The sequence below is a fragment of the Phoenix dactylifera genome, unplaced genomic scaffold (assembly GCF_009389715.1).
Source record: "Phoenix dactylifera cultivar Barhee BC4 unplaced genomic scaffold, palm_55x_up_171113_PBpolish2nd_filt_p 000795F, whole genome shotgun sequence".
Lineage (NCBI taxonomy): Eukaryota > Viridiplantae > Streptophyta > Magnoliopsida > Arecales > Arecaceae > Phoenix > Phoenix dactylifera.
Window position 1 is genome coordinate 131,264 of NW_024068162.1, and position 72,089 is coordinate 203,352.

At 41.1% G+C, this 72,089-nt stretch overlaps 3 protein-coding genes and 1 non-coding gene across 4 annotated transcripts; 2 read left to right on the forward strand and 2 right to left on the reverse strand.

The window, feature by feature from the left end:
• Nucleotides 1-9,781: 9,781 nt before the first annotated feature.
• Nucleotides 9,782-9,887, reverse strand: LOC120107209. Its single transcript, XR_005509111.1, has one exon. It is a non-coding gene; the product is annotated as a small nucleolar RNA R71 (small nucleolar RNA).
• Nucleotides 9,888-23,418: 13,531 nt separating this feature from the next.
• Nucleotides 23,419-31,717, forward strand: LOC103709941 (protein-L-isoaspartate O-methyltransferase-like). The gene is made up of 4 exons (XM_039120379.1): nt 23,419-23,763; nt 25,713-25,983; nt 28,723-28,887; nt 31,197-31,717. The coding sequence occupies exons 1-4, from the start codon at nt 23,434-23,436 to the stop codon at nt 31,445-31,447; spliced, it is 1,017 nt and encodes a 338-aa protein (XP_038976307.1). The 5' UTR covers nt 23,419-23,433; the 3' UTR covers nt 31,448-31,717.
• A 34,867-nt stretch (nt 31,718-66,584) lies between these two features.
• LOC120107208 (cytochrome P450 86B1-like) lies at nt 66,585-68,499 on the forward strand. Its single transcript, XM_039120378.1, has one exon. The coding sequence runs from the start codon at nt 66,809-66,811 to the stop codon at nt 68,402-68,404; it is 1,596 nt and encodes a 531-aa protein (XP_038976306.1). The 5' UTR covers nt 66,585-66,808; the 3' UTR covers nt 68,405-68,499.
• A 1,286-nt stretch (nt 68,500-69,785) lies between these two features.
• Nucleotides 69,786-70,268, reverse strand: LOC103709980. Its single transcript, XM_008795535.2, has one exon. It carries the CDS (start codon nt 70,266-70,268, stop codon nt 69,786-69,788), a length of 483 nt encoding a protein of 160 aa, XP_008793757.1.
• Nucleotides 70,269-72,089: the final 1,821 nt, after the last annotated feature.

Consider the following 72,089-nt stretch of genomic DNA (forward strand, 5'->3'; position numbering starts at 1 on the left):
GGTTTTTCCCAGGCTCACCGACTAGAACCACTCCGATTGTTTTCCCGGGCTCACAATCAAACCCTTACACGTTGGTTTTACCCTCGGCTCACCAACAAACCTAAACCCCGTTGGTTTTTCCTTTGGCTCACCAACAAACCTTTCACCGTTGGTTTTCCCTTTGGCTCACCAACAAACCTTTACCCCTTGATTCAATCCCGTGATTGAATCAAGTTACAAGATATTATAACAAAGTTTAAGATAAAATCAAAGCTTCTTAAACAAGCAAATATAACACTATAAGCAAATAGAGTAAAGTGAAGTCCTCAAACGAGTTTGGAAGATGAAGGAGCTCGACTTCTTCTTTACTTGACCCTCTTCTGATTTGGCACGAAGTGGAGGATCACTGAGGCAGCACACGGATGGAGAGGAAGCTTTGGGATTCACTTGGATGCTCTTCTTCCCTCTATTTCACTTTGAATGGCCCTTTTGTACTTTTGGGAGATTTTCCTTGTAATCTGTTTAGAATCTCTTCCCTAAAAGTTCTCTCCCACTTCCATGAGTTCTCCCCTAGCTCTCTTCTTGTTTTTATAGCTTTAGATGGCGTGGAAACAAGAATATAGCCGTTAGAGACAAGAAAAAGAGCCCGTTGGACACAGTCTGCATTTCCTGACAATGTTACCGTTGGGATCGGAGTCGACTCGCTGCGATCAGGAGTCGACTCGCCTGTTGCAGGAGTCGGCTCGTGTTTTACCGGAGACGACTCGGCCACTGTTCCAAATTTGAATTAATGTGCTTGCCTCGACTGGGAGTCGACTCGTCTTAACCTAGAGTCGACTCGCCAACTTCTGGAGCTGACTTGGCAATTTCGGAGTCGGCTCATCCACTGAAGTCCGTGGATCCAATTTTGAATTTTGTCCTCTCGAGTCGACTCGACTGTCCTGGGAGTCGACTCGAATCTCAGAGCCCGAACTCCCGATCCTCTGTCTTTTGGCTCGTCCAGTCTTGGAGTCGACTCGAACTTTCTTGGAGTCGACTCGGCTCTCAGTTTGCGAAACACAGCCTTCTGCCATCTTGGTGTAGCGGCTGCCTTGGAGTCGACTCGAGCTGTCTGGGAGTCGACTCGAATCTCAGAGGCAGTAACTTGGTTTTCTGTCTGTTGATGGTCGCGGAGTCTCGGAGTCGACTCGTGCAATGCGGGAGTCGACTCGAATCTCTGAGTCCAAAAATGCTCTCTGACTTTTTCCTTGTATTCCGCTGAGAGTCGACTCTTGCTTTCTTTGGAGTCGACCTACCAACCATCGGAGTCGACTCGCGTTCCACTGGAGTCGACTCGAATCTCAGATCCGAAAACTGCTCTCTGACTTTTCTGCCTGTGACTCCTAGGAGTCGACTCATACTTCCCCGGAGTCGACTCGGTAAACATTGGAGTCGACTCGAATTCCTCAGGAGTCGACTCGAAGACTATTCTTTCGAATTTTTTCTTTGATTTTACTCCTCCAATTTGAACCTTTTGAACTTTTAACTTGGGCCAATGAATTGTAGCTTTCTTCTAACTTTTCTTGAGAGCTTTTGGAGGCCTTCTTGTGTTCTTCCAACTTGCTATGTTCCTTGCAAAATAATATCTTTCTCCTTGCAACATAAACATTAGTATCTATACTTCAAGGTTTTGTGATCATCAAAATCAATCTATGAATCAATCTTTGGGTCATCACATAGTCATCAGGAAGATCCACAACATATGCATTCGAACTGATTTTTTTAAGATTTTGAACGGTTCCTGCACTACAAGTTTGCAATTCTTAAACGTATCTGAAGAAAATCGTTCAAGCCTAATTCTTATCATGATGTAATCTTTTTTACTTAACTCTTCTATAACGTCTATGTAAATCAGCAAGGAATTTATATTTTAAGTTATTAAAGTGACTACAATTGCTGATTTTTTGATGCAATGGAATGTGGATGTGATGCAATTGATTGTGCAGACTCAAAGACTCTATACTGATGAGACATGAAAAATAGGTCTATGGGTTGCCTAGGTTTGTAATCATGCACCAATTCGAATGGACTCATACCTATGGACTTGTAACCGAACTATTACATGCAAACTCAACTGTCCGTAATATTAAATTCCAGGTCCTAGCATATGCATTCGGTCTGAGCCTATGATGTGGAAGGTTGGACAGAGATGCTCCGGGAACTAGATCGATTGCGCGTTGGATATCACGCATTGGAGAAAGTGCATCCGGAAAGATCATCAGGGAGTGCATCATGAAACTCCTTTAGAAGAGAAACTACTACTGGGGAATGTTCAAGGTTGGACTCTGCATGGGTATCTTTAGCTACAAGTGCCAATTCAGGTGACTTGCTCTCAATATCTGTCACTACCTCTTCCACAGTAGTGATGTGAAGTGGCTTGGTTGTACTTAGATCAATAGTCTCCCTTTGGAAATCATTTTGGACAAAGTCTAATTCTGTAGGTTCGTCTTCAAAGTCTTTCTTCATAGTCTTCTATATTTGGTTCATAGACTTCTTCGACATATTCGGCCTCTTGGTTCCTAACTTCTGCTTCAGTAATCGGGTAGGTCTTAGTGGAACATTGGGGCGCTATATGGCCGAATTGTTGACACCTAGAGTATTGGGTTTGGTGCCTAGGAGAGTGGGAAAGGACTACAGGTGGTGTGACCAAACCCGATTTTAGGTTGGGCTGTAACAGGGGTTGGCGATTTAGGGGTCCTAGAATTTTGCATGAGCTCACGGATCTCTTGTTTGAATTCCTTGTATCCAGTCCGCATGGCAACGATCTGTTCTAAGAGAGACCTCAAAATGTCGGAATTCATGGTAGCTACAGGGGTTTTAGGTTAATTGAGATAGTACTCCATATCACTACAGGTTGGCATGCAATGATGACACTGGGTGATGATGTGAAATGCAGTGTCACTAATGAAACCCTAATAAATATGATGCAAGATCAAATTTGATGCAGGACAACCTACTAATGCAATCTATTATGATTTCAGAGATCAGCAAGTTTTTCACAAGAATAACTTAAGTTTAAATATTGCTGATTTTTTACTTCGGTTATTCAGAATTAAGGATTAAGATTATTCAATTTAAGAAATTAGATTGCAATCAAGTAGTACAGTTGTTCCGATCCTAAAGTAATCTGATCGAATAATGTTGAGAAACGTCCTGTTACTAGGGTGTGCTAATTTAATGTTAAGATTTAAAGGGTAATAGGACGGGTTCGAAAGTGAAAGGTTTAATATTCTGAATTTTGAGAACAATATAAATTTTCAAGAATATGGCTATCATGCAAGAGAACTAGAACATAATTAAATGAACAAGCTAGAAAAAGTAGAAACCTATCACCTGTCGTGAAGTAGTCGACCAAAATCGTGTGCTTATGGACTGGGGCGACGATCAGGGACGAATGCAGCTGGTAGGCTCTTCAATTGGCGGACCGAATTTGACTTCAGCAATTTGCAGACTTGAATAATTCTAACTAGTAGGCCTATACTCAGCGGCTCTGAAAAGGAGTGGCGTGCCTGCGACAGTGGCCCGATTGCGAAGAAAAGGGTGGTTTTCAGGCTGGGTCTGATGGGGAGGAATGGCCGAATACTTTTTTGTGATGGCCTGATGAAGGGGGGTGGGGGGGTGGGGGTGGGGTGGATTATGCTTACGGTGGTGGCGCAGACCTGACACTTGTTGGCCCGAAGGTTGAGGAAGGGGGCGGGCGAGTGTGTGGGTGTGGGGCCTGATGAAACCCCCGTGGAGTCGGCCCATGGAGTTTGAAGGGAAGAGGGGTTTGATCGGAGAAGAAGGGAGGGGAAAGGGGAGCGGGGCGGGGGCGGCGGAAGTGGGGAGGAGAGGGACAAGGGAGCCGGACGTGGGTTGGGGCGAGAGCGGAAGCGGCGAGAAGCGGCGAGGCAGTGGAGCAGATGTAGGGGGATGGATCTCGGCGCCAAAGAAAGAAGCACAGAGGTGGGGCGGCTCGGTGGTTCGATGCGGCGTGCTCGGAGGGCACGAAGAAGCGCTGCGGGGCGGTCTGCTTGGGGAAGGCGGCGTTCGGAGGGAAAGCTCGGGCGGAGGGCCCGGCGGAGGCGGCGCTAAAGCGGTGGAGCGGTACTGCGGTCGGCCACGGAGAAGGAGGCGCACGGCTTGGCGGCGCTGCGGCGACGGAGGGGCAGCGGGGAACGACTAGCCGGTGCGGCGGCGCTGCTCGTCGGGTGGGGCGGCGATTGGGCAGCTGCGGCTTGGTGATGACGCGACTCGGCAACGACGGCGGCGCGGTTCACAGCGTGGGCGGAGGTTGAAGATGAACAGTTACAGAGGTATTTTTTTTTCCTTTTTTTCTTTTTTTTTCTTTTTTTTTTTAGACACGTGAGATCACGTGTGTTGTTAAAACCTTGGATCCGGTCGGATTCGGGTTGTCGGGCGTGAATCGCTCCGAGAACCCGTTAGTTCCTCACGTGCAAGGCACGTGTATTTTTTTTTTTTTTTGGAATGGATCCGGGCTAGCAGAGAAACGGGTAACGGATTTGGATCTTACCCGTTAGGTTCGTTTTCTTCAACCTCCCGATAGTTTCGGGAGAAGGCTCCGATCTTCACGGTGATGGCGGTGGCCGGGGCTCTGGGACCTATGGCGGCGGGCGGGGCCAGTCACGGGCTCCGGCCGGCGGCGCTTCCGGTGACGCGTCGGCAGTCACGGCTGCGGCTCCGTGACCTGTGGCGGGGGATGGTTGGCGTTCTTGGGTTTGCCACGGGTTGGCTGTGGGCGGCGCGGGCGAGCTGGTGGCGCTGCTAGCGTTGTGCGCGGGGTGAAGGCGCTGTGGGAGCGACGGGTGGTGGGATATGGCTCCTCCGACGACGGGCTCGGGCCTTCACTGGGCAGCGGCGGCGGCGAGAATGTCCGACGGTGGCTCGGCGCTGCTGGCGGCGACTGGCGGCGGCGGTGGGCACGGGTGTGACGACGGGTGGGTGGACCTGGCGAAGGGATTTTCCCCCTGTTCTTTGTGTGAGAACCGAGAGAGGAAAGAAAGGATTTTTTCTTTTTTTTTGGGGGGGGGGAAGGCCTGATGAAGGAGGCGTGTGGTAGCGGGCAGTAGGAAATCAAAAGGATAAAGACGGAGGTGGAGGTGGTGGGGTGAGGTTGTGCAGCGGGCGTGGGTGACGATTCAAGTGGCAGCAACGGAGAAAGATGCTGTGTAGGGATCCGAGGCTTTGGCACAGGGGCAAAGCCGAGGCTCTGATACCAAGTTGATGCAGCACCAGTGCGGGGAAAGAGGAGAAGAAAGAAGAACAAGAGAAGGAGAAGGAAGAAGAGGTTGTAGAGACGCAGGAAGAATAGAGGAGGAGAGGAGAAAAAGAGAAGAAAGAACGTAGGAGAAAGAAAATTCCAAATTACTTCATTAAACCCTAATCATGAAAATAGTTTCCTATATATAAGGCCCAAATACACAATTTGCATAAACCCCCTTACACAAAAATAAATCCTAATAAACCCACAAATAACACAAATAAACCACAAATAAGCTCTAAAATGCAAATAAGCCCAAAAATAAAATAAACCACAAATAAACCCTAGAATGCAAATAAGCCCAGAAATAAAATAATAAAATAAATATGCAAATAAACGGGTCTGATTCAATCCGGAGGCTCAGGATCATCTGGATGAAGGGCTCTGATGTCCCCATCAATATCGACATTGAAGTCATAGTTTGCCAAAGCACCCTCAATGTCCCAATGTTAGAGAGAGATCCAAGACTTGCAGATCCAAAAAAATTACGAGAACAGATAGTGCAATTATAGGTAGAGCTTGATCATGTGGTTGGCCATGATCACCACCTTAGAGGATCGATTGGGAGGTTGATGTGTCATTGATTGCATCTTCTAATCACCTCATCAACCCTTTTCCACCATCATGCTCTAAATCAAAGGCTGATTCATCTTCCTCTGCTTGATGAAAGATACTTGTAAGATCTTAATAGGTTCTTTGCATCAAGCCAAGCTTCATAAGTTTCATGAGAGGCTCAATCCAAAGAACTTCGACTAGATCACTATCGTTGGGAGGTTCTTTGAAGCTATGGACTTCCCCAACAACAAGATTGGTCTTGAAATTACAAGGTTGTGCATCTGCATGGTAGAAAATATCTAGTGCTCTGAAATAAGTATTGAGAAAATGAAGATCACTAATTGGTTAAATATGGAGAAATATCCATTACACCACCTCCAAAAGATCTATCTCATTTTTCATCAATCCAATATGAATCTTAGGTAGATCAAAAGGAGCATCACCGACTATATAAAGGAGTTATCAAACTCTTTGCTTTGACATGCCAGCAAAAGGACAAAGGAACTTGTGGAGCCCATTATCTTGGTGACTTGCAAGTTTTGATCTATAAGATGGTGATAAGTGCTGATTAATCTATAATTTAATATTCTTTTTCCAGCACTTATCAATGTTCTTAAACGGATAACTACTTGTTTTACCATGAAATTGAATAAACAATGAAATAAATTTAAATTATGGTAAGAGGTAAATAATACTTTTCTTAAAACAGACTCTGAATTTGTCTCTCTTCTGGTTGAGATCTTTCATTAAAAACATATAAGGAGGAGATTGTGTTAACCCGGTTTAGTAACCTGATGGAGTTGCAATCAAGCTAAGGCCATGATTAAATAGGTCTTGATCCTAATTAGATAATTAATCTTGTATGAAGAAAAAGGTTTGATTAACACCTTTTTATTAAGTCAGGGGTCCTGCTTTTAGTCTTGTCGAGTTCGGTCTGAAGCAGTTTAGCAAGAATTAAATTTAAATGATATTGGGCTCGAGAATAAGTTCAAGCAAAGCAACGATCATGATCCACCTCAAACCCAAGTCAATTCCCAACCAATTCCTTACCTACCTTTATATAAAATTTATAATTTTAAAACAAAAAAAGGAAGAAAGAAAATAATAAATATAATAAAATAAATAAAAATAATATCGGAAAGAATTACTGGTAACACTGTTCATATGAACAGTGTCCCTTGAAAATACTGTTTATATGAACAGTGTTACCAAAAAAAAAAAATAATTAAACCCCACTGTTCATCTTCTTCCCCCGCTCCCCGCAGTGTATCACGGCCGAGATGACGTCGCCTGAGGGACCCTCCACGCAATCTTCCACGCGGTGCAGCCAGCCTCCCGTTCCTCCGCCTCTTTCTCCGCCTGCATCCCCGCCTCCGCGCTGCCGTTCCGAGCGTCCGAGACAGGCTCCCAGCGTATCACGCCACGGATCCGGCCACCTTCTTCTTTGGCTCCTCCAGCTCATCCTGCAGCATCTCCTTCCTTCCCAAATCAGCAAGCCGTGATCTTCTTCTTCCGCGCCCTAGCTCATTCCGCACGTCAACCTCCCGGAATCCCGTGGCCAGCTCCACTGATCCGACCGCCTGCAATCAAACCGGCACCCCAGCAATCACGCCGTCCTCCTTCTGGATCGGCGCCCGTCTGCAGCTCTTCCCCAATTCCAGCATCCGCGAGCAATCATCCCACGCAGACCAGCTCTCTTCCGAATTTGAAATCCCAAGCATCCGCCTCACAGATCGCGTCCGTTTTTCCCCTCCTCTCCACGTGCTTGCTGGCTGATATGATGAGGGGATCTATATAAGGAGCTGGGGGGCGAGCGGAGGAAGGGAAGAAAGGGGGGGCTCGGTTCAACAAAAAAAACAGGGGAGACCCCCTGTTTCGGTGAAGAGAAGAAGAGAGGTTCGGTTGGGAGAAAAAGAAAAGAAAAGAAAAGAGGGGGGAAAGAGAATAGTTTGTGATATTTTTGGAAGAATGGGAGGTGAAGGCTTTCATTTGAAGATGGAAGGACATCCGGCCACCATGCGCGGCTGAACACCTAGTCTAGGGCTGGATGAAGCCCTAGCAATGTATCAGGGCATTGTAGTTCTTACTCTTTTAATTTTTTGGAGCTTGTTTAAATTCTTATTATCAATGGAAAATCCTTTTACGATGTTTAAACTTTGAGCATGCTATTTATTATTCATGTCTGCTAAAGTACTTTAAGATGATCCATGCCTAGGAAGATGAGGTGTGCTGCACTCTAGGTTAGCATAATTAGGTAGACACTTCATGCTACACCGAAGATGGATCTTCCTAACACTCTTTATGTTTTTATTTTAAAAGGCTTGTAGCCAATTTGCATGCATCTCTAAAAGATAAAAATTAAGAACACAGTCCCTAATGCAATGCTATGCGGTGGATTCCAAACCCTAGATCTATCTACTTTGATAAATTTCAATTCGTACTCATAGATTAATTTAGTTAAATCAAGTTAGCAAATCCTTCTTCTTGATTTATTTTTAAAAAAAAATAACTTATTCTTCAATCCCTGTGGACCGACACCCGTAATCACTATCCTACAGGATACGTGCTATTGCGTGGCTTATCTTTGAAATTGAAAGAACCGATCAATTTTTGGCGCCGTTGCCGGGGATTGCTAGCATAGTTATTTTTCTTATTAAAAAAAAATTATTTAAAAATTAAAAAAAAAATAAAAAAAAATTTCTATTATTGTTACTTTTCTTATCTTCTTTTTCTCCCTTACTAATTTTTTATTTATTTTGTTATCAGGAATCGAGAAAAAAAAAATCTGGGATGATCAAAAGGAGAACTGCCGGAAAAGAAATGCTGTAGAGGTTTGCAAAAAAAAAAATATAAATTGCTGGGGAAATTTCCTTTGGTAACCTCTAAACTTTTCTTATTTAAATTAATTATTGGTTTGAAATTTTGTGGTGATTGTTTGATTTTAATTATAGCAAAATTGTGAATGCATGCTTGATACACATACACAAATCAATTTGCACATAGTAAGGGCAATCACCCCAACAAGATAAGAGCCGGATTTCATCACCGGACTCTTGCCCAACTTAGGTGAACTCAATCTCACATAGTGTCATCTTTAATTAAAATCAATTAGACGTTGGCTCCTAGGGACATTCGAGCTCAATAGGACGAAGATCACCGAAAGTTGCACCAATTTCGCTCTGTGGCTTAGTTGATGTCTAGGCAAGCTTTGTCCCTATAAGGGAGACAGTTCATCTGTTCGAGGCAAGTGGGTTTTAAGTGGGACCTTTGCGAACGCATCGTGACCCCTCCACTTACCTGGGAGCTTACCTGGTCAACTCGGTTCATTAGACCGGATTGGAGGCTTAGGTGCCCTCTTCAAACCAGTTAGAAGCTGTCTAGTAATTTTAGGTCAAAGACTAGGATTGATATGCTTTTCTCTTTTATTGCATGCTTGATTGATCGAGTACTAGTGTATGCACGGTAGTCGTTCTAGAGTACAAAACCTATTACCTTTTGACCCTGAAATAGAACGAACCCTTAGGAACATTCGAGCTAAGATCAAAACATTAGGATCATCCCCACCTCTTAAGATGGCTGAAGAACAACCCAAACTCCTGAGGGAATACTTTACTCCCACTATTTACACTTCCCCATCTTGCATTCGATTACCTGAGGTAGCAGCTGTACAATATGAAATAAAGTCTAGTGTGATCCAAATGCTTCCATCTTTTTATGGGCTCACCAATGAAGATCCATATAAATACCTAGATGAATTCTTTGAAATTTGCACCACTGTCAAGATTCAGAATTTCACTGATGATGCTCTGAAACTTAGATTATTCCCCTTCTCCCTTAAAGATAGAGCCAAACAATTGCTGAATTCTTTAGAAGCTAACTCAATTCGTTCTTGGGATCAAATGCAACAAGAATTCCTTAAAAAATACTTTCCCATAGGAAGAACGAACCAGTTTAGACGTGCCATTACAAGCTTCTCCCAAACTGAGGGAGAAGAATTTCATGAAACTTGGGAGAGATTTAGGGACCTAATCCGTAAATGCCCTCATCATCAAATACCTAAGTGGCAACTAGTGCAATGTTTTATGACGGATTGACAGAACGAAACCGTCAGATGATCGATGCTGCATGCGGGGACACTTTTATGCTTCAAAATGAGCATGAAGCATGGAAATTATTTGAAAATCTTAATGAAAACTCCCTCCACCATGCTTCATGTTCTCGTCAAGCACCCCCGAGTTCTCAAAGAAAAGGGACAATTTGTGAAATAAGTCATTCTATGGACCTGTCTAGCAAGGTAGATGCATTGTCCCATAAGATTGACCAACTGATGATAGGTGGGCATTACATGAACTCTTCCCAAGCACAAGTGTGTACTATTTGTTCTAGCTCATCCCACCCTATTCATGAGTGCCCCTCAGCACCCCAATATCCCGAACTCGTGCAAGAACACATCAATGCTGCTCAAACACTGCCTAGACCGGGTAATGACCCATTTTCCAATACATATAACCCGGGATGGCGAAATCATCCAAACTTTTCTTGGAAGCAGCAAGCTTCGAATACTGCCCAACCTTATTCCCAAAACTTTCCAAACCCTCAGAATTTTCAAACCCTACAAAATATTCATCCCTACCATCCCTCGACTCAATTTCAACACACTCCTCCTCCACCCCAAAGAAACACAGCCTTTGAGGAGAAAGTGTTGAACGCCCTTCAAGGTTTGGAAACCATTACACAATTAGTGCACTCTCATATGCAATCAATCGCCAAGCTAGAATCCCAAATGGGTCAACTAGCTAATGCACTAAACAAGCGAGAGGAAGGAAAGCTTCCAAGCCAACCACTAAGTAATCCTAGGGGACAATACATGGCTCAAGAAAATCAACTAAATGCAATTCATCATGAACAAGCCAATGCTTTGACTACCCTAAGGAGTGGACGTGTAGTAGACAATAAGATTGGGGAGGACAACAATAAGGAAGATGAAGAAGAGGATAGAAATGTGTCAAATGAAAAACCTTCTTCTTCTTCTTCACCTAGTCCACCTTCTGCCAAAACTCATATTCCAAAGGCCCCATATCCTGAAGCTCTTAATTCACCCTCTCCCTTTGGCAAAAAGGGAACTTCACTAGAGGAAATAATGGAGGTTTTCAAACAAGTGAAAATCAACCTTCCGCTTGTTGATGCTATTAGACAAGTTCCCTCCTATGCTAAATTCCTCAAAGACCTTTGTACACAAAAGCGAAAATCTAGGACACATGTGCCTAAAAAGGTCTTCCTAACTGATCAAGTGAGTTCTATTCTCCAACACAACACCCCTCCGAAATTCAAAGATCCTGGTGCTCCCACTATCTCCTGTGTCTTAGGAAATAATTTCATTGATCGAGCACTCTTAGATCTAGGGGCAAGTGTCAACCTTTTACCTTATTCAGTTTATGAGAAACTTGGGTTAGGTGAGTTAAAACCAACCTCGGTATCCCTTCAATTGGCTGATCGATCTGTAAAAACACCACGTGGGATAATTGAAGATGTTCTTGTCAAGGTAGATAAATTCTATTTTCCAGTAGATTTCATTGTCCTTGATATGGAACATGAACCTAATCCTAAGAAACAAATCCCCGTTATCCTTGGGCGGCCCTTTTTAGCAACAGCCAATGCGTGCATCAATTGTAGAACAGGGGTAATGAACATATCATTTGGGAATATGAAGGTAAAATTAAATGTGTTCAATGCGGCCGACCAACCCGCAAGGGAAATTGAGTGTTTTATGATAGACAAAATAGATGACCTCATAGAAGGAGATGCAAAAACTATCTCACTATGTCTGGCTGAAGACAATAAACTTAGCGCTTGTTGGAAGGCAACCCAATTCTCTTAGATTATTTCTTAACATTGAGGACAATGTTAGGTTTAGGTTTGGGGGTATTCATCTTGATTTTCATCCAAAAAAAATAAAAAAAATAAAAAAATAAAAAATAAAAAAATAAAAAAATAAAAAATAAAAAATAATAATAAAAAAATCATTTTTTTAAAAAAAAGAAAAAAAATAAAAAATAAAAATATTTTTTTTAAAAAAAATGTGTTTATTTTCATTTTTTTATAAAAAAAAAGTTATTAAAAAAAAAGTTTTTGTTATAAAAAAAAAACCTAATTTATATACATTTATGCGAGAATGATAAACACACAAGGTATATAAAATTTAAAGAGCCCAATGACTAGTGGGAAGTAATACAAATTTAAGTTCTTTTTATTAAGTCTCTCTTAGGGAGTTGTGAGCTAATTAATACTTTGGAATTTCACTACACACTGGCCGACTCTTCTAAGGTCTAGGCTCGACATTATGTTGAGAGTATGGTAGCAACCTTGGACCCTGATGAATCATACTTATCTAATCAAAAAAAAAAAAAACATCAATAAAAATGGATTTAGTCAGGAACATCGAAAAGGGCTACCTATTGTCAAAGATCAAGTGGGCTTGTGATGAGGACTCCGAGCATAAGTCCGCAGGGGAGTCTTGATGCCCGACACCTTATGCCAACTAGTGTGAGAGTTGTCGACTGATTGCTCGTTACACGGAGAAATCACCACAAGAGTAAAAGTGCACAATTTATATATCTTTCTTTAAAAAAAAGAAAAAAAAAGAAAAAAAAATGTTGTATTGACCGAAAAGACAATAGTGTGAAAGCCGTCGTTGTAAAAATTCGAGTAAACTGGAATATTACAGATAAAGCCCGTGAGGTACTAAAGTAAACATCCACAACTCTCGAAATCCTGCAGATAAGATGATTTTGAATCAGTGAGTAGGTCTTTTCGACCAATCCTTGGAAACTACTAATACTAACAATATTTTGGAGATCCGAACCCTTAGCTTGTGTACGGTCCAGATTTCACCGAGCACTCCAGTATAAATAAGTCTTACAACTCCCTAAAAGGAAACTTAATGACTTTAACTTAGATTGCATACTAACCTAGAATTTGGGCTGACTTAGTAAATAAAACTGTGTGTGCTTTGAAATTCTTATCATTTATGTATCTTAGATAATAATAATAATAATAAAAGAGAGTTTTTGAAAATCTTAGCTAGTATGCATTTGGAATTCGATTTTCACTTCATAGATCAATCGATCTAATAAAAAAAAATAAAAAATAAAAAATAAAAAATAATAATAATAATAAATAATAATAAAAAAAATGATTTATTGAAGTTTGTGGGTATCTTCACTGAAAACTCTCACGAGACTATAACTCGTCCACTAGGGTAACCTGGGGGTTTAAAGCCATGTTGCATATGGTAAATGCAATCGCGATGCCTGCGAAAGTGAGTTAGAGTTGTTCTTTTCTAATTTTATTTTGCTCGAGGACTAGCAAAACATAGGTTTGGGGGTGTGATAAGTGCTGATTAATCTATAATTTAATATTCTTTTTCCAGCACTTATCAATGTTCTTAAACGGATAACTACTTGTTTTACCATGAAATTGAATAAACAATAAAATAAATTTAAATTATGGTAAGAGGTAAATAATACTTTTCTTAAAACAGACTCTGAATTTGTCTCTCTTCTGATTGAGATCTTTCATAAAAACATATAAGGAGGAGATTGTGTTAACCCGGTTTAGTAACCTGATAGAGTTGCAATCAAGCTAAGGCCATGATTAAATAGGTCTTGATCCTAATTAGATAATTAATCTTGTATGAAGAAAAAGGTTTGATTAACACCTTTTTATTAAGTTAGGGTCCTGCTTTTAGTCTTGTCGAGTTCGGTCTGAAGCAGTTTAGCAAGAATTAAATTTAAATGACATTGGGCTCGAGAATAAGTTCAAGCAAAGCAACGATCATGATCCACCTCAAACCCAAGTCAATTCCCAACCAATTCCTTACCTACCTTTATATAAAATTTATAATTTTAAAACAAAAAAAGGAAGAAAGAAAATAATAAATATAATAAAATAAATAAAAATAATATCGGGAAGAATTACTGGTAACACTGTTCATATGAACAGTGTCCCGTGAAAATACTGTTTATATGAACAGTGTTACCAAAAAAAAAAAAAATAATTAAACCCCACTGTTCATCTTCTTCCCCCGCTCCCCGCAGTGTATCACGGCCGAGATGACGTCGCCTGAGGGACCCTCCACGCAATCTTCCACGCGGTGCAGCCAGCCTCCCGTTCCTCCGCCTCTTTCTCCGCCTGTATCCCCGCCTCCGCGCTACCGTTCCGAGCGTCCGAGACAGGCTCCCAGCGTATCACGCCACGGATCCGGCCACCTTCTTCTTCGGCTCCTCCCAACGCTCCCGGCTCCTCCAGCTCATCCTGCAGCATCTCCTTCCTTCCCAAATCAGCAAGCCGTGATCTTCTTCTTCCGCGCCCTAGCTCATTCCGCACGTCAACCTCCTGGAATCCCGCAGCCAGCTCCACTGATCCGACCGCCTGCAATCAAACCGGCACCCCAGCAATCATGCCGTCCTCCTTCCGGATCGGCGCCCGTCTGCAGCTCTTCCCCAATTCCAGCATCCGCGAGCAATCATCCCACGCAGACCAGCTCTCTTCCGGATTTGAAATCCCAAGCATCCGCCTCACAGATCGCGTCCGTTTTTCCCCTCCTCTCCACGTGCTTGCTGGCTGATATGATGAGGGGATCTATATAAGGAGCTGGGGGGCGAGCGGAGGAAGGGAAGAAAGGGGGGGCTCGGTTCAACAAAAAAAACAGGGGAGACCCCCTGTTTCGGTGAAGAGAAGAAGAGAGGTTCGGTTGGGAGAAAAAGAAAAGAAAAGAAAAGAGGGGGGGAAAGAGAATAGTTTGTGATATTTTTGGAAGAATGGGAGGTGAAGGCTTTCATTTGAAGATGGAAGGACATCCGGCCACCATGCGCGGCTGAACACCTAGTCTAGGGCTGGATGAAGCCCTAGCAATGTATCAGGGCATTGTAGTTCTTACTCTTTTAATTTTTTGGAGCTTGTTTAAATTCTTATTATCAATGGAAAATCCTTTTACGATGTTTAAACTTTGAGCATGCTATTTATTATTCATGTCTGCTAAAGTAGTTTAAGATGATCCATGCCTAGGAAGATGAGGTGTGCTGCACTCTAGGTTAGCATAATTAGGTAGACACTTCATGCTACACCGAAGATGGATCTTCCTAACACTCTTTATGTTTTTATTTTAAAAGGCTTGTAGCCAATTTGCATGCATCTCTAAAAGATAAAAATTAAGAACACAGTCCCTAATGCAATGCTATGCGGTGGATTCCAAACCCTAGATCTATCTACTTTGATAAATTTCAATTCGTACTCATAGATTAATTTAGTTAAATCAAGTTAGCAAATCCTTCTTCTTGATTTATTTTTAAAAGAAAAATAACTTATTCTTCAATCCCTGTGGACCGACACCCGTAATCACTATCCTACAGGATACGTGCTATTGCGTGGTTTATCTTTGAAAATGAAAGAACCGATCAGATTGCCGATCACATCATGTGGAATGTGAATGTGAATGATGCCTATCATAAGGCGCGACATGTATAGAAGCAGTTGCAACAAGCTGAAATGTCAAGAAGGGGATACACACTACAGCAAAAATCGTTATCAATGACATTTTTAAGTGCCACAATAAGCAAAAAAGAATGCTGCAAAATCGAAGATTTGAACTTGTTGGGGGGGAAAAATGGACCACCCCACAAATACAATTAAAGCACCCAAATCCGACAGCAAGGCCGAGCTCATCCAGGCCGAGCTCATCCAAGCTGCTGAGCTCAGAAGGCTGCCGTGCTCAGAAGGCTGACGAGACCAGAAGGCCGAGCTCAGAAGGCCGAGCACAGAAAGCCGAGCTCTGAAGGCCGAACTCATGCAGGCCGAGCCGAGCTCCGAAGGTCGAGCTCATGCAGGCCGAGCCGAGCTTAGAAGGCCGAGCTCGTCATCCACATGCTGCAGCCACGACCTACAGCAGTCTCATCCAGGCCGAGCTCATGCAGGCCGAGTCGAGCTCAGAAGCCGAGCTCGTCATTCACATGCTGCAGCCACGACCTGTAGCAGTCCCATCCAGGCCGAGCTCATGCAGAAGGCTGAGCTCAAAAAGCCGTCGAGGTCAGAATACCGAGCTCAAAAGGCTGCCGAGCTCAGAAGGCCGAGCTCAAAAGGCTGTCGAGACCAGAAGGCCGAGCTCAAAAGGCTGCCGAGACCAGAAGGCCGAGCACAGAAGGCCGAACACAGAAGGCCAAGCTCAGAAGGCCGAGACCAAAAGGCCGAGCATAGAAGGCTGTCGAGCTCATTCAGGCCGAGGTCAGAAGGCTGCCAAGCTCCGAAGGCTGCCGAGCTCATTCAAGCCGAGCTCATTTAGGCCGAGCTCAGAAGGCTGCCGTGCTCATTCAGGCCGAGCTCATGCAGGCTGCCGAGCTCAGAAGGCTGCCGTGCTCATTCAGGCCGAGCTCATGCAGGCTGCCGAGCTCAAAAGGTTGCCGAGCTCATTCAGGCCGAGCTCATGCAGGCTGCCGAGCTCAAATCACCGAGCACAGAAGGCCGAACTGACCTCAGAAGGCCGACCTCGTCGTCCACATGCTGCGGCCATGCCCTGCAGCAGCCTCACCGCACCATGCTTTACTTGTCGGCCATGCCACGACATATCAACCAGGGACCATACCCTGCTACGACTGTCAATGTCTCACCATTCCAAAGAATGGACTGCACTGCGCACCACAAGCAAGCTCTGGCTGCACGCCATCTCCTCCCATGATAGGAACGGGCCACCCACGGCAACTCATTACTTCCACGCCCACGTCGAATCGTGATGGTAATCCATTAATTCGCCCAGTCACATCACAGGTAACCTTGGCATTCTCCCTATAAAAGGAAAGCTTCTCCCTCAAACAAGAGGCTTCTTCCTCTCAAGGGAGGCTTCGGACTTCTATATACAGTCCATCTCCTTCTCCAAAATTAAGCCCCCCTCTGACTTAAGTATCGGAAGGCCGGCGCTGGAAATCCCGGCCACCGGCTTTTTTGCAGGTCCCCTGGAGGACCCAGCCCGCTGACGGATCGCCGCCCGCCAGTGTTCACCGGAGCTCCTCCTCCTCGGTCTGCGGCCGCCCCCGGATCCAATTTCCAGCAACAGTTGGTGCTAGAGGAAGGGTCCGAGTTGCGGCCATGAAACTAAGGAGCAGAGGAGCCTTTAATGCCTCTCGGCATCATGCTCCAAGTTTCGAACGCTCAGTCCAGAATTCACCACCAAGATCTCTGGTAGATCAAGTTCCACAAGTCCAACCCGAGCACTTCGACGTGCTAGTGCAGCAAGTCCAAGCGCTAGCCATTGCAGTCCAAAGCCTGCAATAAGTGGAGGCCCCTCCTGTGCTGCCTCCACGGATTCATGTTAAGCAGAGGTAGAAACTTTCTCCCGAGCCATCTCGAATCAGGCATGGCTCCCGCTGCAATGACGTATGTGGAGGCAACCAGTGAGAAGTAGTAGCCCAAGTCTCACGTCAACGAGTTGGAGGGAAAGAGAAATAAAAGCTGAGGTCTGGAGAAGGAGAGTTATGGAGCTTTAAAATGGGATTGTAAGCCTCTGTGGCAAAGGGTACAGCCCCATTAAATCCCATTATCCTTCCAAGTCTTCTGTCTTCCGGCAGCAAGTAAGAAACCAGCATGTACTCTCTCCTCATGGGTGTAAGTCCTTAGGACGGCGCCGGCGACGTTGCTCTCCTTCAGAGCGTCGCCATCACCGAAGCCCCCACCGAGCTCATGCAAACCAAGCCAAGCTCAGAAGGCTGAGCTCATGCAGGCCGAGCCGAGCTTAGAAGGCCGAGCTCGTCATCCACATGCTGCAGCCACGACCTGCAGCAGTCTCATCCAAGCCGAGCTCATGCAGGCCGAGCCGAGCTCAGAAGGCCGAGCTTGTCATCCCCATGCTACAGCCACGACCTGCAGCAGTCTCATCCAGGCCGAGCTCATGCAGGCCGAGCCGAGCTCAGAAGGTCGAGCTCATGCAGGCTGAGCCGAGCTCAGAAGGCCGAGCTCGTCATCCACATGCTGCAGCCACGACCTGCAGCAGTCTCATCCAGGCCGAGCTCATGCAGAAGGCCGAGCTCAGAAGGCTGCCGAGGTTAGAATGCCGAGCTCAAAAGGCTGCCGAGCTTAGAAAGCTGCCGAGCTAAGAAGGTCGCCGAGCACAGAAGGCCGAGCTCAGAAGGTTGCCGAGCTCATAAGCCCGAGCTCCGAAGCTCGAGCACAGAACACCTCTCTCAGAAAATCGAGCCAAAGAAAGCTGGTGCTAAGCCAAGTCCTGAGAGACTTCGAAGTTCGGAAGCCATCAAAATATCTCCAAAAGGTACAGGATGCCACTTTGGCTTTAAATAATTTTAATATTTTACCTATCTCCAGGTCGGAGAATGCAAAAGACGACCTATGGGTATCTCTATCTCCAACATCGCCCCACTCCAGGTGGGAACGCACGATCGCCAACAAACAAGGCCATCTCCGGTCTCCATCTCCATCTCCCTCAAAGACCCCGACTAACTTTGGGATGCCCCGAGTGTTGATGTGCGTTCCTAGACCCCTCAACCTCGAAAAATGTCGCAGGTCGACAGTGCGTTCCCAGACCCCTCGACCTTGCGCACGATCCCTCGACTAAGGTCGAGATGCCCCGCTGAGTCGATAGTGCGCCCAAGCTCCCTCGGCCTCGGAAAGACAGGGTAGTACCTTCACGGTCCTCCGTGGCGCTCGACATCGACAACGGGGTAGTACCTTCGCAGCCCCCCGTATCGCCTCCTCGACTAAGGTCGAGATGCCCCGTGTGTCGACAGTGCGTTCCCAGACCCCTTGACCTCGGAAAGCGTCGCAGGTCGACAGTGCGTTCCCAGACCCCTCGACCTTGCGCATGATTCCTCGACTAAGGTCGAGATGCCCCGATAAGTCGACAGCGAGCCCAAGCTCCCTCGATCTCGAGAAGACGGGGTAGTACCTTCGCGGCCCTCCATGGCGCTCGACATCGACAACGGGGTAATACCTTCGCGGCCCCCCGTAGCACCTCCTCGACTAAGGTCGAGATGCCTCGATAAGTCGACAGCGAGCCCAAGCTCCCTCGATCTCGGAAAAATGGGGTAATACCTTCGCGGCCCTCCGTGGCATCCGACAACGACAACGGGGTAGTACCTACGCGGACCTCCGAGGCTTTCAACGATATTCGACGACATTCGACGCCTCCTATGATAACACGCCCCGATCTGAGTGGGGGCACCCTGCTGAGTCGACCACAAGCCAAAGAAGGCTGCTGAGTCGACCTGAAGCACTTAACTCCAACTGCATGAGAGGTACACCCTACTTGGCACGCACATCTCTATATATATTTGGCTATATTACTGGATGATCGACGACTGGACTACTTCCTTCGCCCGAGCCAAAAAGCGGCTCGAACTCGGAAGTCATGGGGTAGTGTTGGGGAAAAAAATGGACCACCCCACAAATACAATTAAAGCACCCAAATCCGACAGCAAGGCCGAGCTCATCCAGGCCGAGCTCAGAAGGCTGCCGAGTTCAAAAGGCTGCCGAGACCAGAAGGCCGAGCTCAAAAGGCTGCCGAGCACAGAAGGCCGAGCACAGAAAGCCGAGCTCTGAAGACCGAGCTCATGCAGGCCGAACCGAGCTCAGAAGGCCGAGCTCATCATCCACATGCTGCAGCCACGACTTGCAGCAGTTTCATCCAGGTCGAGCTCTGAAGGCCGAGCTCATGCAGGTCGAGCCGAGCTCAGAAGGCCGAGCTCGTCATCCACATGCTGCAGCCACGACCTGCAGCAGTCTCATCCAGGCCGGGCTCATGCAGAAGGCCGAGCTCAGAAGGCTGCCGAGGTCAGAATGCCGAGTTCAAAAGGCTGTCGAGCTTCAAAGGCCGAGCTCAAAAGGCTGCCGAGACCAGAAGGCCGAGCACAAAAGGCTGCCGAGACCAGAAGGCCGAGCACAGAAAGCCGAGCTCAAAAGGCCGAGCACAGAAGGCCGAGACCAGAAGGCCGAGCACAGAAGGCTGCCGAGCTCATTCAGGCCGAGCTCATGCAGGCTGCCGAGCTCAGAAGACTGAGCACAGAAGGCCCAGCTAACCTCAGAAGGCCGACCTCGTCGTCCGCATGCTGCGGCCAAGCCCTGCAGCAGCCTCACCGCACCATGCTTTACTTGCCGGCCATGCCACGACATATCAACTAGGGACCATACCCTGCTACGACTGTCAACGTCTCACCATTCCCAAGAATAGACTGCACTGGGCACCACAAGCAAGCTCTAGCTACACGCCATCTCCTTCCATGATGGGAACGGGCTACCCACGGCAACTCATTACTTCCACGCCCACGTCGAGTCGTGACGGTAACCCATTAATTCGCCCAGTCACATCACAGGTAACCCTGGCATTTTTTCTATAAAAGGGAAGCTTCTCCCTCTAAAAAGGGGCTTCTTCCTCCCAAGGGAGGCTTCAGACTTCTACATACAGTCCATCTCCTTCTCCAAAATTAAGCCCCCCTCTGACTTAAGCATCGGAGGGCCGGCGCCGGAAACCCCGGCCACCGGCTTTTTTACAGGTCCCCTGGAGGACCCAGCCCGCTGACGGATTGCCGCCCGCCAGTGTTCGCCAGAGCTCCTCCTCCTCGGTCCGCGGCCGCCCTCGGGTCCAATTTCCAGCAACAGAACTAGTGTTCCCTTCTTTGAGAGTAGGGTTGAAAATGAGTCGGATATTGGTATATCTATATTTGTATTCATAATTTTTAACGAATATGGATACATATACGGATATTAAATAGATATCAAAATCAATATGCATATTTGTTCTAAATGGATATAGATACGAATAAGAAATTAAGCATATCCATATTTGTTATAAACGAATATAGATACGATTCTGATATTTTTTTAGATATTAATCAAATTTGGACAAAATTAAATAATAAAAACTAGCAATAAAAATATGATCATAAAGAAAAAATTAATTAAAAAAATATAATTTTATCAAGCATTCATCAATAATAAAAACTAACAATTTTATAAAGGATATATCGCTCAAGATTGCTCATCACCAAAGTAGACAGGATGATCTATGGTGCCTCTAAGACGTCTTACGGTGATCATTGATTGCAATCATTGGGTAGAAACTAAAAAGTGGATGGGACCTTCAAAACTATAGTTGCTTGAAAAAGACGAAGAGGAAAGAGGGATGAAAAAGACGAATGAGAGGTTTGAGCTTTTTAGACTTGTGGGGTGATTCGAAGAAGTATTTCGTATTCGGATTACTATTTTAAGTGATAGTCATCCAATATCCAGATTTCTTATAATTTGGCTAATCACTTAATTGATTTCTTTGTTCCGAATCTAAAAAAATTAGATGTATTCCCATGTGTATCCATATTCCGAAGATTTTTGAACTGACTATTCGGATCCGATCGAACAAAAAAAAAATAGTATTCGAATCTGACCTGAATCGAATATGAAAACGGATATGGTCGGATATAATTTGACCCACTTTCAGCTCTATTTGAGAGGCAAGCTCTTAACCACCAAGCTACAACGTGTATTCTGATAAAATAAAAGTGATTTATTTAACTTATTAAAATATATTCGTGTCATTAAATAATTATTCAATGTACATTGAAATATTTCATATTATAATCATTATCTAAAAAATCCTTTTCTTTATAACAAAAATGAAAAATGAATTTACTTTATTTTATTCTTTATGATATTTTCAAAGTTTTTTTATTAAAAATATTTAATAAATTAACCTTTGTGTATCACCATATTCATATATAATTTTTCCTATAAACTCTTTGAATAGATAATTCATGACTATTTTTATTTATACTATAATAAAGTAATAATAATTTTTTATGAAAAGAATATTAATATTATATTAATATTCTTATACTATATTTTTGTCATAAATAAATTTTTATTTTTATTTAAATACAAGCCCAATTGAACTAGTGACCTATACAAAGTAATGCTAAGAACATATGCTAACTTATTATAAATATTTTCATTGTAAAAGATTTCAATCATGAGAGATTCGATGGCCACCATAATGCATATGATAACACATTTGATGACCACAATATGACAAGACCCAAGCTCTATATAAAAATTAATAATTTAAGGTTTAGCGATGATTTTCCAAAATCCAACAACTTATGATATTATTTACCGGCATATTAGTTAAATGCTATAATAATAGTTCTAGTTCCCAGCACTTCAAAATATATGTTATAGAATATAAATTTATAGCTGCATTTATAATAAAGTACTACTAATAAGAAAATGCTTATTGGAAGTTACCGACGTTCATACTATAATGCTGCAAAACCAAGATTTTTAACAATATAAAATAAGAAATACTACAAGTAGTTTGCTGCCAAAATTTATTTTTGTTGGACTGTCATCAGTGCTCATGACACAATGTATGCCCTAATGCGTCCACCTCATCGATGCAATAATGAATATGAAGAGCATGCCATAGGTTGACGAGAGTTAGTTACTGAACCCATCTATAACAATGGATTACGTGATGAACCCACCATCAAGGTTGAAGCAAAATAATGCTAAAGCCTTACTATGCACCGAATGATGTCTGCATCTCAAGTTGAAGAAGAGGATAGGCTACAGACCAACACTTTTCACACTCACTGCATCATTGGTCAACGTGTTTGCAATATCATCATCGATAGTGAAAATATTGTATCTCAAGAAATCATTGACAAGCTCAATCTAAAAGTAGAAAACCAATTTCATGACCATACAAAATTGCCCAATTCAAAAAAGGTAATGATTTAATTGTCTCGAAACACTATCTTATCAATTTCTCTATTCATGATACTTACATTGACGATATATAGTGCAATGTAACACTAATGGATGCATGCCATGCGTTACCGAATCACTCTTAACAACATGACGAGGGGTAATAATACAATATATACTTCTTCAGTAGAAATGGAGTAAAGATCATGCTCTATCCCATGAAGGATGAACCCCCAACAAAGGAGGGTCTAAGTATCCTTGCTATCAAAAGCTTCCTCGATGAAAATAAGGGCTCACGATGCATCTATATGGTCACCTAGATGGATGGTAATAAGGTAGGTATAGGTCAGGTAGAGTTAAATAAGGTGGATTGAAATGGATAAAGCTACGAAAATCTTTCTTTGAATATAAATCAATCAAATAAAAACAAAAATATGAAAGCAAATCTCAATATTTTACATAACATTAAACAAAAGAACAGTGAGAGACATGAGCATACTAAATCACGACATTGGATAAACATTTAATGACTAAGGTCAATCATCAAAAAATAAAGTTGGATTACTAAGTACGCAGAGGAAATCAAAACTTTATAAATTGCTCCAACTACTACTAGTAGTAAAGTTGTTAATGAGCCCTAGCTCCGTCTCATACTTGAACTATTGACATTTTACCTAGGAAGATTGAGACCCAAACAAAATCATTGCCCTACTGATGTCAATGACCTAAATGCAGCTCATTTTAAGGCTGATAATCATCATGCATAAAAAATCAATTCTGATTTAATCCTTTGGGCCGGGCCCCATTTCATCCTAGAAAGATCCGGGCCGGCTCCATAGCTCTAGATGGACCCATGCCACTCGTGCTCACTCGTCCCCGGCACCGAACAGCCGTGCCCACCTGTCAAGAGGAAAGCCCCAGAAGGGGGGCGGCGAGCCAAAGAGGCGATGAAGCTGAAGCCCATGCCAGTAATAAATCCAACGCCCGCGCTCCGTCCCGGCCTCCCCAGCCGCTACTCTCCTCCCTCCTCCTTCTGCTCTCTCCGCCGCTGTTCTCTCTCCGGCTTCTGCTCTTCCTTCTCCTCCTCCCCCTTCTCCTCGCCTTCTTCTTTGTGTTCTTCCTTTGAGAAGCTCCCGAGGCCCTGCCCGTGGTTCTACTCTTTCCCAAGAATGGAGGTACTTCGCTTCTTATCGCTAGGTCCTTTGTCCCCTTTCCTTCGTGTGAGTTTTCTTTGGTTTGAGATTTGTATTCCCTTGTCTTGCCTTGTTTCAGTGTTACTTATTGGAATTCGATGAGCAAATTGATGGGTTTTTTTTTTTTATAAAAAGGCTAGGTTTTGGAGAGGTTTTGATCCGATCTTGCCAAAGGATGTGAAATTCAAACGTATGAGGGTTGTGGGATTTCTTGGTGGGGTGATATGTTGAATAAATGAAGACGGGTGGTGATACATCTGGAAATAATAGACTGTGTGGAGCTACATATATTGGCAAATTTAAGTGTGAAAGTTTTAAATTATCGGAGGCTGAAACTTTTTCATTAATTATCTTTGATTTATTTTTTCACCAAAAAGAATATATTTGATTTGAAGCCTTTTATTTATGACCATTGGTTTATATGCTGAGCTCGTGGATGCTTTACTATTGGTCACTAACTTGTAAACCACATCATCTATTGATTAGATGCGTTATTGACTCAAGACTTTGTAGTTAACAACATTTTCTAGAACGCCACTTCTTAGTTCAGAATTCTGCAAAATGGGACTTCCTTTGAATTCTTGTTGACCAATTGAAGGTTCTATGTCATTGCTTTGAGGTTTGCCTCCAAATTCTTGTAATTATTGAGGGACTTATTATAGACTGCATTTGTTTGTTGAATAAAATATTTATAATGCCTTGAATGTTTAACACCACAATCTTTCTTTCCAAACACCTTAGTATTTGACTAGTTATTTATTTTATCTAATAGAATCATGGAGATGATTGTTGCATTTAGTTAAATCACTGGGCATGGCATTTTTAGATGATATTTTTTTGTATGGAAAAATTATCCTTTTGTTAGATGATCACTAAATGAACCATTATATAAATGTTAGTGTGTTCACTTAATTTACCAAACCTTTGACAATTTTTTGTTATTTCTATTTTTTGTTACTTCATATATTTATGACTTTAGTCACATTTTCATATTTTTTAGTACAATTTGCCTACATGGTCATTGAGGTGTCTACATGGTTGTCACGCCCCCACCAACCCAAAGGCATGTGCTGAGGGACATGGCAACTCATTATATAAATGTCAATGTGTTCGCTTAATCCAAAGCCGCACATGCGTAAGGCTTGGCCCCACGAGCATGCAAGGAAACAACCTACAGTAAGCACAAATCATTCTAACAGGAATCCAGCACAGGCAGGATAAATTTCAATACTATCTAACTTCAAATAATCTGAATTGGCCATGCACCAATCTTAAAACCATCACTAACAATGTCACAACTAAACATTAAACAATTTATAATGAAACCTAGAAAATAACTCAAGCCCTCCAAGTTTGGACAAGTTCTCGGTTTATCTTAGTTGGTACAAAAAGTAGCCAGATTTAGAAGGAACAGATATTTCTTTTTGAGACCTCGGTCAATGTTGTAGAGATGAAATATCGAAATCTCAGTCAATATGGTAAATCCAAGATCGAGAACTTTATCTAGCCATTGGTTTAGTTAAAAATTCATTTTCAGGAGTTAAAGAGGTGATTGAAAATTGTTGGCTAATATTTTTGTATTATGTCAGCCAGTATCTTGGTATTTATCAGTTTTTATTGCTGAGATATCAGAGGCCTAGATCTATGGGACAGTGCCCGATACTGGTACAGACTGATATCTCAGCTGAGATGAAAACCATGCAGGACATTTATGCTATATTAGTTTTCTTGCTAATTGTGCTCATCAAGCTTGTTATGTTTGTTGTAATTTTATTTCTCTCTGTACTTGAGCAATTGATCTACAAATATGAGATTTCTAATGAAGCTTATCTGCATCTTATATTCCTTTTTCTCCTGCTGAAGATGTGAGAGCAGGACTTTGTGATCATATTTGCAGATCTTTGTTATTGCTCATTTTCTTGATATTACAGCATTTCTGGACTAGAGGATCATTTGATAAAAACAAAGCATTGGTGGAGCAATTGAAGCAATATGGTGTAATCAGATCAAATAAAGTGGCAGAAGTAATGGAAACTATTGACAGGGGTTTATTTGTACCTGATGGCAGCTCAGCTTATATTGATAGCCCTATGCCAATAGGCTACAATGCAACTATATCTGCTCCTCATATGCATGCAACTTGTCTGGAACTATTGGTGGAGCATCTCCAACCAGGAATGCATTCTTTAGATGTTGGTTCAGGTGCTTTATCTACACCTTCTATGCTTTTGTGATATTTCATTTCTGTATTTTGTGGGACATTCTACTAGTCATTAAACATAGGCATCTATATTTTGGATACATTTTTGTAGAATCTAAATAAACCTATACTTGTTAACACAGAGTCAATGATCTGACAGCAGAGGACTGAAAAACTTATAACATTTTTTAATTTTCTTGGGTGCAAACTGATCTATTTATTGGAGTATTCTGTGGACATATTATTCAGTTGACTGTCTAAGTAGGCCTCCAAATGCATTCCTTATATATCTAATTTAGCTCTAATATCATTTTTACATAGTATATACAATCTTTTCAACTTACAGAAGAAAGAAGATATCTTAAGTTTCATCGAAAATCAGAAACTGAAACCAAAAGTTTCAGTTTTGGCCGGAACCTTATATGTTGGGGCCTATTCTGGTGTCTTAACCAAAACTAATTTATGGAACTAAATTCATTGCATATATTTTGTTTATTATGGTTATTTGCATTTCATCATTTTTTTAAAATGTTAGGATACATTTTCTTTGGACTAAATTTGACTTTGCAAGTTTTGAGAACATCTAGAACTGCAATTTTAGGTTCCAGAGACATTAGCAAATAGATAATTTCTTGACATAGGCCTGACTATTCTGGAGTTAAAGTTTCATCAACAAATTTGTATGATATTTTAGATTGCAAATGTTGTAATGAACTCTATATATGACTTTTTACTCTTTTATTTTTCAATAGATTTTTTTTAGTGTTTGAATGCAATTTGATATTTACTTTATTTCTTATTTTAACTAATTTTGAAATTTTATAGTTTTGAGTCAAAACTGCCTAAAGTAGAGAGATACTGCTGAAATCATAGAACCTGCGAAAAAGCAAAACCATTTCATCTGGCTGAGACACTTGCAATGTGCATGATTAAGGAAAGATGAAAAAAAGAGGCATGCTATCCAGGCAGCATGTGTCACAAAAAGGGTTTTCCCTCTCCTAGTGGCATTGGGAGTCTAAAAGTCCACTTACAAAAGGGCAATTCAGCTTTAGAAGTCCTGTACCAAAAGGCGCTCAGCCACAGACAAAAAGTCGAATCATTTAGGCTTCTCTTGTTAGTATGATAGAGAACTAGAGATGTTGTTCCGTTGTACTTATGGATGCCGAAATCACCATTACTGTCAGCTAATTAGTATATAATGAAATGTATGCAAAATTGCAAATTATTATTACTTGCCATTTATCATAATACCTCATTTATCTAAAATTAAAAGGAGAAAACAGTGTGGCCAGAATAAAATAAGAAAGGTAGTGTGGTTACAATGTATATTTTAACCTTTGGCTCTCTTTCAGTGGCTTATGAGATGTCAATGCTGGTGGCTTTACCAAATGGTGTACTTGTAATGGTTACAATTTATTTGTCTTCTTCCTATAATTTGGTTTACTTTCTTGATCTTCCTAGCTTTTCTATAAGGTTATTTAGGGCATTATGATGCCATATTTAAGCTGTTGCTTGTAAATGATGGTAAATGTATGCTATGATAGTGAATTGTAAAAGCATGCCTCTTGGATCTTGTGAGAATTCTTGTAAAGAAACTAACATTACAACATCGTATATGCGTGAAAAAACCCATCTCAGAGATGAGACTCATGAGCATATTTACATATTAATGAATATATCCATATACATAATGCTTCTTATCGGTTAACAAGGTTTCATGTTTTGACTGGAATTCAAAAGGACCACTGCCATCAGGTTTCAGCTAATTTTGTTGAAACCAGCTGAAGCCCATATAATAATTGTCATTTGAAAATTAGGTAGTGTCTCTGCCACTTGAACCCTGGAATTGGATTTTGTGCTAGCACTTGGCTTGGCTTCTGGCAAGACACCTAGTGGAATATTTTAAAGAGAACAAGTATACAGGTATGCACTTTGTGCGTTTAGTAACAAAAGAATAGACTAGATAAGAAATAGTATATAATGTTAATAAAAAATGAAAATAAAAATAAAAAAATTAAAATGGGAGATGGAGATGGGAGGTGTAAAGTTGTTACAGAGGGAGATAGAGGGGAAACAAATTTGTTGGAGAGATTAAGTAAGATCAAGGTTCGCGGTCTCGGTACTGGACCCTGTATTGGTGCCACACTAGTATAGTATTGGTACGATACGGTACAAAATTTTTTGGAAGTACCGAGTGTCGGTACGCCATCTGTGCCGGGTACCAGTACGGTACACTCGGTACCGTCCGGTTCGAGCCGGTACGGCGTACCTTGGGTAGGATAGAGAGAAAGCAATTTGTGGTGCTAGAAAGATCCAGTGGGACTTGGATGCAGGAAGGGGATTGAGATTAGTTACAAGCACATTTTTGTTTCCAAATCTATCTATATAGATGATTGTTACATAATAAAGTTTTGTTTGTAAGATGCTCAATTCATGGGCATGTTTGACAAACCCAAAGAACTCCATAAGGACCTTAATGCTCTTTTAGTTTTTAATATATACTGTAGATAATATGAAAGTAAATGCATGAAACCATTGTTTACGACAGTGACAGCCTATTAAGAGCTTTCTGGGTTTTTTTTTTTCCTGTAATGACAACTAGAATTACATTAATAGACATCTGCACTTTGTGGGTTATTAAGCTCACACCCCTGCGATATTACTATAAACTTAAAGCAAATGCATTTTTTTATTGGAAAAGTAAATGCATTATTATGTTTCCTTGCTTGTGACTTTCATAGGCACCGGGTACTTGACAGCATGCTTTGCAATGATGGTTGGACCACAAGGCTGTGCTGTGGGTGTTGAACACATTCCAGAACTTGTTTGTTCTTCCATTGAGAATGTTAAAAGAAGTGCTGCATCATCATTGTTGAATGAAGGTTCCCTCTCCCTGCATGTTGCTGGTATGTTCTGCTTACTCAAACTATAACTTTATGGAAGATAATATAATTTCTCAACTTATCAGGCATGCAGCTTCAGGCTGTAATCTGAGTATTTTCAAATCTTTTCATCAAACAGGAGATCATAAAAAATCATCCCTTTGCATTTAACCTTCTCAAGTAGAGGGATGTGCACTTTCTGACTTTCCACCAGTCATCAAAACCTCTCAAAGTAAAATCATAATCATAAGAAGAAGAAAAGAAATGACATGCACGTTAGGAAAGTTCTACTATGTAGGACTTGTTTGGTTATTCCTGCAGGAAAGTGCTGCCGGAATTGGAGAGAGAGGGGGTGTAGGTGGAAGGGAAGGAAGGAGGAGAGGTAGAGGACGGAGCATTGACCAGGAGGAGATGGAGATTCCAAGATTGCAGGAAAAAAAGACCCATGGTGGTCCTTTTTTTCCCCACAGGCTACAGGCTGGTTGGAGTTTGGTTGACATGGGCCTTGCCTAAATGGGCTGTCTAATCCATGTATCCAGCAGTGGGCTGGATTTTCTTCTGCACTACTCAAACAGGCCCTTAAAATTTTAACCATGTAACCTGTACTTAAAAACTGTAATGTATATATCAAAAGCTGAAATTGGGGTTTGTTTATACAAGATTTTATTGGTGGAATCTATTTGGTGGATAATATAGTACTTTATGAATACAATAGTTTTTCTTAGTTTTCCACTACCGCTTCCCTTTCTCAGAGAATTGAACAATGCTGCCAACTTATAGCAGCAATTAGGAGGTGAATGAAGTTTTAACATCTATGGTCATCTATCGGGGGTTTTGCATAATTTGTTTATTTGTTTATTATTTTACTCATTTACCTATTTCCTTAGCATTTTTTGCACTATTTTCTAGAAAATTCTGCTTGCCCAGTGGCATCTGAATTTGTTCCTGCACTTTCTCCTGAATTAGATAACCAACAATAATATGCAACATGAAAGGAAAGTAGAAGACTGAACTTGACTAAATATGATGTGGGATCTAGAGTTGGCAATGACCCAAGCTGAGCTGAGTACTTGGTAGCTCAGACTTGTTTCATTATATGAAAGGGGTAGTTGAGTTTGAGCTGAGCTTGTGTCAAGCTTGGAAAAAATGTTCAAGCTTGGGTTGTTTGTTAACTAATGAGCTTCAGGGTGTGTTGGGATGTCCCAACAAGCTATCCACCAAACATGCCATATATGGAGGCAGGGAAGAGGTTAGCAGGGCAGAGAGCGAACAAGGGGAACTTTGGCCCCGCATAGTCCTGGAAAAGTGGACATTGGAAATAACCTCTCATAGGGAATCCAATATCCTTAATTTTTGGATTGTAAGGTCCATAAGGCCTCCTTAACGCAGTCATTTTTTTCTCTACTATGGCTATGTTTCTCTTTTGAAACCTCTGGTTTTGCTTTGACTTATCCTTGGATAGTGTGTTCGGGCATCCTAACAAGACCTTGATGGGGTTGTCATTGAGGCTGATTTTATACTTGTCTCATTCTGTTAACTATGCTTTGATGTAGTTGTTACTTAACTAATGCTCTCCTAATAATAGTGGCTTAGAAAAGGAATCTAGTATTACTATTTATTTTCAATTACTCCGTTTAAACTGATGGTAACCTGACATTAATTTACTACACAAAAACCCTAAAGACACCAAAAGGGTTTGGAATTAGAAAATCCAGTTCCAAGTTTAAAGAGACGGTACATGAACAAGAAGTCATTTTCTGTTGGACAGCATTTTTGTAAACCCTATTTACGATGCATTTCAGTTTTATATTTTCCCAGATTCATGCCGTATTGGTTTTCTTATCCATATCTTTCTTTTTTAAATGACCAATGTGCATTAATTTGTACAAGAAGCAAGAAAAAGAAAAATCTTTATGGAATGAGAATGCAGGACTTGGCGTCAGTAAACAGAAAAGTCTTGTAAAGCCAACACAAGAAAAATAGGATAAAAAAACCAGTTGCTTATAATTATTATTTTCTCATAATGCTTCCAATTATGCTACAAATTTAGCTTGTGCAGTTTTTTTTTGCTTTTTGGGTGCTCATTTTTAGAATTAGTCTGTTTTATGTTATTTCGTATTGTACAATTCCTTTGTTTGTGGGATCATCTTTTTATTAATCTGTTTCATTAAAAAAAAAAAGTTCGTATGGGCATTTCTTCCAGCTGAGTTCATAGTTTTAGAAAATCATATATACTTGAAATATTTAACTGTATTTAACAAGTCAATTTTATTTGAACAGAGGAGCCATGGCTTGCTTATAAACCGCTGATGAACCTTTTCCACTGGTTGCAGATGGAAGGCAAGGTTGGCCAGAACATGCACCCTATGATGCCATTCATGTGGGTGCAGCAGCTGCAGAAATCCCTCAGCCGCTACTCGACCAATTGAAACCTGGTGGAAGAATGGTGATTCCAGTGGGGAACTTCTTCCAGGATTTGCAGGTGATCGATAAGAAGCTGGATGGCTCCATCAGCATTCGAAGTGAAACATCCGTCCGCTATGTTCCACTGACGAGCCGAGCAGCACAGCTACAAGACTTTTGATGATTGAAGTACTATCAACTTTTTAATGCTGGTAATAAATACTCAACATATGATGAGATTTCAATGCAAAATGTCGTTTGTCTTTGTTGAAGTCGTGTTGTGTAATTATCTGCCGGTTACGATGCTGCTTCTCGTGCATGTGGGTCTCTAATTTCATCTTTCTGTATCTGGTCCTTGTAAATGGTCTGAATATGTTTGACTGCTGGTTTTACTTCATACAATTATCTTGTCATGATGTTTTGTTTAATCTTGACCGCTCAGCGTTCATCATGCTGCTCTCCAAAAACTAGATTCAGAACCTTTATTTGCTCCCATGGTTTTACATGTACCTGCACAAAGAGTTTTGAGGCATCTTGGATCGAGCTAGGCTTGGTTGGATTAATACGGTAAGATACTTTATAGGTAGTTTGAGATTGGAGAGAGATTCTTACGCATTTTAGGCATTTTTGTTTGTTAATATTGCATCTGTTTTGATCCTATTTGGGCAGGTTTGCAAAAAAAAATACAACTCAATTGGATTAAAGATGTAGTGAAGTGAATATAAAATTGTCTTGGCCTAAAAATAAATATAACTTTATTCATATATTAGATTGGAAATTGTTGGATTGGGTCTTGGTTGGTTTGGATTTATTTATTTATTTAGCCTCAACTCTAATACAATCCAAATTGGAAATCTTAGTTTAACACTTATCCAATGCCAGTTTAGCTAACAAGGATTGTGGCACAACGTAGCGTATGTGCCAAAGCAAGTAACTATGCATTGGTCTACAATGTTATTAGTACCAAATGAATCAGTGCCTTCTTCCAATTGGGATTGTAAATCTAGAATTTATTATACGTTGTAAATGTAAATTCCAATAACAAAATATTGTTATATCTTATCCAGGTTTTAATAGTAATCTATGAAGAAGCTAAACTTTGGTTCTTTGCTTTGTTATTCCCCCCTCATATTGGTTATCGTGCACATATTTCAGAAGATAAAAGACCAAACAAAACCTCTCTATGGGATGTTTTCCAAGAACAGGTGAGCAATAGATTACAAGGGCTAATGCATTTCTATTAATCTGGTTAGATGTAATGACTACTCCTTTGATGATGATCTTATTAAAATAGATAAAGGTGTTATTTTGACATAAAAATAATGTGGGGTCATATGTCGCCCTGTAATGAACCTTGGGAAAAGGAAAGTAAATGTAGAAAACAAAGAAAAAGACTGATGATCAGCTATGAATCTTGGAGCAAAGCCGCTGCGTCCTTTGGAAACTTACCAAGAGGGATGTTATAATATTTCAAGACGTTTTTTATTTAGTTAAGAATCCTTTTCTAATATAATGTTAGACATGTCTATCATTGAATTTAGAGTGTGTTTGGTTTGCAATCAAATTTGAAATTAAGATTAGAATCGAAACAGATTAGAATAAAAATTGGAATGATCATATTTTTCAATGTATTTTGGTTTACTACTGAAATCAGAATCGAAATAAGATTTAAATACTAGAAGAGAGTCTGGGATCGAATTTTGAGGAATTATTGCATTTTTATTATCCATCTTAAAATTGAAATGGGAATAGGACCCTTCCTCCAACAAATAGTGAGAACGGGAGCCACTCATTTTTATTTTTATTTTAGAGCCTATCTACCCTAACTAAATATGCCCTGATTTTCATTGATGGGTTATGTGGGGGAAACATGAGAGCAGCTAAAATGATGTTTTAAATTCTTATGATATCTTTTGTTTGGTAAGGAATCTTTTTCCAACATCATGTCAGATTCTTGTCATTGAATTGATTTGTTTGGATGTGTCATGCGGTATGATCTTTATTTTTTTGTTGATTACTATTGTGGCAGCCATGGAAGGAAATTGTCCTTAAGTTTTTTAAGTGTCTGTTGTCTGCATTAGTGCACCAAAAGTAATTTATCTAATAGCTACCTTACTCATCAAATCACAATAAACGTGCATTAGTTATATTAATTGAATTTGTTTGATATAAAAAAAAATGTGAGTTGATTGAGAAACTTGCTTTATCCTTTGACTCTTTTTCGGCATTTTAATTTAAGTTATCTTGCATATTTTGGTCAATTCCAAGCATTCAGCAATTGTATAACTTAATAATTTTTTGTATCAAAATAAATAAATTAATAAAGATTAACTTTATTATCCCATTTGAGTCAAGTTGCTAATTATTTTTCCAAACATATCTAATGTAAGCAAGCCAACTTGCAATTCTTGACTCATCTCAAGTGGTCAAAGAGAAATGGCAATACATGAACCTATCATTAATGGCATAATCCGTATTAAAAAAAAAAAAGAAAAAAAAGAAACTGTCTAGCATGGACTGTAAATGAAACATTGTAGCTCAAGACAATTTCTGCTTCATTATTCTTGTCTCTTCATTGATACAGGCTATCAATTCTGAAACCTAACTTGTGTTGATTGGTAGAATCTCTTATTGCATTACTGTATTCTTTTAGGTTAAGCATGGATACATAGAGTCCATTTTTTCTATCATGGTAAATTGTAGCTCAAGGCAATTTCTGTCTCATTATTTTTGTTATCACAACTTAGGATGGTACCTAAAAAGACTAGTTGGAAGGTATTATTTGGGTTCGTTGATTTTATATAAGTATCTAAGATCTCTTCGGTGAATAACCGATGTGGGACTAAATATACGCCTGCATGGATTCTTACATACTCTTCCCATTCAAAACCTGACGTACTCGTCAGGCTAAGGGTTCAAATAAATTCAAATCTAATCACAACCACCACGATCGGCTCATGATCATACTACAGTATCCTCTAGTCCACATAAGCTATGGGCCGACCTTGCTCTGATATCATTTTGTCATAACCTAGGACCTCATCTAAAAAAGCTAGCCATAAGATATTTCTTTTTTTTCTTAGTCTGGCTAATATTCGATATGGGACTAAACACACGCCCACACAGGTCTCACATACTCTCCTCATTCAACCTCGTCAGGCTAAGGGTTCAAATCTAATCACAAGCACCATGATTGGCTCATGGTATGAATCCATGCTTTAATATCATAATAATTGTCATATGCTCACAAAACATATTATATTTTTTGACGAAGGCGGAGGATATGAATGAATGCATGGCACCTAGATCAAATAAGACATAAGCATAAATGTCAGATTCAAAAATAGTACCTGTCACCACTATATTAGAAATACGTGCATCTTGCTGTCTAAGCGCATAAATTCTTTATTGAGCTTTTGGCTCCTGGCTTCCTTCCTTAGCTTAAGTAGATTTATTCTCATTTCTTTATAGGTTGTCTGCTATTCTATGACCTTTCTAACCGCAACCAAAACAAGAGACAGTAATCTAGGGACAGTTTGTAACTTCATGATGTCGACTACATCTTGAACACTTCCCACTTTATTTTTGCAGTTTTTATTGTCGTCTGGCTTCTTAGATAGATTCTTATAATTCTTATTCCATCCTTTAGATTCACTAGATCTGTTTCTTTTCTTTTGATTTCTTTCTTTTTCAGCAAAAGCTTCCTTGACTTTCCTTTCAATTATTAATGTTTTATTCACCGCAGCTGCATAGGTAGTCAACATAGGGTATCACTTGCTTTCTAATTTCACTCTTCAATCCTATCTCAAATTTGTACACTCGATCTTGCTTATCCTCAATCAATCTCGAAACAAATTTGGCTAACCACTGACATATTTTTTTTGCTTCATATGGATAAATTCTTGCTCTTTCTGCATCCTCATACTCTGAGGAAAGTATTTATCATAGAATGCTCTTCGAAATCGATCCCAAGAGGTTCTCCATCTTGCTCAAATTTATATTTTAGTATTCACTGCTAATGGAATGCTTTGTTTTGCAAGCATAACTAACATTCCAATGTCCCTAGTGTCTATCCACCTACAATGATGTTATGTTTGTTTCTATAACTTATGATTCATTCACTTATGCTCTAATACCATTTTGTCAGAACCTAGGACCTCACCTGAAAAGGCTAGTTAGAAGGTATTATTTGAGTTTTTTGATTCTGTATAAGTTTCTAAAATTTCTTCGGCGAATAACCGATGTGGGACTAAATAGACACCTGCATGGGTCCTCACACTTGTCTCTTCATAGATATAGGCCATCAATTCTGAAATCTAACTTGTGTTGATTGGTACGATCTTTTATTACACTTTTCTATTATTTTAGGTTATGGATACATAAGAGTCCACTTATCAAACATGATACGATTGTAGCTCAAGGCAATTTCTGTTATGTTCTTCTCTCTTCAACGACACAGGCCATCAATTCTGATACCTAACTTGTCTTGGTTGGTGTGATCATTTATTGCATTACCGTATTCTTTTAGGTTAAGCATGGATGCATGGAGTCTAATAATCCATCATGATACAATTGTAGCTCAAGGCAATTTCTACTTCGTTGTTCTTCTCTCTTCATGGACACAGGATATCAATTCTGATACCTAACTTGTTTTGGTTGGTATGATCTTTTATTGCATCACTATATTCTTTTAGGTTAAGCATGGATACATGGAGTCCACTAAATCAATCACGGTACAATTGTAGCTCAAGCCAATGTCTGCTTCGTTGTTCTTGTCTCTTCATTGATACAGGCTGTCGATTCTGATACCTAATTTGATTTGGTTGGTATGATCTTTTATTGCATTCATGATCATCACAAGACCGGTCCTCTACGCTAATTAGCCTAGGGTCTGTCGCCAGAGGAGTACCCACACACTGATGCATGCATCATTGTGGACTTGTAAGCTCTGCTGGCCCTCAATTAAGAAATCTGATTTGTAGATTTTTAGTCACAATCTTTGAATTAATCTCACACTTGATCGGAGGCTACAAGGAGCCATCTGAGCCTCCTTGCAAGTGACACCAATTTTAGCTCCTAGTTACAACTAAATTAAGCTCTCATTTCGGTTCGGATCATCTGCACTTTGAAACAGAAAGAGGAGGGCTAATTGATCAATCATGGGAGCAGGCATGATTCTTTCGATAGGACCTGATGGGGGGCAAAATGGATCGTTCTGCTCACCACAATAGGGCCACCCAATTTTAGCCAAAATAAACCCCAGCTCCAAAACACCCAAGGAGAAGCTCGAACACCACGGCGATGGCGGCAGGAAAGAAAAGAAGTAGGGGCGGAAAGGATCAAATAACGACCCTAGGGTCCCCTCTAGGCCTTATATAGCTCACTACAATGGCTTAGATCGGCTAACTCGAGTGATCAAGCAGGCCAAATCCCACCACGTGTTAGACCCGAAAACGACCTCAACAAATCTTTCAAGATCGCGGCACTAAAGGCTGACCATCATGCGAGGCACTTTGGAGAACAGAACATTAATAATCACCATCTAGCATTCCATCAAGCGGGGCGCTTCGGAGGATGGGGCATTAATGATTGACCCTCTTCGCATTCCATCCAGCCATGCCTTGGAAAGGAGCGCGCACGTGGCACATTAAAAAGCTCTCACGACCGATCCTACTTGGAACAACGTGGCAACCTAAGCCACCCAAGCCCGACTCAAAGCTATCGGCTGCAATAACACAAAATGTTCCTGAGTCTGTGCATATATTCTCATGGGCGCTTAACCTCATTGCAGGCCGACCAACAATCCAGCTACTCCCTTCGCCCGAGCTAAAAAACAATCTAACCTTGGAAGTCGGGAGGCAAATGAGGGGGGGGGGGGGGGGGGAAATGGATCGTCCTACTTACCACAGTAGGGCCACCGAATTTTAGCCAAAATAAACTTCAGCACCGGTTGAACCGGGCCTCGGCCCCGCTAAGAGTCAATCTGAGCTCGAACTTCGTCAAGGGCTCAGTCGACCTTAGACAGCTCTCTCCGCTGCTGCAACATGCGTCCACCTTCTTCGATGTTTATAGCAAGGCGCCCCTTGTGGGACGAAGCTGTGAGGGGGAAATTGCGGTACACAAGCCGCGCACGATGTTAAGCACGTACGTGCTTCCCCAAAACGGATAATACCTTGCTCTCCACCAAGCTACTGCTGAGTTACACCCCGTTCGATGCGACGTTCGCAGCGGAATTCAAACGGGACGTCGTTCATCGCATGAACGCGCCTCAGATCATAGAATTCAAAAAAAAATTTGGATCCAAATCCAGAAGATCTTTGAATTCATTAGGGAGGAGAGATTAGGATCTGAGGAAGGTTGATTAAGATTCATAAAACTGAAACTAAAATCAGAAGAAATTAATTTGAAGATCTCATCTTCAAAAATTCTGCAGGTGAAGAACACCGCAGCCTGATGATCTATCTAGGTTCCTGTTTGAGCCACACAATTGTCCGGCCTCTACAGGTATCCACACGAGGATCTAATCATCTGAGATAGGGTCTTACCGGAGTGCTAGCTCCTTGCAAAGATCTCTCATGACTATCATATAGATTAGAAGATAAAAATCTGCAACATACCTCCTTAAAGAAGAACCCTTTCTTCTTCAACCTTGCTCGCGATGGAGGAAGAGGAAGGAGGAACCTTGCACGTGGATCTTCCTTGCCTTGCTACCGTGGAAGAAGAGGAGGATAAAGTCCCCTTGCTGCCGTGGAGAAGGAGGAAGAAAGAAGAGGAGGCGTGGAGAGGAAGAGGAGAGAATTAATTCATAACTTCTCCTTTGCTACCCTTTTATAGATTGGGTTTATGGCTCCTCTTAATCTTATTAGGAGTATGGGACTATAACCCATCCTTGGATTAATGCCAAATGTCCAATCCTTGTGCTCATAGATGCATGACATGTGTCTATTTAATCAATTGATTAATTTTCTAATCACATTAGGATTCCTAATCTCATTAAGAGAATTAATTGATTTGGGAGTATGCATCCTACGACGCCATGTGGACTTTAAAGTCCGCATAGTGTGAACATGACTTAAGTCATATTCATCCTACAACGACATGTGGTCTTTAAAATCCGCACAAACCTTGGTTTAATCAAATTGACCTAATCATGAACCCAAATCAATTTGGGTCGAACCCAATTTGATTTGGCTCATTAAATCAGCCCAATTGCAATCCAATTGCAATCAATTCCACTTAATTCTTCTTCCGTTAGCTCACTAACACTTAGTGGGTTAATTCAATCACCAATCATATTGATGATTGATTTCTATTATGATTCCAAATCACAATTATGATAGTCTGGCTAATTAAATTCTCTATGTGTGTGATCCCGTAGGTTCTATTTTGACTGGTAGTGAGAAATATTGAGATCTCCATCTCAATATCACTGAAACTCCTTTCAGTGGACTGAAACGATTTCTGTTCTACTCTTAGGGTTCACTGATCACCAAGTGAATGTCTTCGAGTCTCACAATCCACTAATGACACCTAGCAGTATGTGGTGGCAACCCAGCAGAATGGAATATCTGAACCTCTTGGTGCAGTTAGCGTATGATACAGTTCCTCTATCATGGATCCCGACGTGACGGAGGTTATGAATATCTCGTCAAACCCCATTGTCTGTCATATGTCAAATTTATACGACTTCTAGATCGAGATATGGTAAACTCTTTTTCCAAAATACCTGGCCAGGAATTTATCGAACTCAGTCTCATAAATCACATAGGATCACTCCTAATTTATCAAGGTCGATAGATCCCATCTAAATGCAACCCTATTCCAAAATGAACCTACTGCAGCCAATTCGCACTACAAGGACCCGAATGACTAGGGCCCAAGTTCACGTGCTCGTCAAACTACAGCAACCTCACAGTGAATAGCTGAGGCATCGCAGGTTAAAGGACCAGTCATACAACTGCAACATAAGTAGTCACTGATGAGTGGATAGACATCCATGTGACTACTATCTTTGGTCACGCTCAGTACCTTGTTCTCTAACAAGTACTTGCATAATCACAACAGTGTCTCTACACCGTGGACTCGAGACTTGTCCATCTGACTAAGTGATCTGTGCACTAATCTCAGCGGATCGATCACCGTCCCTCGTGATGGATCCATCGATCAGGAGCATTTAGAAATTAATTCCTAATGACATATGCCTCAAATTCTCAACTCCTTGAAATTATGTGTCATCATCTATTAATTTTTTGGACGATTCATGGACACATACAAACATGAATGAAAAATAAATTGCCCAATCTTATTTATTAATAAATGTCAAATTACAAATTTATGCCTCAGATTACAAATATGCGTCAGCCACGTTGGCTTCTAGGGCATACTTCTAACAATCTCCTACTTGCACTAAAGCCAATCAGACATATATGTAAGTCCTAATTTTTCAAGATGGACTTCTAATTTCTTCTGACTCAGCTGCTTAGTGAATGGGTTCGCCACGTTATCAGTGGAGTCTACTCTCTGCACCTCTATATATTTCTTTTTGAGGTAGTCGCGAATTAGATGAAATCGCCGCTCTATGTGCTTGGACTTCTGGTGAGACCTCGGCTCTTTAGCCAGTGCTATGGCGCCATTGTTGTCGCAGAAAAGGATTATGGCATCTGATGACATGACTCCTAGCTCTTCGACAAACTTCTTGTACCAGAACGCTTCCTTCGCAGCATCCGATGCAGCAATGTACTCTGCTTTCATGGTAGAATCTGCAATAATCGGTTGCTTGGAACTCTTCCAATTTACCGATCCTCCATTACATAAGAATACATATCCTGATGTAGACTTTCTATCATCAGGGTCAGTCATGAAGTCTGAATCAGTATATGCTTCTACCTTTAACTCTGTGCCTCCCCCAAAGACCAAAAACAGATCCTTAGTCCTTCTCAAGTACTTAAGGATATTTTTCATAGCTATCTAGTGCTCATCGCCTGGATTTGACTGATATCTGCTCGTGACACTCACAGCATGTGCTATATCAGGTCGAGCACATAGCATGGCATACATGAGGCTCCCTATTACCGATGCATAAGGGATCCTACTCATGTGCTGAATCTCTTCAGATGTTTTAGGGCACATCTTTTTGGAGAGATTTATCCCATGCCTTAGGGGTAACAATCCCCTCTTAGAGTTTTCCATGCTGAACCTCTTCAGCACTTCCTCTATGTACATTTTCTGTGATAGGCCAAGCACCCTCTTAGATCTATCTCTATAGACCTTAATTCTCAAAATATAAGATGCTTCACCTAGATTTTTCATGGAGAACTTCTTAGACAGCCATAACTTGACCGATGTGAGCATGGGAATATCATTCCCAATTCGAAGTATATCATCCACGTACAATACGAGGAATAATGTAGCCCTCCCACTGACCTTTTTGTACACACATGGTTCCTCTTCGTTCTTGATGAAATTAAACGATTTGATCACATCATCGAAACGAGTGTTCCAACTTCGAGATGCTTGCTTTAGTCCATAAATGGATCTTTGCAGCTTGCAAACCTTGTGATCACCATCACTGGAAGTGAAACCCTAAGGCTATTCCATATAGATATCTTCCTCAAGATATCCATTAAGAAAAGCAGTTTTCACATCCATCTGCTATATCTCATAATCATGATAAGCTGCAATGGCAAGCAACGTTCGAATGGACTTCAGCATGGCTACCGGTGAAAAGGTATCTTGATAGTCAATGCCATCGTGCTGACTATAATCTTTTGCCACCAACCTTGCCTTATAGGTCTCTACCTTGCCATCCGAACCCATTTTCCTTTTGTAGATCCATTTACACCCAATAGGTACTAGACCTTCAGGCGGATCTACTAAGGTCCATACTTGGTTGGAATGCATGGAGTCTATTTCTGACTTCATCGCATCAATCCATTTTTCGGAGTCGATGTCTAACATCACTTCGTTGTAGGTCTTGGGATCATTACTATGATCTCTTTCTCCCATGAGGAACTCTTCCTCTATTTTCTCTGTAAGCATACCTAAGTATCTTTTAGGAGGATGGGAGATCCTACTAGATCTACGAAGTGGATGAGGTTCTTCATGTATTGGCTCAATGTGAATAGGTTCATTAGGCTCAATTGCTCGTTGCTCTTCAGAGACTTTTTCTTCGAGCTCAATTTTTCTCCCACTGCTTCTATCAAGGATAAACTGTTTTTCCAAGAAGATAACATGTTGGCTCACAAACACTTTGTGATCTTCTGGGATGTAAAAATTGTATTCTAATGACTCTTTAAGATATCCAATGAAACGAGCACCAATTGTCCTAGACTCTAACTTGTCCGCCTGTTGTCGCTTGACTTAGGTTGGACATCCCCAAATCTTGAGATAACCAAGACTTGGTTTCTTACCATGCCATATCTCATACGGTGTGGTAGGAACGGACTTAAAAGAAACTCTATTCAATATATAGATAGCTGTAAGTAGGATATCTCCCTACAAGAATAAGGGTAAGTCAGTGAAGCTCATCATGGACTTGACCATATCCAATAAGGTCCAATTCCTCCTTTTTGATACTCCGTTGAGTTGAGGTGTTTCAGGAGGTGTCCATTGTGAAACTAAACTATTTTGTTTGAGATAATCGCGAAACTCTCCACTAAGGTATTCTCCTCCTCGATCTGATCGAAGAACCTTAATGAGTTTTTCTGTCTGTTTTTCTACTTCAAATCTGAATTCTTTGAACCTTTCAAATGCTTCAGATTTATGTCTCATAAGATAGACATAAGCATACCGTGAGAAATCATCGGTAAAAGTAATAAAGTAGAAAAATTGACCCCTAGCCTGCACATCGAATGGGCCACACACATCAGTGTGTACTAGGGCAAGTATTTCAGTGGACCTCTCCCCGTGTCCTACAAAGGATAATTTGGCCATTTTTTCTTGAAGGCAGGATTCACAAATCGGATATGACTCAGAAGTCAATGAACTCAAAAGTCCATGTTTCTCCAATTTGTTAATTTTGTCTTCTCCTATATGACCAAGTCTGAGGTGTCATAAATACTTTTGATTTATCTCATCTCTCGATCTTTTTGATCCTATGGTACTCACTGTATGCTCAGATACGTTCACAGATACATCCATATGTAAGTGATAGAGACCGTCAATCATAAAACCACGTCCAAACAGTTTATTTTGCAAATAAATAGAAACGTAGTCTTTATTGAAATTGAATTCATAATGTTCCTGTGCTAGACAAGATACAGAAATCAGATTTTTGCTAGCACTAGGTACAAAATAATAATCTCTAAGTATCAAACTAAATCCTAACGGTAAATGCAAAGGAAATGTGCCCACAGCAACAGCAGCAACCCTTGCTCCATTGCCAACCCTTAGGATTACCGCACCTTCCATAAGCCTTCTACTTTTCTTTAGACCCTGCATGGTAGTGCACAAGTGAACACTAGAACCAGAGTCTATAACCCAACTGGAAATAGAAGAAACCGTTAGATTAGTTTCAATAATGAGCATATTAGACATATCTTCAGAAGGCGTGTCACCCTTCTTGCTCTTTATGATTTCCATGTAGATAGGACAGTTCCTCTTCCAATGGCCGTCTTCATTGCAATGAAAACATTTTCCTTTGGGTTCGGCCTTCTTCTTAAGAACTTCCTTCTTCGGCTTTTTCTCGGTCTTCTGCTTCTTCGCAGGCTTCTTCTTCTTTCCAGTAGACTTTCTCTTGGAAGTAGAAGCTAGCTCAGCAACGAGAACTGTGCCCCTTGAACCATTCAAGGCTCCCTCAGTTGTCACCAACATATTCAACAATTCAAGTTTGGTGCATTCAATTTTATTCATATGGTAATTTACAATAAACTGCCCATATGAAGATGACAATGATTGTAGGATCAAATCCATTTGCAAATCCTTGTGCATGGTCATGCCAAGTTTCTTGAGCTCCTCAAGATCTTTGATCATGGTTAAACCATGTTCATGGACGAACTGCCCATCATGCATCTTGGCTTTGAAGAGCCGCTTGGACACTTCAAATCTTGCTACGCGACTCTGTTCACCATACAACTCTTGTAGGTGATTAAGTATGTCCTTAGCAGTCTTCATGCTCTCATGCTGGCATTGCAATTCGTTGGACATAGATGCCAAAATGTAGCACCTGACCTTATTGTCGTCATCCAACCATTTTGCATGCGTCTCATGCTGCTCATTGGTTGCACGGGTTGGTAACACCGGGAGTTTATGGTCAAGAACATAAGCTATCTTTTCGCAACTCAAGACAATCTTCAAGTTGCGGAGCCAATCTTTATAGTTTGGTCCGGTCAACCTATTGTTATCTAGAATTCGAACTATCGGGTTGGAAGCCATTAACATCTGCAGAGAGTAAAAATTCTAATTAGAAATTTGTATTTGATATTAATTTGTTTTAGAGACTTTTAAAACAAAATTGGATCAAATCCTCCCACTATTTCTCGGATCTCTCACACTCTCCTGGTAAAGATACGGAAACCTGCCACTTAGGGTTTCGAATGGGGTGCTGCGGTCCCACCAATCTACATGTCACCTCACCTAACAGTTATTGGAGACACATAGACGATGAGTGTACAACTCTTGTACAATGCTTCGTAAGCATATTGAGCTAACCTGGTCTCCAAGTCATAAGGACCTCACTTAACAGTTATTGGACCCATTCCTTGGTTAAGTCAGACCCACCGTATATCCCGTGAAAATAAAGCTGTGATTGGGTCCTCACCTAACAGTTATTGGAGCCCAACCCCACCTTTATCCCACAACATCTCATGTTAATAGAGAGGTCCAATCCCCCAATGCAACTAGCCCACTGTATCCATCCGAGACTAATCAACGCCGGAAAGATCTTAGCAACTCTACTACGGTGGAAGACCAATCGACTTAATATTGGGTAATCAGATCTTAGTGATTCCAACTTTGAGCTTTTCATAGGAGGTAATCGATCAATTGGTCAGGTAAGCAGGTGGAAGGCTCTCCTTACTCAGAGAGTAAGGTCCTAATTAAGTAACCACCTTTGAGCTTGCCTAGACACCAATTAGATCAATTAATTAAATATGGCTAGCTCAATGTATCGTTCACTCTCGATTGATTTGGAGAGGTTTTAGGTCTCTTGGGATTTACATCTAATGTAACCATCTACCCCATACCATATATCATTCGATTTACATCTTATGTAAATGTCACATAGGTTCAGGTTTACATCCTATGTAATTATGAAATTCTTTCATATAATATATGATTACATCTTATGTAAATGACATAATTGTTTCAGTTTACATCTTATGTAAATGTCCTATTGTTTAAGAGTTTTATTGACATCTCATACAAATAAATTTTTGTTTAACTAATACATACATCTCATGCATACATTGTTTTAAACATAACTTTAAACAAGTATGAACATTATGATTACCATATGCATCTCATGCATTGTTTTAAACATAACCTTAAACAAGTATGAACATTATGATTACCATATGCATCTCATGTATATTTTCAGATCTGAAATTTTAAACCTATTATGCTATTCTCTGAATTTCAGATCATGCATTACTTGATTTAAAACATTGTAATCTAATTGCAATTCTAAAATAATTTGCAAGATCATAGCAAATAAAAATCTGCATGCTGAAAATTTCAGCAACCTGAAATTTCAGCACGCAGAAAATCCAGCAAGCATAATTCCTTTAAAAATCAGATTAAAAACGTGGTAACCAATTCTTAGGTCCTAATCATGCTCCCTAAAACCATGGCTCTGATACCACTGCTGAGTTACACCCCATTCGATGTGACGTTCGCAGCGGAATTCGAACGGGACGTCGTTCATCGCATGAACGCGCCTCGGATCGTAGAATTCAAAATTTTTTTTGGATCTAAATACAGAGATCTTTGAATTCATTAGGAAGGAGAGATTAGGATCTGAGGAAGGTTAATTAAGATTCATAAAACTGAAACTAAAATCAGAAGAAATTAATTTGAAAATCTCATCTTCAAAAATTCTGCAGGTGAAGAACACCGCAGCCTGATGATCTATCTAGGTTCCTGTTTTAGCCACACAATTATTCGGCCTCTACAGGTATCCACACGAGGATCTAATCATCTGAGATAGGGTCTTACCGGAGTGCTAGCTCCTTGCAAAGACCTCTCATGACTATCATATAGATTAGAAAATAAAAATCTGCAACATACCTCCTTAAAGAAGAACTTTTTCTTCTTCAACCTTGCTCGCGATGGAGGAAGAGGAAGGAGGAACCTTGCACGTGGATCTTCCTTGCCTTGCTACCGTGGAAGAAGAGGAGGATGAAGTCCCCTTGCGGTCGTGGAGAAGGAGGAAGAAAGAAGAGGAGGCGTGGAGAGGAAGAGGAGAGAATTAATTCATAACTTCTTCCTTGCTACCCTTTTATAGATTGGATTTATGGCTCCTCCTAATCTTATTAGGAGTATGGGACTATAACCCATCCTTGGATTAATGCCAAGTGTCCAATCCTTGTGCTCATAGATGCATGACATGTGTCTATTTAATCAATTGATTAATTTTCTAATCACATTAGGATTCCTAATCTCATTAGGAGAATTAATTGATTTGGGAGCATGCATCCTACGACGCCATGTGGACTTTAAAGTCCGCATAGTGTGAACATGACTTAAGTCATATTCATCCTACAACGACATGTGGTCTTTAAAATCCGCACAAACCTTGGTTTAATCAAATTGACCCAATCATGAACCCAAATCAATTTGGGTCGAACCCAATTTGATTTGGCTCATTAAATCAGCCCAATTGCAATCCAATTGCAATCAATTCCACTTAATTCTTCTTCCATTAACTCACTAACACTTAGTGGGTTAATTCAATCACCAATCATATTGATGATTGATTTCTATTATGATTCCAATTCACAATTATGATAGTCTGACTAATTAAATTCTCTATGTGTGTGACCCCGTAGGTTCTATTTTGACTGGTAGTGAGAAATATTGAGATCTCAATCTCAATATCACTGAAACTCCTTTCAGTGAATGTCTTCGAGTCTCATAATCCACTAGTGACACCTAGCAGTATGTGGTGGAAACCCAGCAGAATGGAATATCTGAACCTCTTGGTGCAGTTAGCGTATGATACAGTCCCTCTATCATGGATTCCGACATGACGGAGGTTATGGATATCTCGTCAAACCCCATCGTTTGTCATATGTCAAATTTATACGACTTCCAGTTCGAGACATGAAAAACTCTTTTTCCAAAATACCTAGCCAGAAATTTATCGAACTCAGTCTCATAAATCATATAGGATGACTCCTAATCTATCAAGGTCGATAGATCCCATCTAGATGCAACCCTATTCCAAAATGAACCTACTGCATCCAATTCGCACTACAAGGACCCGAATGACTAGGGCCTAAGTTCACATGCTCGTCAAACTATAGCAACCTCACAGTGAATAGCTGAGGCATCGCAGGTCAAAGGACCGGACATACAACTGCAACATAAGTAGTCACTGACAAGTGGATAGACATCCATGTGACTACTATCTTTGGTCATGCTTAGTACCTTGTTCTCTAACAAGTACTTGCATAATCATTTCAGTGTCTCTACACCGTGGACTCGAGACTCGTCCATCTGACTAAGTGATCTGTGCACTAATCTCAGCGGATCGATCACCGTCCCTCGTGATGGATCCATCAATGAGTAGCATTTAGAAATTAATCCCTAATGACACATGCCTCAAATTCTCAACTCCTTGAAATTATGTGTCATCATCTATTAATTTTTTGGACGATTCATGGACACATACAAACATGAATGAAAAATAAATTGCCCTATCTTATTTATTAATAAGTATCAAATTACAAATTTATGCCCCATATTACAAATATGTGTCAGCCACGTTGGCTTCTAGGGCATACTTCTAACAGCTACTCCAACACTCTCCATAGGCAATGCGCCCTGGCCGAGCCCGAGGCACCCTTATGTTCACTGACGCACCCCGCCCGAGTTCGGGGTGCCTTATCCAACAGCGCGCTCCGATCCCCGAGCTCGAGGTGCTTCATCGAGCACACCTCGAAATCAGGGATGCTAGACCAACCTCAGCACCCGATAAACCGATCTTATCAAACGCCTGATGCGACCTCACCGAGCTCGGTCTCGCCTACGACTGCATCCATGAGCTTGCCTACGCCTGCCCATATGGCCGTACATTGCAATGCCTCCGTGCCATATTTTACTCGCTGGCTGACGACAGTCAAGGACAACGCCACTTTGCTTCAGCCATATCCTGCTACGACTGTCAACGCCTTGCCGTTCACAAGAACGGACCGCACCGTACGCCTCAAGCTTGCTCTAGCCACACGCCATCCGGCTGGAAGCCATCTCCTCTCATAATGAGAACGGGCCATACCTCTGCCACCTGGACGCTTCTATAGGGACTATAAATAGTCCCGTCAGGTAACGTTGGGGGGGACTTTTGGAATTCATCTAAAATTCACTCTCTAATTTGGGCATCGGAGGGCCCTCACCGAAACCACCGGTGAAGCCTTTTGCAGGTACACCGTCGTGGGAGGCGGCTCGCCTACTTCCTCGACGTTCCGGCGGCTCCCTCGACTCCTCCGGCGTGGTCATCCTCGGGCCAAATTTGAACCACAACAGGACCCATGCAGTACACGTAGCACACTGCTTATATACAACAACAAGTCCACAAAATCATGGTGATCCCATAATACAAGGATGCCCGTGATTGATTAATCGGTCTTCTCCATAGCTAATTCGATGCCGAACCGTAGAGGATTCCAACTCTTTCATTTGGATTCATTTGTATCTAGGGCACATGGCAAACTTTGAGATCAAAAGGCAACTCCAACTCCCTCATAATTTTTCAGCACATGTTTTATTTAACATATAATGACAAGCATGCAGTTCCAAGTCTTTCGCATATTAAACAATTTTAGCTTTTCTTGTCCAATTGCAACTTATAACTCATATCTGCAATTCAAAAAGCTGCATGAACGCATATAAGATGACTTAGTTGTTGTTAACAATTGATGTGACATGGTCCAATAGATAAGACGTCGTTGGGGAAGGAAAACCAATAGTTGCGGAGCAATTGCTGTTGCCACTTCTAAGTCACCAGATAGGATTAAAATCGGGTCGAATGCTAGCATATCCATATCCATATTTATTTTATTTGATAAATATCGATATGGATACGAATGTTAGTCGAATACAAAAATTTATTTTTTAAAAAATTTATTAGTGTCATATAAAATTAAATAGAATTATAAATAAATCGGATATTCGGATATGGATTGGATAATTGTCTATCCATATTCATATTTATTTTTCTTTGACGAATATGGATATAGATATGGATATTAGTCGAATGCTCAAATTCTATCCATATTCGAATAAATTCAAATACGAAAATGGATTCAGATATTATCTGATCCACTTTCACCTGTATCTTCTAATAATGATTGAAACCCTCTGAAGGTGTTGCTTGTCGTAACAAAAGTAAAGACTTTTGTTAACTATAACAAGAGAAAATAAGAGGTAATAAAAAATAAAATATAAATAGAATTTTAATCTAATGGTGATTATAATGAGATAATATTAAGATAACTAATAGATTTTATTTAAATATTGATTTCGTTACGTACATAACATGGAAAAGGGTTTCTGAAAGTATTGATACAAACTGACCTCTCAAATGTGACAAAGTGTAGTTTTGTTCTGAAAAATGCTTTTATTAAAAAAGAATTTAGCTGAAACAACCGACATGAAACTGCCTTAGCAGTTTGTGGGATGCCAACACTACAGAAAAATACATCTTTCTCGGCGTTTTTTATGACCTTTACCGACGCTTATAAGCGTCGGCTAAAGTTTGACCGACACTAAACGAAGCGTCGCAGAAGCGTCGGCGATACCTGAGTGGGAAAAGTTTTTTCCGACGCTTTCGAAAAGCATCGTAAAAGATCAGTTTTTAGCGACGCTTTTTAGCGTCGCTAAAAGCCTCAAAACCGATGCTTATAAGCGTCGCCTAATGTATTTAATTTTTTTAAAAAAATATTTTCTTCAGCATCCCTATTCCTTCTTACATCAGAGATCCAGTTTGGCTCATCTACGCTATCAATTCTGGACAACATCAACTCTTCGATTTTTTTTTTCAGGACAACACCTAGGCATCAGTAAACAAAAGTAAGAAGGAAATCAAGAACTCCAAAAGTAAGAAGGAAATCAAGTAAGACAGGGACAACATCACCTTGCATTACTCCCAGGCACCGATTTTCTTCAAGAAAATATGTGATAATTAAGGCAAAGGGACAATAACCATGCACATAAAACTTTATTAAAGAAAGAAAAGAAAAAAAAATACCAAGAGGCGGCCATCGAGACCTTTCTTGAACCCTTCCTGCGAACAAAATAGAGAAGCCAGAGAACAAAATGGAGACGGTCAATTAAAAAAGAAGAAAAGAGGGGCAGAGAAAAATGATATACCTCGATGATTCAAAATCTGATTCATGGGACTCGGCCTTTGTCCTTTCTTTTTAGAGTATATCTTGAAATATTTCGCCATTACCTGAGAAAAAAAAGAAGAAAAAGTGAAAGCAAAAGGGGGAAAATAAGAAAAGGAGAAGGAGAAGCAGGATTTTGAATCAGGAGAGGTATATCTCCTGGTGAAGGAGAAGGAGAAGGCTTTTACCTGGTGAAGGAGAAGGGTTTCAGGAGAGGAAAGACAAGAAGAGGACTCTCGGTGGATTGATGTCGGCGCTAGAGGGAGGCGGAGAGGAGAGGAAAAAAAACTAGGGCATCAATCGAGAGGGGGCTGATATTTAAATGGATTTGGCCTCCGACGACGCTTATAAGAGTCGTTGTAGGTCCAAACTTTAGACGACGCTTTTAAGCGTCGTTGATTCCGAAGCTTTTCCGACGCTTTTTAGAAGCGTCGGTAAAGTTTGGCGCTGAACCAAAAAAAAAATTTCCCGACGCTTCTCCCTAGCGTCGGAAAAAAAGCGTCGGGAAATCTCCTTTTTCTTATAGTGCAAGTAAACAAGTAATGGTCCATTCATACCGCAACTTTAGCTACCCCAAGATATACTGTTTGTAGGTTGTCTGCCTCTGAAAAATATATCTTAAATTGACCATTAAAGCAGTCGTTTCACAAGAGGGAATATAACTGTAAACTTGATAGTTGCACCTATCAAGAGAGGCGTTAGGGCAAGTGTTTTGAAGTGGCAATTACCACCCATTGGGTTCTATATTAGAGGATGTGTGCAAATCCTTACAACCCTAATTGTCAGAAATTCCTACAGACTAGATACATGGCAAATCTTTATTGGCCATGCAACTATGGCCAAAATCTAGTTTTTGGGAGGTTGATTTCTGTGTTGACAAAAACAACATGTATTTTTCATGTGAGGACCCATGCAGATATGTGTTTAGTCCCACATAAGTTATTCACTGAGGATATTTTGGGTACTTATACAAAACTAAGGAACACAAAAAATATCTTCCGATTAACTTTTTGGGTGAGATCTTAAATTGTTACTAATGGTATAAGAGTAAACCCGGCCTATGGCCTATGTAGATTAAGGAACACTACTACATGTACCCATATAGGCGTGTATTTAGTCTCATACTGATTATTCGCTGAAAAGATCTCAAAAATTTATACAGGACTAAGAAATCCAAAAAATATTTTTCAGCAAGCGTTTTTGGGTGAGGTCTTGGGTTTTTACATTTTATCATTCTATCAAAATCTTCCGTGTACCTTTATCTCATAAAGAGTTACAGATCACTGCATATAACTTCTACAACTTAAGAGACCTGTATCAAAAAACAAAAGATATCTTGACAATTAACTCCTACCACTCATTTGTTACTTCCTTGCATTCTAGGCTAAGAAAGTGATAAAACTACTCTAATGTGACTACAAAGATTATATATAAGAAACATGCATACTACAGAAAAAGTTGGCTATTCTGACACTTACATGCTAATGCTAGGTAGAAACATTGATAATTTTGGCTAGAGCGTCAAACTTTGCTGATGCTTTTAAATTGCATCAACAGGTATAATATTACGAGATGCTTATTAGCATGGTCGGAGGCCAAAAAGAGAGAAAAGTGATTAGACGCCGCCAACGACATTGTAGAAAGCGTCGTCAGAGGCCTATTCCCCTCTCCTCCTCCTCTTTAACCCAAATCCAACAAATCTCTGGTTGACGCAGAGCCACCGGAGGCACGAGCGGAAGCTCTTGAGCTCTTCGCCGGCGTAGGAGAGGCACCGCGTGTTCGATGCCTTCTGGGGAAGCAGACACGTTTCACCTCTTCGATTCTCCCATGGCGAGGTCCTCTCCCCCGCCTCTTCCTCTTCTTCTTCCTCGCCTCCGGACGATCAGGGACTGCCTCAGAAAGCTATCCTCAAGGCCATGTCCGGTGAGCCCCCCAACCCCGAGAAGAAAAGCTTCTTCTTCTACTACTCCTCCTCCTCCTCCTCCTCCTCCTCCTTTTGGGCTCATCTGGTGAAGGCGGGAATGGCGGGGAACGACTAAATCAATAGCTATTTGGAGGCGATCCTGGACATGAGGCCGGTGGTCGACACCTCCAAGTCATCGCTGCTACTGAGGGAGAGGGGCAGCGGCGATATATTTTTCTCTTTCTTTTCATCTATTATTCTCGATTTTTTTTGGTTTTCTAGGTAGGCGGCGGCGATGAGGAGCCCGCAAGAGAGGAACACGTGGTTGGAGAACATGTGCTGCAGGATTTGGAATCTTGCCCGAAAGAAGAAGCAGGTCTTTTATTTTTGTTTTCTTCTTGGATAAAAAATGATGTTGTTTTCTTCTTGGATCCCAAGATACCCTAAGCTTGGCAACTTACTGTTTCTTACTTATTTTCTTCGTTAAATCTTTGGCTTTTCTTTTTTTCTGTTTTCTTTAATCTTTTTGGTTGTTCTCTCAATCCTCAAGCCCTTGTACAGATTTCTAGTTTCTATTTTAATGGAAAGAAATCCATCGAATGAATTATAACGACGCTTCCAATCCCAAGATTAGGATTTTTAATTTTTTTTAAAAAAATAATTATAATGACACTTATAAGCGTGAGCGAAAATCAAGAGAGCCGTCGGCAAAGGTCCAAGCTATCCCGACGCTTATAAGCGTTGGCAAAACTTTGGCTTTTACCGATGCTTTTTTAAAGCATCAGCAAAAATTATTTCCACGCTACGCCTGCTGACGCTTTTGCAATGCTTTTGAAAGTGTCGGCGCCAAAATTACCAATGATAATTATAAGCGTCGGTAAAGGCTCTAAAAAGCGCCGGAAAAAATAATTTTTTTTTTTGAACTCTAATGCTATTAAAGGATTATATAAGACATGATAGCAGTACTTTTGAGTGAATAAATCTTGACGATACTTGGAAGAAATGACATCCCTAGACTCCTGATGTCTCAGAACCTCATATATGTGATGTGGTGCTCTCTATCATAAGTTTACTGCTTAAATGCTACAAGCAATCTGATACCACAAGTTATAAAGCTCATTCATGATGCTGCTGAAACTCTCTTTATGAACCAGTTGTGGTCGCAAAAATATTGTTAAAGGTGGAATTGAAGGTTCTATCCAGTGGTCGGGAAAACTTCTTAAATCAAAATCTTAAGAAGTTATTTTTATGCATGGGGGTGGTTTGGAGAGCAGCATTTTTCCCAGCAATATTGTATGTTATATTTTAGTTGCAGCAATTCTATATGAAGGATTTACGGTGATTTTCTCTACTGAATAAAACGTCGGTTGGGGAATGCCTAGTGTCATGGCTCGAGCATTCATGCAACATTTTTTTCAAAGCTTGTATAATTCTCCAGGAGCCTACTTTGACAGAAATGCTAGATATTTTTTCAAGCTTTTACGAAAAGAACTGAAATGATTCTAATTATTAAAATTGCAACACTTATACATATCATAACCATTTATTGTATTTCGTAGAGTGTATAAACGAGAGAAAGTCTCACTCACCAGCGTCTATATATACAGTTGCAAGAGTTCTCTACATTAATGCTACTATTTATTCTTTCATTTCTTTTTTCTTGTCCTGCACTCGTTTTTTTTTTTTTTTTCTTGAAAGTTTTAGCAATGGACTAGAGTAATAGGCTGACTTGGACAACAACGACAGAACAAAGCTTCTAAATACCGCATCCGTACTCAAAAAAGTACCAAAACTGTACTAGATTTCTTTAAATATTTTGTCCTTACGGATTGCAGTGCCTTTTGTTGTTGCTTGTGATTAATAAAAGTACGATCTACGAGTCCTCAAAGAAGTACCGAGTCTGTGATTCTAGGTCCCCTTTAATATTTTATCCTTACGGATTGCAGTGCTATCTGTTGTCCCTTGTGATTAATAAATGTAGGATTTAAGAACTGAGAAAAGACAGCACTGTGGCACTTTAAAATGTTTTATTCAATCTGCAATGATATGAACGTCAACCAAATAAAAGTTGTGTCGTTTTCACCAAAAAAAATAAATAAAATAAATAAAAGTTGTGTCAGATGGCTTCAGATTTTTTTTTTTTTTCTTCGCAATAACAGCTCATCACGATGTAAATGCATTAAAGAATGAGAGAACTAAGAATAGATTGTCTCAAAAAAAAATCTCCGTAATGTTGAGCTGCAAAAAATATCATTCAATCAGTCACACTATTAATAGTCTGTCTGCGATGGTTTCAGGACCTCTATCGATCTAAGATTATGCTAATAATATGATGGAAAACATGGTAGGAGGGAGGAGAGAATAAAGTGCATATAAATAATATTTTATTAATGATGATGCTCTCTTAGTCATTTACATGTATGCCAAACATCTATATAAACTCACATGGCCAACCTCTTCGACCCAAAAAGGAGTTGCGATGTTTGTAGAGTTTTAGTCTATCCTGGTCTCGCCCTAAAAGACAAACTCCAAACTTCAACCGAGTACAAAATTCATGCATGCTGGACTCCATCACTTCATCGTTTGGCTGACTTATCCCAAAAGTTTATACATACTTGTAATATAACTCCTGTTCCATTGCTTGCTTAACCTGTATCAACATAAAACTCCAAATCTGACCCAAGGCTGACATCAACTCAAACACTTACTCTCAACGGTTGTTCAAAGGAGTTGGATTTAGATCCCACTTTCATTGAACCGGAAAAATAATCGGTTACTAGGAAAAGCTTATCCCCTATTTTAGCCATTGCCTATGAATATGTTCTAATGAATTGAAAAATTACTACGGATCAAGGTTTCATATGTTGTTGTCCCTACTCAACCAAAACCTAATCCAACTTGGCTCATTGTCGCATACAGTGATCAAGTATTATTTTCAGGATCACACTAACAATGAAAAATATTATAGGTGATACAGTTTGTCATGTGATTTCTAAAATCACACTAACATGATCATGATAATAAAGAAAAATAATATGGGGGCGTTTGGTATGGGGTGATCGTCCCAGGATCAAGGATGATGTACATGTGGGTGGAGGTGATGAGATCACCATATTTGATTGCACCACGGTGATCTTACGTGGCGGTGATCCTAAATCACCTTGCTCCACCCCTCCCATCACCGTCCAACTCGGTGATGGAATGCCCATCTTTGAGGTCGAGAATCCAAGATCACCCTAGGGCAATGATCCTGGATTAAAAATTAAAGACAAAAATATCCCTCAATATACCATCAATATATTATATCAATGTTATATATATATAATATTGATATTATATATTATATTAATGATATATTATATTATAATATATTACTAATCATATTATTATCCTATTATTGAAGGATAATTTTAAATTATAGTCAAAATATATTATTATATTTTATATTTATATAATTAAAATATTTAATATATTATTCCTATTTACCTTATTTTTTAATCAAAATAATTATTAATATTAAAAAATCTATTATAAGTATAAATAAAAATATTAATTCTATAATGAAAAATAGCATATTTTTATAAGATTAATAATTTATAGGAGTAATAAATATATTTTTATAGAATATATTAATAATTAATATATTGATAAATATATTAATATTTTATTATATTATATTTTATATGATTAATAAATATATGATAAGAGCTACTAAAAGTAGAATATATGACAAAATTATGACGCTATTATAGAAATTAGCATATTGACTTACATTTTTCATTCATGAGAATTAAAAACACATAAAAAATTCATCTAAAATATATCAAGGTATTTGTGGTATTATGTGGTCGGTGATCTTGGATCTCCGTACCAAAATAAATAAGTTACTCATGGATACCTAGAGATTTTTAATGACGGGACCATTGCCTACCAAACACATTGATCTTAGATTACTGGGGATCAAATCACCCAGCATTCGGATCACCAAGGATCTTAGATCACCATGGTGATCCTGTTGGGGTTACCAAACGCCCCCAATAGGTTGATATAGAATCACGCTGATAAAAAAAAATATGAGTGATGCAGGTTGTTACGTGATCCTTAAAATTATACTAACATCCTTCCTCAAACTCAAGATGATACTATAGGTGTCAACTTTAGTTTAAAAACTGGATCATGAATGTACCAAAAAAATGGTGTACTAGATGAAGAGTTGGAGTAGTAGCTCAAAAGTTGACGTGATATAATAGAAGCTGATATAGCAACTCAGAAACTGACATGGTGGTAGATCAAAAGCTAACATGACAGAATAGAGCATGATGAGGTAGAACACGAACTATTATAGCAGCTTAAAAGCTGATGTAGCAGATTAGGAGTTGACAAAACAACTCAGAAGCCGATATGTTAGACTAATGTGTTTGACTGACGTGACAAACTGACATGTCTGTCAATGTGGCTGATTAACTTGCTTGATGATGTGGCAGGAAGAAAACACAGAAGATAACAGTTGCAGGGAAGACAGAGCTCGGAGAGAAGCCAACCGAAGGTCGACGATCCTCGTAGACGGAGGCACCATTGAAGAGAAGCAATTAGGTTCGAGCTAGAGGATGAAGGACCCAAAGGCAACAAATAAAATCTGAGATAGATAGAATGGGGTCGAGTGATGGTGAGGAGAAACGACTGAAGATCTGAAACAAAAATAGAGGATATGCAGATCTACTAATGAGATCAATATTAATTCATTAGGAAATAGAGGATCTGCAGAAAAACAGAGGATCTGCGGATCCACCAAAATATAGAGAATTTTAGGGTGTTGATTCATCCGAAAAGAGATCGATAGATCAATAATAAAGATTTCAAAACTTCTAAACATGACGGCGATGACACAACAAAGGCGGAAGAGATGTGGTGACAGATTACGTGATCGGTAGTTCTGATACCATGTTGAAATATTTGTAGAAAAAGAGAAAAATAATAAAAAAGAGGAAAGTGATTTTATTTTTTGTTTCATCATATTCGGTGCATCTCAAGGGTATATATATACTTATATACAGACTCCATATATGAAAAATAATATAGTCTAATATAGGATCACACTAACAATGAAAAACATTATAGATGATACAGATTATTATGTAATTTTTGAAATTATTATAATAATATTATGCTAATAAAAAATAATATAAGTTGATATATGTTATTATGTGATTTTAAAACTAATGCTAACATGTATTATTACAATTGTATAAAACAAATTAATGTGCCACAGTGCTGTCTTTTCTCGATTGAAGTAGACAAAGTCTTAGATCGTATTTTTATTAATCACAAGTAACAACAAATGGCACTGGAATCGTAAGGATAAAATATTTAAGAGGATCAAGTATCACAGACTTGGTACTTCCTTGAGATCTCGTAGATCGTACATGTATTAATCACAAGTAACAACAAATTGGCACTGCAATCCGTAAGGATAAAATATTTAAGGGGAGGTAGTACAGACTTTGGTACTTTTTCGAGTACTCATGGAGTTTTTAGAAGTTTTGATTGGTCGTTGTTGCAATCCGTAAGGAAAAAATATTTAAGGAGAGCCAGTACGGACTTTGGTACTTTTTCGAGTACTCATGCGGTATTTAGAAGCTGTGTTTGGTCGTTGTTGCCTCCAAGTCAGTCTATTTTTCTAGGACTTTCAGAAGAAAAAAAAATACATGCAGGAGAGAAATTATGAACGTCCCGAGTTTAATTTGAGTATGTACTCAACTAAATAATATAAGATCATAACATGGTCTTATCTTATTGAACCTATCCTGAGCTGACCTAATTCTTGCCTCCATTTAGCCACCCGCACTGTCATCACCACCCTAATCAACCTCCAGCATCATCATCACTTCTATCAACTCCTCTGCCTTCACCACATCCATCCACTCCCATCACCACCAGTCACCTCCCTGATCACCCCTAGCATTACAAATTAAGAAGGGTTTTGCTAGGAAAACATTGCATTCTCTAACAAAATTTTCATAGAAGATGCACTTCACTATGATCTTGAAGCTCCATCTTTATTATAGAGGAAACAGAGAAGATGGAATCGATCTGCATATCACTACTTTTTTGTAAAAATAGAAGATCCCTAGTGTTGCTGGAAATTGGACCCGGGGGCGACCGTCGGCTGAGAGGGGAGGAACTCCGCTGCTGGAACAGTAGGTGGCGGTGCGTCGGCTGGTGGCGTCCTCCTGGAGAGTCCTGCAAGAAGCCGGTGGCCGGGGTCTCCGGCGCCGGCCCTCCGATGCTTAAGTCAGAGGGGGCTAGTATATGAGTGGAATAAAAGAGGAGAATGTTTGTTCTTGTGTCTGTCCCCTTTCTTTTTTTCCCCAGGTTCCCTTTTATAGAAGGATATTATGTTACCTGAGAGGTGACAGGGCGAATTGTCTTTTTCGTGATAATTGGGCATGATCATGCTCATTAATGGCGTTGTGGAGAATAAGACCGGATCAGACCGGAGTCAGCGAATTGTCATGGTTGATCGGACCTGTTGGAGTGGTTGAACCGCCGGCCGTGGTGGGCCTGGGGTTCGTAGATAGCAAGTGCATTAATTACTGAGTGAACCGGTGCTCAGGGAGAGCCATACGCTTTGATGGTCTAGTGATCCAGAGATCATCTTGAGCCGTGTTCATTAATGGTTGAGTGCATTGGAGGCCCGCAGGGGTCACACGCATTAATGATAGGGCGTGCCGAAGGCCTGCGGAGGTCACGTGCCTTAATGGCTTGACGACGGTAGCAGAGTACGGTGGAGTTGGGTATCTAGTTGTCAGATTCTCTCTAAGGGGTTAGGCCGGGGTCGAATATTTGGACAAGGCACTTTTAGGGCTCGGCACCTGGTCGGGTGCCGAGCCGAGCCAGTTGCTCAGCGGGTTGCCTCCAATCCGAGCGTTGCGAGGTCGGCGCGTTCTGGTCGGCGCCTTCCTGGTCGGGCGCCTTTCTGGTCGGGCGCCTTCTTGGTCGAGCGCCTTTCTGGTCGGCGCTCCCTGGTCGGGCGCCTTTCCCGCCTTCCTGGTCGGGCGCCTTTCTGGTCGGGGGCCTTCCTGGTCGGGCGCCTTTCTGGTCGGCGCTCTCTGGTCGAGCGCCTCCGGGCTGGCACGACTTGGGTTTTTCCCCAACACCTAGCTCTAAAGAGAAACTTATGTGGACTGTTTTTGGTTTTTTATGAGAAGAAAAAAAGAAATAAGTTATGTTCATCACCGACTTCTTGTTTTTGATCTCTGTTATATACAAGCCATTCAAATAATTTTCTTATTGCTAACCACCGAACTCGAGTTCAGATGGCGCCATCTCTTGAAACGTCGGCAAGAGGTTGAGGGTTCAGTTCTAGTTGGAGTCATCCTTTGGAATGGAAATCAGAGTAGAAAGTTAGTGAATTAGCCATCTGATTTTATTTTTTTAAAAAAAGAAAGAGAGAGAATTTTGTTATCACTAGCTAGCCTTTTTAATGCAATTTTGATGAATTCGATTAACATTTGTTTCATGATCTATAAATTATAGTAAATTTTGATGATGGAACATCTTTCTTAAAAAAATTCATATGAACATCCAAACACTAGAATTTAGTAAATAACCACCCGGTGCATAGTATATCACTAGAGCTTTTTAATTCTCTGCACCTTTTTCCTATGCAGCCAAACAGGGCCCTTAGTGTAGGGTAAATAACCACCCGGTGCACCTTTCTCCGAGCTCGGAGAGTAGCAGACGCCACACGCCTGCACGGCAGACCATACAGGCATACAAGGCAATAGATCATAACAAAGCAATAATAATTTCTGAAAATTTATCTAATCAAAAGATTCAAAACTTATCCAAATGGTTATTACAATAGTTCCAAAGTGACATAAGTTAACATGTGCTCACTACTAATCATGACTCAAATAAAATATTCGAACTAAACTGACTAAAACTCTAATAATTGACAGTATATCCTCGAAAGAACTAGCGCATTTTCCAAATCTCCAGCAATCATGCCTATGGATCTGAAAAACAGAGAAACATAATAGTGAACTACACTAGCCCAGTAAGCAATATAATACCCCAAAGTGGATCGAAGCATGCCAAATAATTTAGTTAAAAGCACAAAATATTGACTGAAAAATAAATCATTTCTCGAATAATGCATATATCTTTTGAAATATTCTATAGTTTTCACAAGAAATACCAGAAATTAGATTTTGAAAATCAAAAATTAGAAATCAGATGTCAGAAACAAGGCTATGGCCACGTAACCCAGTGGCAAGGGTTAGAATGTACAAAGTGCCAAAAACTACTACTCTTAATCATCGGTGGCACGGTATCCCAAAAACTATTATTTTAGTCATCGATAGTGCGGTGTCGAAACTAGTTTCTTATAGATTATAAGTCGACAGGGTCAACGAATAATCTCTATTGGCAGAGCCAGAATTAATCATAGCCATGCTGAGAACGCATATTTATAAAATGGATTTTTTATGATTTGCCTAGTCACATTTTTTTCTAATTTCATAACATAGCACATAACATATTTTATAGCATTAACATGCGTGACCCATTTACCTTAAGTACAAAATATATATCAGAATTTAATCAACGAATAATTATTTTACCAAATAACTTGGAAATATCCTTTGAAGCATCAGATTACTTACCTCTTATCACTTCAAAAATTTTACTTCAGATAGACAGGTCAGGTACACCTGTTTTACTATAATTAACACATCATAAATTTCATCATCATTCTAGAATCAAGCAAAGTCAAAATTAAACACCACTCAAGAACGACCTCATGCCTCCAAATCAGATTGATCAGCTGATAATGCCTGATTGCCTAGATCAGTCCAAGCAAGCTAAACTAAACTGATCGAGATCAGATATGATTTAAGTGACTCAATGAAAGTCAATGATGATCGAATTCCAAAAAGATTTGATAACGCTAAAGTAAAGGGCCTGTCTACCGTCTGGGTATCGAGGTGGTTCAAGGTTTCTTAACTGGATCAACCTTGGATATGAGCAACAAAAAAAGTAGGGCTCACACTGGGATTCCCGAGCTTGTCTAGAGAGAAAAGAGGGAGAGGAGAGAGAATCTCAGCCCAAGTTGAATCAGGGAGAGGAGAGAGAATCTCAGCTCGGGTTCAGTCAGGAGTCTAGGTTTGTCCGTCATAGTAGCATAAACCATCACAACATTTGACCATAGGCTTGGAAGCGAAATTAACAATTTTAGGGAAGAACAACAAAATCCATATATTTATAGAGATCTAATAATTAAATAAAAAGAAAGAATGGGAAGAAGAATAAATAAAAACTAAGAAGAAGGAGAAGAAGTCGGAAAGGAAGAGAGGGAAAGAAGGAGGAGAAGGAAGTAGCTAGAGAAGAAGGTCCAGTAGCGGTCGGGCCTAGGTAGTCGACGGCTAGCTATCACAGTAGGTGGCGCCCAGTGGTAGTCATGGCAGCTGGCGAGAAAGGAAGATCGAGATCATTCTCTATTTGGATCCAAAACAGGGGAAGGAGGCTGGTTTCGGTTGGCTTGATGGGAGGAATAGCCAAAGAGAGAGCTTACCGGGGCGCCAGCAGTCATGGAGGATCTCGCCCGAATGGCTTGGTCCGTCGAGCTTGTAGCGGCAGTGCTCGAGATAGGGGAAGATCTCGAAACAGAGAAAGCAGAGCACTCAGGCAAAATAGATGGAAAATGGGCTTCGGGCGGTGGTGCTCGGCCGGGGTGGCATGCCGGCCATCGGAGAAGGAGAAGGAGGGAGGAGAGGGAAGAGAAGACTCGGTGGAGCTCAAAGGTGAATCAATCGCAAAGGAAGAGGGAAGTTTATAGAGGAGACTGAAGGGATAAGTTTGGGTGGTGGTTGCTCTTTCGTGATTCTTGTGGCAGATAAGCTTAATCGAAGCAGAGGCTAGGCTTATCCTAGCCTCCGACAGTGACCGTGGAGGAGGAAGATTCTTCCTCCTTCTCCGTGTGGTTGAACAGGGCTCTGCCTTGTTCTGAATGGGAAGAGGGCCTTCGACCCTTCTTTTGGCATCTAGCCGAGCCAAGGGGATGACCCAGTAAGGCTGGGCCTCACAGTGTATTTAGTCCCACATTGTTATGCATTAGTTAGGTCTTAGATGCTTATACGAGGCTAAGTAATCCAAATAATAACTTTTACATCCTATTTGGCATTACTTTTATTTATTCTTATTTATTTTAAAAATAAAATTATACAAACTAAGATACAAAATATATTTGTTGCTATTGCCTTTATTTTCTATTTTCAAAATTGCTTTCATTTATTTTAAAAAATAAAGAAATATTTACTTTCAATATTTTCATAAATAAAAAAACTTATTTTTTATCACCACTAATACCAGCTTCTCCACTCCCATTGTCACCTCTGCCACCACTATAGTCATCGCCTCCACTACTATCACCACTACCATCTTAACCATCATCACCACATTCACCACACCACTACTTCCATCATTGCTACAACAACCACATAGCCATCATGGCCACCATCATCACCACACTGCCATCACAATCGTCATCATCTTTGCCACACTACCAATATCATTGCAATCTCTACCAATATCATTGTAGGCCGTGCCACTAACACCATCAACGCATCCACTATCTTCACCACCATCACCTTACTTATATTTTGAAAAATAATTGACTACACAAAACATATCTATATTTTTAAAATTAAAATAAAATAAATATAGCATTTTTATTTTTTATTTCTAAAAATAAAAAATAAAGGTGTTTCCAAACTATACCTTAGTTAGCATTTGTGAAGTGAGAATCTAGATTGTTGCAAATTGTATCAGAGTGGAACCAACCCACTATCTATGTGTAATTAGGGGATACAGCAGCACGGGTCATTTCAGGACCGATCATGAGCTGATTGTGGTGTTTGTGATTAAATTTTATTAAATTTAGATCCTTAGCATGGCGAGGATATCAAGATTTAAATAGGAGGAGTATATGAGGATCTATATAGGCATGTACTCTGTCACACCTCGGATCCAGCACCCACGTCTAGAACGTGACCCGGGTCTAGATCTAAAGCCCTAAAGAATATGTTAGGCCTAAAATTTTATCACAACTTCAATATCCACGAACCAAAATGATATCATTTTATAACAAATAACAAAATTGTTCCAATTATAAAATTTAATTTTCCAACTATTATCAATGATGCTCTATCTAATTATCCCCTCCACCTTTCAACCATAACCATGTACTATGCAACCTAACACTCTGAAAAGAGAAAAAGAAAGGGGTTGTGAGCTTTACAGCCCAGTAAGAATCCCAAACTGTTACACTATAAGTAATTAAAAAATAATCAATTAATAATACCAGATAAATGAATATTATATCAATAGTCAGAAAAACTCATTTATAATATGCACATAAGTTTTTATTATCATCTTTCAAAAGAATCATACACACACACACATACACACACACACACATATATATATATATCATATATAACCAATTGTTCAACAATAATTTCTTATCATGCTATTCGTTTTTTCATTAACTTGATATCTAAATTTTTTATCAATTTTTTTTCAGATTTGGTCTAACCAAGATCATGACTCAGTCTAAGACTGATGTCGTACCATATTATAGCCTGTGATGGCTATCCAACCCACATTATAGCTTGTCGTGGCTGTCAAATCCCCACGTTATAGCCCGTGGTTGCTATCAAACCCACGTTGTAGTCATGGTTGTTATCAAACACACGTTTTATCATGTGATGGCTATCCAAATCCCGCATTATAGCCCGTGGTTGCTTTTTATGTGTCAGCCTGTGGCGCTACGACAATGTTAGTCCAAAACATATCTTATCCGTCTAATTTATCAGTTACTTTTATTAAATCAATTATCACATATACAATAACTTTCTCTCAAATTCGATACATTTCTTATGTACCCATAGGTGCTATATTGGATTTGAATCAGATTTCGGATCAATCTATATTGATTGACTGCCTCCATTATGTTGTTGCTAGCAAATACCACTGTTTTTAGTTTTGGATCTTCCAAATCATTCCCGCAGTAGATCCGGACCGATTTTTTTTTGATCCTTTGATAAAAAGATTCATTCTCTTCATAAAAAAGAGGAGGTAGAACCAATAAAGATGGATCAGAAAAAAATATACTCAATATAATCATGTACTCAATATCTGATATGTATAATAACCATAAAAATATATTTGTATCGAAATTAATTTAAAAATATATCGTCACATGCCAAACTGATACAAATCTCATGATGCAAATCCAATGATACAAACTAATAAATATATATATATATATATGGTGATTCAAATACATGGATTCTTACCTCTATTGAAGACTGACTAACACAATAATCACTGACCCGTTTCAAGCTTTACAAGCTAGGGTGCAGAGTACCCCGATGAAAAATTTCTTGCGCAGATGACTATTTCTCTATAGAATCAAACTCGATTACTAAAAGAAAGTCAAATAGTAGACTAGTAACCTATACCGCCTACTGGCATCCACCAGAGGTCCATCACCTGGTCCCTCGAGTCCCTATTACCATCTACCCGGATCAACTAGAGAGAGACAACAAGAGAGAGAAAAAGAGGAGGAAGAAAGAACGAGAAAATAGAGAGAGGAGAGAGAAAGAGAAAGAAGAGTAAAGAAACCCTCTCTCTCTCGATCCTCCTACCTTCCCCTTAGCAAGACCAAGGGGGTGGCAGCCGTGGTGGTCCTCTCCCCACTCGATGGCGGACGGCGGCAGCAAAATAGGGCAATGAAGACCAAAACGTACTTGTATTGGCGATTCGCCGGCTCCAAATGGCCAAGAACAATGGCTAGATATCGAGAAAGAAAGGGAAGAAGGCGAAGAGAACCCAACTCGGTTCGGCCAGGTTCTGGCAGCCCTTTCTGATGACGAATCGAAGAGGAAGCTTGAAGAAGAAGAGCTTGAATCGCAACGATTCAACGATTAGAGTGGAGAAAATCAAAGGAGAAGGAGAAGAGTTACATAGGCAAGATCCTTGAGTTCGAATGGAACTCGGATTACCCTCAGAGATTTGTCGTTTCTATCAAAAACTGGGAGGAAGAAGACTCCTAGTCAGGGTCTTCTTCCCCGATCCCCTCACATGACTAGCACGGGTCGAGTTCGGGCCTGGTCTATTTAGGCCAGCCCACAGGCTGGGCTAGTTGAGGTTTGGCTGGGCCTGGCCACTCCAGGCCGGTCCACGAGTCCAAAAATTTGGGTTATTACATACCGAGTCCTATATTTGTTTTACATTAGAGAGGTCTTAGGGATTTAGGCATGGCCAAAGACTTCAATTATTTATTTGTAGCTAGATATACTTGGGTTGTTGGACATCTTGATTTATCTAATTCAATCTTCGCAACTCTTAGGGACTCATTTTCAAATTAAATTTAGCAATTAGCATTAGAATAAAAATCAATTATTCATAAGATCCTTATCTGAGATTATAATTTAATCCGACATATAATGTCGCAATAAAATATAACTCTACCCTTATAACCCCAGTCAGACCAAAGCTGTAATCCATACCCGGCCAGTTTGAAATATGAATAAAAAGAAACTGACCCATATTATACCCAAACTCAAAAATCCCAGAATCGTACCGGGCGTAAGCAGCATAGGACCATGTCAATTGTTGCCACCCCTAAACGTACAGTAACAAAGAAAGATTACTCTTTAAACATCAGCTTGAGTTGAGTAAGTAAATTAATTCCCACCAAAAAACTAGAGCAAATTAATTGGGATATCCTGGGACCAAATGCAGGAAGTACTCCTATGCAGTAATGGTAGAGCAATGAAGGTATTTGGTCCTTAGTAGTTGGTAGAGATCTATCTATAAAATCAAGCAGTAAAGAACGAGAAATTTCATGATTCTCTATAGTAAAGAGAGAGATTGTTACGTAAGGAATTCAAACATCCCATTTGAACAACAGAGCCTCACAGGGGGTTTCATTTAGAGTGGACACACATTTTTATCACAATCTAAAGCACGACCAATGCCATGCAGCCAAGAATCATGCTCAAGATATTGATCCTTGATGGTTCCAACTGAATTTTAACATGTCAAGAGGAAAACCAACCTTTATGTGTTACTGCTAATAGGTGGATTATATCATATTCAAGATTGCCTCCTGAAAAATTTGCAGCAAGTCACTGCCTTGCAGTTGCTGTGTACAAGCATGTAAATAGTATGGCGCTTCCTCCAAGACTGTGGAAAACTTTGATGGTTCTAGATCATGATGTATGGATACCACTTCTATCATTATTACCATTGCGTACGAGGAATGCAACAGGACCCAATCTTGCAAGGCAGAAAAAATTGTGGCATGACAAGATTGTTGTATTTGACAGTGGAATTATGGCATAGAGCACCGATAGTTGAGAAATTATTAGGTGGACCAATGAGATTATATGGTCCACTATAATTTTCCCCTCTTATTTCTTCTTTTTATGTGTAATAACAACAGCATCTAATAATTTCTTTCAGTAGTTTTCTTTTGAGAAAAAGGTTTATCCTTTTTGTGGCTCTTTTTATGGGTGTGTGTATAGATATATATGTATGTATGCATGTATTTTTTTCTTTGGCAATCATCCTTAACTGTGCACCTCATATTAATTTGAGAGTGCATCTTTTTGTGATCATTTTCTTTTGTACACTAATGCGGAGGATTAGAGTGCTTGGAAGCCAAGTTTGCTAATACAGATAGAAGTCCCATCACAATTTCCGATCGTCCCCGACTCTGAATAGCATAGCCCAACCCTATCCAAAGAAGCCAGTCTCTTTTGCTCATCTTTAATTTCCTCCCCACCTGTCATTTAACATCCCATTTGGCAGTTCCTTGGCAGCCTCTTTCGCATTTTATTTCGGAAAGTATTAATGTTGAAGACTCTGGAGCCACCTTGGTCAAGAAAACGGTTGGAAGATTCATCACTTGGCTGATCCCCTCCACAGCCTATTCCCTTGCTGTAAAGATATATAACCACCACCCCTTCAAAGAGCTCCAAGCTCGATTTAACTCCACCCCACCAAGGCTCGCTTCCTTTGCTCCAAGATGGAACTAATGCTTCAAGCCTTCTGGTCCGAGATTACCCACAACCTCCGGATCTCCGACGTGGCTGTGGTGGCGCTCGCTCTCTTCGTCCTCAGCGCCACCGCCCGGCGGCTGACGGAGAAGGGCCCCATGATGTGGCCGGTTCTGGGCGCGATCCCGACTCTCTTCTTTCACCTCAGCAACGTCTACGACTGGGCCACCGACGCCATCGCCCGGGCCGGCGGCACCTTCCCGTACCGCGGCATGTGGTTCGGCGGTGCCCATGGCGTCATTACTGTCGAGCCGGCCAACATTGAGTACATGCTCAAGATTCGGTTCTCCAACTTCCCCAAGGGCCGGTACTACCGCGAGCGCTTCGGCGACTTCCTCGGCGATGGCATCTTCAATGCCGACGACCAGGGGTGGCGAGCCCAGCGGCGCGCCGCCACCGCTGAGATGCATTCCGGCCGCTTCGCCGAATACTCGGCGGAGACCGTGCGAGAGCTCGTCAACCGCAGGCTGCTCGTGCTGCTCGACAGGCTGTCGGCGGCCGGGCAGAGCGTGGACCTCCAGGACGTGTTCCTCCGGTTCACCTTCGACAACATCTGCACCGCTGCTTTTGGGGTCGACCCCGGCTGCCTCGCCGTCGACCTGCCGGTGATCCCCTTCGCCAAGGCTTTCGAGCAGGCGACGGAGCTCACGCTGTTCCGGTTCATCGTGCCGCCGTTCGTGTGGAAGATAATGAAGCATCTCGACGTCGGCTCCGAGAAGCGGCTCAAGGTGGCTATCCGAACAGTCCACACGTTTGCCGAGAAGACCGTGTCGGACCGGCGAGCTGAACTCCGAAAGCTCAAAGGATTGGATAAGCGGTCCGATCTCCTGTCGAGACTAATGGAGGCCGGAGTCAAGGAGGGTGGTCATGGCGGCATGGAGTGCAATTTCTCGGATAAGCTTCTCAAAGACTTCTGCATCAGTTTCATACTCGCTGGCCGGGACACCAGCTCGGTTGCACTGGCCTGGTTCTTCTGGCTTCTGCACCAACACCCTCAGGTGGAGGAACGGATTCTCGATGAGATATCAGAGACCATCAAAAGGCGGCAAGACGAAGTTTGCCGCCCGGACGACAACATCGTCTTCACGGTCGAAGAGCTTAAAAGAATGGAGTACCTCCAAGCAGCGTTGTCGGAGTCCCTTCGACTGTATCCGTCGGTGCCGCTCGACTTCAAAGAAGTGCTCGAGGACGACATTCTCCCCGATGGGAGCGTAGTCAAGAAGGGGGCAAGGGTGTTCTACTCGATATACTCGATGGCGAGGATGGAGCGGATATGGGGGAAGGACTGCAGGGAATTCCGGCCAGAGAGGTGGATAAAGGATGGCATACTCGTCACCGAGAGCCAGTTCAAGTATACGGTGTTCAACGCCGGGCCGAGGCTGTGCGTCGGGAAGAAGTTCGCCTACATGCAGATGAAGATGGTGGCGGCGTCGATACTACTGAGGTACCGCGTGGAGGTGGTGGAGGGACAGGAGGTGAAGCCCAAGCTGACCACCACCTTGTACATGAAGAATGGGCTCCGGGTTACCTTTAGCAGGAGAGAGGGGTTGGCCACCCTGCAGTGAGTGGTGTGCAGAAAAAATTATAATAGCAATATCCAAAAAATTCTGCAACTATGTAGAAAAACTTAGCATTCGTCGTCTAGAATGATTTGAAGATAGCCTGCGACAACAAACAAAAATAAATAAATAAATAATAGTTAGGGCGACACAAGGTAGTACATACGTTTATGCTAGAAATTTTCTCTGCCTCTCCAATTTTAGTATAGTGGCTCTCGAGGAGAAAAACCACTGCCTCTCCAATTTCTATATAGTGGCTCTCGATGAGACAAACCATGGCCAATACGCATTTATATGGGCTGTATTTTGGATGGAAAGGAAACCTAACGCTGAGGTTAGTTTTATTTTGGGACCTTCCATCAAGCGAATTTATCCTTAAAACAGACTCGTACCTTTCATACCACACTAAAAGCAACTACCAAGATGGACCACATTGAGCTGTATTGAGTTTTGATGGTCTAACTTATTTTTAGCAGTAAGAAAATCCAGTAAGCGGCAACCTACAATTATGAAAAATTCTACTAAGGTGCTCTTGATTTGCAGAAGGGTTGTAGAGGCCTCATTGGTTTGTGATAGGTCGCAGTCAGAGGAAGGAGCTAGTTGAGAGAGAGAGAAATGGTTTATTTACTCCTCTCTTTAGGTAAGAGAAAAACCCATGTAAGCAAAGTTCTACTTTTTTCCTGAGGTGAGAGCAACTCGGTTACAACAAAAAAAGAAAGCAATACCCAACCTAAACTATCTCCTCCTCCTTCCTAGCTCTTAATCCCCTCCCCATGACGTGGTACCGGAGCCTTCACTTATCAACACCTTTCCCCACGTCCTCGCTTCGGAGCATCGCTACTATCTTTCTTCCCATGTCCACATGGAAGCCAAGCCATCGTGCGTCATCACCTTTCCCCACGTCCTCGCTTCGGAGTGGCTCTACCACCTTTCTTCCCACTTCTCATGGGAGCCGAGCCATCGCGCGTCAACAGCGCGCCCAATGTCCGCGCTTCAAGAGCATGCATGGTGGTTCTTCCTCCTCCGTCTTCGCGACGTGGTTCTTTCTCCTCCATCTTCACGACGTGGCTATAAGCGGAGCCACGTGCATGGCCCCTCGTCGAGAGCCCTCCTACTTCCTGCTTCATCGTGGTAGACTCCTCCATTTTCTCCTGCGAACCAAGCTCGGAGCTGTCAAGGTGGCTATCAAGGTCGTGGCTGATGGCAACCAGGTAACATGGGTTTGGCCTACAGACTCGCTGAGGCCTGGCAGGTTTGAGAAGCTCATCGCTCCCATCATCCCCTCCCCCTTCAAGCAAAACCTTGTCCTCAAGGTTTGCTCCGAGAGACTACTCCTTCATCAGTTCATACTCTTCCAAGTGGCGTCTTCTTCAAGCAATGAGCGCCACTATACGAAGATTTCTTCTGTAAGCTTCCCTCCCTTGCGGACCCATCGATAATCCTTAACCAATTCAGGCTCGAGCATCAGGTTTCCGTCCTCTTTTATTGATGGCAGATCAGTACAGGAGGTCTGGCCTTCTCCCATTTTTCTTTTGAGAAGCGAGACATGGAACACTGGATGGACTTTAGCAGTCTTTGGTAGCGCCAACCGGTATGCTACTGATCCTATACGCTCAGTTATTTGGTAGGGGGCGAAATATTTCTGAGCTAGCTTTTGGTAAGCTTGTCGGAAGACGGTTTGTTGCCGATAGGGAGGGAGTTTTAAGTACACCCAATCTCCTTCTTCAAAGATCACTTTCCTCCACTTCCAGTCTTCCTGTTGTTTCATGCAGTTCCATGCCTTCTCCAAATTTTCCTTCAACTCCTTCAACAATTGATCGTGATCGACTAGGCTTTTGTTGATCTCATCGACGGCTGAAGCTCCTTCCATATACTAGGCAATTGAAGGCGGAGCTCTCCCGTATAAGGCTTAAAAATGGAGGCATCCCGATGGTCAAATGGAAGGTGGTGTTGTACCAATACTCCGCCCAAGCTAGGTTGGCCTCCCATGACTTGGGAAACTAACTGCATAAACATCTGAGGTACTGCTCTACACATCTATTCACCACTTTAGTCTGGTCGTTCGACTATGGATGATAAAATGAACTCATGTTAAACGAGGTTCCCTGGAGTTTGAAGAACTCTCGCCAGAAGGCGCTCACAAACATAGGGTCTCAGTCACTCACGATGGACCGCAGCATCCATGTAAACGTCCGATTTGATTCACAAAAAGCTTGGTCACCCCCTTAGCAGTATATGGATGGGAGTTTGAAGAACGCTCGCCAGAAGGCGCTCACAAATATAGGGTCTCGATCACTCACAATGGACCGCGGCATCCATGTAAACGTCCGTTTTGATTCACAAAAAGCTCGGCCACCCCCTTAGCAGTATATGGATGGGAGAGAGACAAGAAATGAGCATATTTGGTTAGCCAATCAACGATGACCAAGATCACGTCCTTGCCCCTGGATCGCGGTAACCCTTCAATGAAGTCCAAGGAAACATCTTTCTAGACTTGCGTTGGTGTTGGTAGAGGTTGCAGTAACCCAGCCAGAGCCTGTGCTTCATACTTATGCTGCTAGGAGATCACACACTCCACTACAAACCTTTGAGTATCCTTCTTCATTGATTCCTAGTGGAAGGCTTGAGAGATTCATTTATAGGTTCTCAACAACCCTGAATGACCGCCGATCTTGGTGTTATGGAATTCCTCCATTAATTTGGAACACATGGATGATCCTGGTGGAATCAGAACCTTGTCCTTATAATATACAATTTCTCCCTTGAGTCGGTAATCTTTCATGTGGTCCGGCGCGGCGTCAAGCTGCTTAAGTTTGCTTCGCAAATAAGAGTCACGGTTGGCAACCCATATCTCCTCCCATATGTCAAAGAGCGGCCGACTGATGGCATTAAGTAGGGCTGCTTCAAGTTGGCGAGACAAAGCGTCTGCGACTGTATTCTCCTTTCTAGGCTTATAAACGATCTCATACTCATACCCCAAGAGTTTGGCAACCCATTTTTGCTACTTCGGCGTACTCATGCATTGCTCTAGGAAATGCCGAAAGCTCCTTTGATCGATGCGTATCTGGAACTTCCTTCCTAAAACGTATGGCCGCCACATACGCACTGCTTCCATGATCGCCAGCATTTTCTTAGCATAAGTGGACCATCCTTTTCTTGCTATACCCAGTGCCTTGCTCATGTATTCAATGGGTCTTCCATCCTATGTTAACGCCTCTCCGATGCCCTTGTCGGAGGCATCTGCTTCAATGACAAACATCCTCAAAAAATTTGGCATCGCGAGCACCGGAGTGGACGTCATGGCTTGCTTTTAGATGATGGAAGACCTGTTCAGCCTGGGAGTTCCACTGAAACTGCCCTTTCCTCAATAGAGCTGTCAATGGTGCAGCAATGATCCTGTAGTCCTTGACGAACTTTCGGTAATACCCTGTCAGCCCAAGAAATCCCCCCAGTTCTATCACTGAAGTTGGTTGTGGCCATTCCAGCATAGCTCGAATCTTCGTGGCATCCACCTGCACTTCCTTGGCCGAAACAATGTGGCCAAGGTACTCGACTTGCTGTTGCCCAAAAGAACATTTAGAGGGCTTGAGGTAAAACTGGTGTTCAGCGAGGATCTTGAGGGTTTCATTCAGAAGAACTAAATGCAATTCCAAGGTTGTACTGTAGACCAGAATGTCATCGAAGAAAACTA

What these genes read in the sequence shown, in the direction of transcription:
- LOC120107208 (XM_039120378.1), top strand. Translation starts at nt 66,809, where the DNA reads ATGGAACTAATGCTTCAAGCCTTCTGGTCCGAGATTACCCACAACCTC.
- LOC103709941 (XM_039120379.1), top strand. Translation starts at nt 23,434, where the DNA reads ATGGACCCATGCCACTCGTGCTCACTCGTCCCCGGCACCGAACAGCCG. An exon ending in ACTCTTTCCCAAGAATGGAG is followed by an intron (nt 23,764 to 25,712) that starts GTACTTCGCTTC and finishes TTGATATTACAG; the next exon opens with CATTTCTGGACTAGAGGATC. An exon ending in TTCTTTAGATGTTGGTTCAG is followed by an intron (nt 25,984 to 28,722) that starts GTGCTTTATCTA and finishes TGACTTTCATAG; the next exon opens with GCACCGGGTACTTGACAGCA.
- LOC103709980 (XM_008795535.2), bottom strand. Translation starts at nt 70,268, where the DNA reads ATGGAAGGAGCTTCAGCCGTCGATGAGATCAACAAAAGCCTAGTCGAT.